General features: G+C 44.1%; 1 protein-coding gene and 4 long non-coding RNA genes across 5 annotated transcripts; all 5 read left to right on the top strand.

Moving 5' to 3' along the window:
* Positions 1 to 25783: 25783 nt before the first annotated feature.
* On the top strand, positions 25784 to 28025 carry LOC310864246. The gene is made up of 3 exons (XR_014569727.1): positions 25784 to 25816; positions 25922 to 26015; positions 27926 to 28025. It is a non-coding gene; the product is annotated as an uncharacterized lncRNA (long non-coding RNA).
* Positions 28026 to 34671: 6646 nt separating this feature from the next.
* On the top strand, positions 34672 to 37500 carry LOC310864404. The gene is made up of 3 exons (XR_014569744.1): positions 34672 to 34964; positions 36573 to 36881; positions 37399 to 37500. It is a non-coding gene; the product is annotated as an uncharacterized lncRNA (long non-coding RNA).
* Positions 37501 to 37563: 63 nt separating this feature from the next.
* On the top strand, positions 37564 to 40224 carry LOC310864405. Its single transcript, XR_014569745.1, has 3 exons — positions 37564 to 37695; positions 38369 to 38677; positions 40178 to 40224. It is a non-coding gene; the product is annotated as an uncharacterized lncRNA (long non-coding RNA).
* A 103-nt stretch (positions 40225 to 40327) lies between these two features.
* On the top strand, positions 40328 to 42007 carry LOC310864403. The gene is made up of 3 exons (XR_014569743.1): positions 40328 to 40465; positions 40938 to 41246; positions 41875 to 42007. It is a non-coding gene; the product is annotated as an uncharacterized lncRNA (long non-coding RNA).
* Positions 42008 to 42573: 566 nt separating this feature from the next.
* LOC310863938 (CD5 antigen-like) lies at positions 42574 to 44739 on the top strand (the record flags this gene model as incomplete). The annotated part of the gene is made up of 4 exons (XM_083772474.1): positions 42574 to 42694; positions 43373 to 43672; positions 43926 to 44276; positions 44717 to 44739. The coding sequence occupies 4 exons, from the start codon at positions 42574 to 42576 to the stop codon at positions 44737 to 44739; spliced, it is 795 nt and encodes a 264-aa protein (XP_083628600.1).
* Positions 44740 to 72089: the final 27350 nt, after the last annotated feature.

The following is a 72089-nucleotide window of genomic DNA, read 5'->3' as shown; positions in this document are numbered from 1 at the left end:
CAAACACATTGGTGAAGAAAATTCTTGATAAGGAATTTATTACCAGATTGTATTAATATCCCCTGACTAACTAATCTTCTAGACCACCTAGACCCGACTTCAACAGAGACCCGATTGACACCTAAACAACAAGTTTGGACAGCCCCACCAATTAGTGTTACGGAAAATAGCAAGTGTCTACCCTAGGCCCAGAGGGAGACACAGAACTTAGATGCGGCTCACATGTTGCACGACTCCTCAACAAGCTGCCACCAGAGATGAGAGCTGAATTCTGCCGCACAATGCTCTGCGGCCCAGGAGCAACCAACACCATGTTAGAGTTCTCTGAGTGGTTGAAGCACGAGTCCTAGCCATATAGCCTGTGCAAAGGCAAACACCTTGAAGACCTGCTTGAGGTGAACAGTGAGCAGTGAACAGTGAGCGAAAGACTGAAGACAGAAGATCTGCCTTCAGGACTATCAGGCAGGATGTGCAGACACTGAAGGCATCAGTGTCGTTCTGTGTCCCCAGCATGTCAAGCAAAGCAATGTTACCAAATCAAAGGAGCCTTCACCTCAAGTCACCTGGGGCTGGGTGAGCAATCGTATCCTGTATCTAGCCTCACAACTAAATACAGACACTTGGCCAGACTGCCAAGTTCTTCATCCTGATTGAGGAAGACCACCCCACCTAATCACACCAACCGAACAAGTGTGGTTGGGGCCTCCAGGTGGGCCAGCAGCCATCTGCACAAGACTGGGCTGGACCCTGCAGGAAAGCAATCTCCAGCCAAGACAATGTAAGTTGACTATAACAGAGCTCCAGAACACAGAGCTCATGAGAAGGATGGAGAAACACTGGCAGGAGGCCACCAAGATACAACGCCACACTGCAGTGGCCAGTGAAGTCAAACTGTGCGTCTGTACCTGAAAGGGACAAGTCAAAGGCCAGAAAGCCCACCTCCTTTTAATGTCCTGTCAGTAGCAACTCAACCTGCACCTGAAATAAGCCCTGACCCCTCCCAGAGAAAGTTCATCCTTGAAAATGTAATGATTAGTCACCAGAATCAAGATCCTTGGTGGTCTAAAACTTGAGTTATTGGTAAAATAACAGCAGGTTGGTGGTCATTTTGAAAAACAATGGCTGCCAAGGTCACAGGACAAATCTAAATAGTACCAATGTATCCCACATCCTTGAAAATGTAAGATTAGTCACCAGAATCAAGATCCTAGATGGTGTAGAACTTGAGTTATTGTAAAATAACAGCAGGTGGCGGCCATTTTGAAAAATGGCTGCCATGGTCACAGGGAAAATCTAAATTGTACCACTGTATCCCTCATCCTTGAAAATGTAGTCTTAGTCACCAGAATCAAGATCCTAGGTGGTGTAGAGCTTGAGTTATTGTAAAATAACATCAGGTGGCGGCAATTTTGGAAAATGGCTGCCATGGTCTCCACGAGACAAATCTGTGATGGCCCTATAGCCAAAAATGTTCCTTAAGGCATGCTCTAACTGTGTGCCAAATTAGAATACGTCCCATTATTCAAAAACTATAATTTTATTGTTTTAGGAACACTTTTGTCAACTCCGTCAGATACATGTCAACCTGACGGAGTTGACGTCTGACGGAGTTGACAAAATGTCATTTGTTTTCATCTTAACCCTCTGTAGTACAATGTAGCCATTTTGTTTTTGCTTAATTTGTTAGCTAAACCTAACCCTAAACTAAAATAATAAACATTATTTTGGAATTCTTAACAAAGATCATAATAATGTCCTGACGGAGTTGACATGTAAAAGCTGTGACCTCATTGATATCAACATTGTTTGTTTAAAATATCAAACAATTGAATGCTTGTCAGACCAGGTGCTCCACTGTTGCAACAAATATAAACGGGACTTGGAAAAGGAGTCTTCAGGCTAAATCTGTCGACAATATTTTCTGATTAATTTAAGACTTTAAAAAAACCTGACGGAGTTGACGGGAGACGTGGGACACACATTTGATATGAGATATCTAATGGAAAATATAAATTAAAATTAACTGTGTATATTGTTTGCTATGTTGTTGACAATCTACTTTCATTTAGTATGTATATTTATGTGATTGTGACAGTATTAGACACTTTTTTAGCAGTTTGAAATTGTGACCACTTGCTGGGGACAGGCTAAATACAGGCGTTTTTGGGTACAGTGCCTGTTTTTAACTAATTCAGATGGCATATGAAAACAATTATAATGAAATTAATGGCATAATAATACACAACTGTATTACATTTAACTTTGCAAGTGCTTTTATTTTTATGAATTAATTTATTTTTAACATAAATAAGGCTCTTATGTGTGTGACATGTTTCCACTTTTGTCCCTCATCTCAAGAATGAGTGATATATGTTTATTTTGATTTATTTTTAAATAGCTAAAATATCCGATCTACATGCGATGCGATGTTGCGATGTGTTACAGAGACCAAAACTTACAAGCCCTAATAGATAGGAAAATAGTAGATCCACAAGCTCACGTTGTGTGCTTGTAGATCTGCTATTTTCACTGTCTTACTTTATTGCGTTGTGTGCTTGTAGATCGGATATATAGGAAAAAGCAGGGAAAAAAGTTGAAATATGGAAATAAGAGGTTAACGATATATCCCAGGTGTGGTATTGACAATAATAAACACAGACATTCATAAATGAACTTCACACATAACTGTCGATAGAACTGTTGCTTTTTCCTCTTATTGTGTAATGATATCCCAACAACTACTTCCTGTGCCTCAGTGTTCAACAGCACGTGTGACAGCGAAGAGTTCCTGTGTCAAAACAAAATATGTGTCCCCAAGAGCTTTGTGTGCGACCATGACGACGACTGTGGTGATGGCTCAGATGAGCCCAAGGAGTGTGGTGAGTGGACACTTCTCATACTGAATGAATATGGATATGAATTAATTTGGTCTCAGACGGATAGGAAAATATGTTGTGCCTAATGCGAGATCTTGTTAAAACGTTTCAAACATATTCACAATGTCAAGCTCTATACTTCCTGTTCCTTCCAGAGTATCCACCATGTGGCTCCAACCAGTTCCGCTGTGCCAACGGCCGCTGTCTCATCCAGAGAGCGTGGGAGTGTGACGGAGAGCTCGACTGTCACGACCACTCAGATGAAGCTCCCAAGAATACTCGCTGCAAAGACCCAAGTAAGAAACGCACACGCACGTATACACGCACACGCACACACACGCTCTCTTTGCTGCTCAGTGAAGTGGAATAGATGGCTGTCAAACTCCTGTCTCTTACAGTATATACTGTACCTATATATACTGTACCTGTGCATGTCAGAACTACTGGTGTGTCTTAAAGAAATACCCACGTCTCATGTGAGGTGGGGTCATTCCCCATACATATTATACGTTGTGGAGAGATACATCAATATTGATTGATTGATTGATTGATTGATTGATTGAATATAATATTAGACAGAAATGCAAACAGCACGAGTACAGTCAAAAACAAAAAGTGATGTGGACTGGATGGATTGTTTCCATCAAGGTCTTATGCAAACAATAGAGAATACAGAATACACTATTCTATATTACAAGGTAGGATATTGAAGATATCAGTCACACATTAAATGAATAAACAGATACATTAATAAGAGGACGTCAAACCTCATCCATCGACATAACTATAGAACTGTCTTTTTGCTCTTATTCTATAATAATGGATTGACCTAAACAACTACTTCCTGTGTCTCAGCAAACCCGTGTGACAGCGACGAGTTCATGTGTCAAAACAACTCTTGCATCGACAAGAGTTGGGAGTGTGACGGAGAGGATGACTGTGACGACAACTCAGATGAGGCTCACTGCCCATGTAAGATGCACGCATGCACGCACGCACGCACACACACACACACACACACACACACACACACACACACACACACACACACACACAGCTATGAGTGCACCTCTAACATCTCCAAATACATTCCAGCAATGAAGACTTTGTGTCGTAAACTTTTACACGATCAGAATCACATTCATCTAAACCTCCTCTGCTTCCATTGCTCTTCCCTTTCTCCTCCTTTCCCTAAGTTTCCACTCCAACAGAGAAGAAATGGTATGTTTGTCACAACGGGAACTGTGTCCAGGAGACATTGCTGTGTGACGGCAAGGACGACTGTGGCGACGGCTCTGATGAGCTCAGCAGCTGCTCTGTTAACGAGTGTCTGAACAGCGAGCTGAGTGGCTGCTCCTCCCAGCACAGCTGTAAAGACCTCAAGATAGGCTTCAAGGTATGGAATCAACAGTGCCATTTGACACAGATTCCACCAAGACACTGATGAAACACCTGGTCAGCATCACGCTCTGTTCCTGTCTCCTTACAGTGCACATGTCCCAGCGGCTTCCGTCTGAAGGACGATGGGAAGACGTGTGTGGACGTAGACGAGTGTAGCAGCTATCCTAATCCCTGCACCCAGCACTGCAACAACACACAGGGCAGCTTCCACTGTCTCTGTGTGGAGGGTTACCAGCTCAGCCCTGAAGACCCCACCATCTGCAGGTCCACATCTGGTAGGAAACAGTGGGAGCTCAAAGCACTGAAAGCACATTGGTTGTCTATTCCAAGAATAGCAGATATACGTACATTGTACAAGCTCATAGCGCAGCACATATAGTGCCGCGCTATGAGCTATGAGATGAGCTATGAGATCGTATAGCCAGAGGCGGACTTACCGTTGGGCTAGGGTGGGTTGCAGCCCGGGGCCCCTGACTAGGGTGGCCCCCGAAAAATATATAAAAAAAACATATATTTATATATATATATATATATAGCCTATATATATATATAATTTTGTTTTTATTATATAATTAAAAGTATTGAAATCCAATTCAAGTGAAATGTGTGCCTGCCTCTCTTTTTAGGGGCCTGGGTATCCCAAAATGAAAACAAAATAGCACAAATTATTTTCGCGGGTCGCGGGTCGTGGGTCGCGCGCCCCAAGGGGGGCCCTCAAATTTGCTCCAGCCCGGGTGCCCTCTGCAAGGTAAATCCGAGGGAGGGCAGAATCCATTTCTTGCGACCGACCGTCGGTAGTAAGCACCGTCGGCCGGTCTTTTTATAGGTCGGCCGGTCGGTCCGAATGCAATTTTAGCGGCCGACGTATTTCACGTCGGCCGGCCGGTGCGATGGGTCGGCCTGTCCGTATGTGCGTCGGCCGGTCAGTGTTTACGTCGGCCGGTCTGTGTTCACGTCGGCCGGTCCGTATGTGCGTCGGCCGCTCCGTATTTACGTCGGCCGCTCCGTATTTACGTCGGCCACTCCGTATTTACGTCGGCCGGTCCGTCTTTACGTCGGCCGGTCTGTGTTCACGTCGGCCGGTCCGTATGTGCGTCGGCCGGTCCGTGATTAGGTCTTTCTTCATATTATTATTTTTTTCTGCTCTCGTTGCAAAAGATAAGTCCAGTGGAACACTTCTTTTAAGTAACGTATGGCTTCCTTGGTGTAGCGGTCTATGCTCTCGCCTCAATTTATTTTTGCATGTGGAAGCTAGTTCGAATCACGCTCGCGCAGGCAACATTTTATTATATTTTAAAAATTTTGAAAAATGACAAATCTTTGAATATATATATCTTTTTTTAAAGCGAACATTTTTAACTAAAATCTGTGCTTCTGGGGGTCCCTGTAACAAAATACTTTGAGATGGGGGCCAGTTACAGATAAAGTTGGGGGTCATTGACATGAATACTTTTGAGAACCACCGACATTTTTCAGAAAACTGTTTGGGTTTAGAAGACATTTGTAGAATTGGCCTCAGGTCTTCATGGGTTTAACTGCGTGTCTGTCTGTCAGAGAGAGAGAGAGAGATAGAGAGAGAGAGAGGCCGCACCACGCCGAGCGGCCAACGCTTTTAAATAGTTTAGTGTCTGTCTGTCTGTCTGTCTGTCTGTCTGTCTGTCTGTCTGTCTGTCTGTCTGACGTCTCCTGAGTTGGTTATTTTAATTCATTTATGAATATTTTTGTTGTCTCTTTTTGTCAATCTCTTTTATTTGTCTATTTTAACATACATAGGTACAGAGTTTGGTTTTATTTTCATTTTCTATTGTTGTATTGGCCTATTGTTTTGTCTGATGTCACATGGCAGGAACAGGTATCTGTTTCTTTCTGTACTAATATTGTGTGTTATTGGTCTAATACAATCTACGGTTGTGAATTATCATTCTTGGTAACTCTAATATTTACATTGCTTTCTCATCTCTACTGTATGTAGTTTTATAAATGATGCATGAATGTTCATGAATATGTTCTGTCTCTCCCAAACAAACAAATTAAGCATTGCATTTTACACTAAATAAATGTGATTTTCTCTAGATGTGGAGCCCTTCCTCATCTTCATCACCTCCTACGAACTGAATAAGATGAACTTGAACGGCTCCAACCACACTGTGCTCAAACAGGTGAAAACCATTGAACATACTGTAACAACACATCCTATACACGCTTATACATCCACCAACCATAACAAATATGAGCCCCTAATGAACTGCATAGACGATATTAAAACCTGGATGGATGAAAACCTCTTATATCTCAATGACAATAAAAGGGAAATCATCATCTTTGGACAACGCTCCAGTGGCTCCACCCCTCCTGTCAACAACCTCGGCCCCCTCACTTCCAATATCAACACAGGCGCAAAATAATCTTGCTGTTATTTTCGATAATATTTTTAAATTTGACAAGCAGATAAGCTCTGTAGTCAAAACAAGCTTTTATCACCTACGCCTCCTCGCCAAGGTTAAACGCTGCCTCCCCCTCAAACAATTTGAAATGGTCATTCACTCCTTCATCTCCTCAAGGCTGGACTATTGTACTAATACTATGGCATCAACCAATCCTCACTCCGAAGACTCCAATTAGTCCAAAATGCTGCTGTCCGCCTTCTCACCGGACCTAGAAAGTTTGACCACATCACACCAGTCCTGATATCACGCCATAAAACAAATAATTGATTTTAAGATCCTACTTTTTTACTTTTAACCCATTCAGGACAGGAACCCCTTTTGGTGTTTCTAAGGATTATGTTATACTTTAGCTATCGAATAGCAGATCTACAAGCTCATAGCGCGGCACCGCGCTACAAGCTTGTAGATCTGCTATTTTCTTTTAATCGTGAAAATGTGGCACAAATCTTGAATATATTGTGGGCGCCACTGAACAACGATAGGCAGGAGACACAGCAAGGTTTGCCTTCCTCGGGCATTTATTGAGAGGATTATGTTAAAGTTCAAATCAGATCCAGCACACACACTTGGTTATTTTCTTTTAATCGTGAAAATGTGGCACAAATCTTGAATATATTGTGGGAGCCACTGAACAACGATAGGCAGGAGACACAGCAAGGTTTGCCTTCCTCGGGCATTTATTGAGAGGATTATGTTAAAGTTCAAATCAGATCCAGCACACACACTTGGTTAACTTATAGGTTCTTCCTATTTCCAGGGCAAAACAATCTATAATTCCTCTCACTCCTATTCCTTCAGGAGTGTTATTTCCATCTGGGTTCCTCTTCAGGATTCCTCCATCCCAGGGTTGCCTGTGTAATGAGAAACACTATTAGCACAGAGTCTGAACAAGTGGCAACAGTGAGGGGATGTGTGTTTGTGGAGACCTACCGCCAGATTGCCACGTCAGTTCTCCCTCCGTGAGTCAGTGGAGAATGAGGCGGAGTGTTCATCTGTGCCCTACCTTTCAAACATTACGCGCGCAGCGCGGCTGTTGCGTAATTGCTCTGATTGAGGAGGAAGACGGGTAGATACGTGTGGTCAATCACGTGACCCAGTAGTCCAGTCATTATATGAAAAAACCTAGGACAAATTGCAACAGTAGCAAACTCAACTGATTTTGTATCCTCATTATGTCCTTAGTGAGGGAAAAAAAGTCCCAAGGAATCCCATCATGGGAAAGTTTTGAAAACGACCTATACATATTCATATCGAAACATGCCTGTTATAACATAGTGGTGAATGGGGTTCAAAATTTTACTTTTAGATATCACTATAAAAACTCACAAGCTGATTACATACACAAAGACAAGAAAAAAAGTAAATCACAACTTCATTGAATTATTCTGTTTACTCATGCAAATCACACATTATCTTATTTGATATGCACCAATTAGCATACACGCCAGAACTAATCAAAACATTTGATAAAGACATTTTTTTCTACTAATATTAGTAGATAGGCTCTGTGGAGCTCAGTCCACGAAGATGGGGCTCAAGGGTTTATGTCCGTGGGGATAGGTCCATGGAGATGGGGGCTCTGGTGTCTTGGCAGGGCAGGAGATAAGGCTGAGGGATGAACAGGAGACGGTTAGTAAGGACAGAGAAAAAAATAAGGTAAAGTACAAAAATGGCTAGACTGGTAAAATAATTAAATCACTTACACAATACAACACTACACAATCTAATCTTCATCCTCATCACAGGCCATCTGTTTTGTATGAGAAGCTCCCTGTACTTGAGCTTCGTGTACGTCTCTCTCTGCCTGTACTTGGTTCTATGTCTTTTGGGCTGGTATATGTAGTTATCTCTGGTCGTCTGGTGTACGGCGACATTCTTTGTGAACTTTATCACCAGGTACTGAGGTTATGCTGTCTCCCCTCGTTACACTGGCCTCGTTTATAGACACACATCCCTTCTCTCCGAGTGTTGATACTAATGACCCTGTTCCACCAACACCTTGCCTACAAATTAAACATTGTTCATTTGCCTCCATTTCCTGAAATGGATAAAATAAATGTACAAAATTAACAATGTTTGTAATACCTGTTAACTTTAATGTCAATATTAGGTCAGAGCTACAAACATAAACATATCTTTCATGTAGTTGTTGACATTAACTTCAGCTGAGCACTTACTTGAACTTCACACATCCATGTTAGGAACTGAGCCTGTTCTGGATGAGTAGATTATGGAAGTGGGAGAGATGAGGGTCCAGAAATCTAGAAAAGTGCACTTGAATTTTTGTTTCATGTGCTCTGTGTGAATGAAAAATAAATATTTAGCATAATACTCATAGAATGATTTAGTCTTGTTAATAGGCTACACAGCTGGTGTGCCCCCGCGGGCGGGGGCTCTGGGGTTCAATCTAGGTTTTAAGCTAGCTATTTAATAGCCAATTACCAATGTAATGACAATTTAAAAACAACAATAAACTTTAACGTTACAATAAAGCAACATTTAACAATTGTATTAGGCTACTAGCATGATTGATTTGTTTAATAAATTGATTGATATTAATTTATATTGTGAAAGCTTCCACTGACAATAGCAGACCATCAAGCACAATGCGACAATGCATTGTGAGCTTGTTGATCAGCTATTGTCAGTGGAAGCTTTCCCCACAATTACAGAAAACAGAAACAACACTAGCATTCAGCCCTGAGTCCGGTTACCCATATAGGGTTTAAGTCAAGAGAGTCAAGAGTCAAGAGTGATGCTGACACAGTTCAGTATACACAGTCATCAACATTATTTAAGCTATTCTTAAATAACTATTGCAATAACTATCACAGTAATGTTAGCTAGCATGGTTAATAGCTAACTGACTAAATCCTATATTAAACAATGCTTTGAAATGTTCTATAATGCATCTATAATGCTTATTATATGTTACTTGATGTATATATATTTTTTTACCTGCAAGGGTCTCTGACTTTAGAGGAAATGGATAAATATTTCAAAGCTGTTGGGATGGTTTACATGTCAGCCATCTTGATCTTGTTGTCAAGAAATACCAATTTATGCAATGACATTCCTGTTTAAGAACTCCCAGTGTGCAGAAATGGGCAAATACACAGTTTTTATAATAGGCGGAAATTACATATTTGTACAGCATGCAAAACACTACATGATTCTTGCACAAAACTACATGGGCTTAACATAAATTTGGTATGTCTGTATAGGGGAGGCTTGTAGGTACCCATGTAACCCATTTCCATTAACATATATTGAGGTAGAAGGCCAAGGGACCATTTGAAAAATGGTGATGGCCATATTTCCCTCCCCAAAAAACCGTCTTAACTTTGAATAATTAGGTATGTAGCCCCCTTTCCAATGAGGTAACATGACATGGTTGGTCTCATTGGAAACCCGAGGTTGTCTAGAATCAAATGGTATCTTTACTTTTGAGCTACCTCAAAATGTGAACGCGTCACAATCTCTGAAAGACAGTGTCGTCAGTGATCCTGCCAGCAATCAAGTAGGTGTCATAGGGGTAACAAAACATTGAGAAAAAAAACACATTTCCCATGATGGGATTCCTTGGGACTTTTTTTCTCTCACTAAAGACATATTGAGGATACAAAATCAGTTGAGTTTGCTATTGTTGCAATTTGTCCTAGGTTTAGCCTAATTCTGGCCTATAATGACTGGACTACAGGGCGGGTCGCTGCCTTCTGAGCTGGGCTCCGCCTCTGACGCTCCACTGACTCTCGTTGGGGTGGCGCTCTGACGGCCCGCTGTCATGTGACATCCCACAATATATTCTTTCACAGCGAATGTTTTTAACTCATACCTTTGCTTCTGGGAGGACCCTGGAACTACATTTTTTCAGATGGGGGTCCTTTCCATGAAAAAGGTTGAGCACCACTGAGAGACACTGAGAGGTCTATAAGGTCTAAATGGGTTAAATCTCTTGCCCTGTATGGCTGAACGTATACAGCGCTACAACCCTCCCAGAGCTCTGAGGTCTGCTGACCAATCACTGCTGACCGTGCCAACCACCTGAACCCTCAGAACAAGAGGTGACCGCGTTTTAGCGGTGGCGGCCCCAGAGCTGTGGAACAACCTCCCCCCCTTTATTAGATCCAATCCATCGAGATTATTAAATCCTTACTTAAAACGTACTTTAATGCAATCTGATTTTAATTTGCTCATATATTCCTATATTGTCCATGTATCATGTTTGCCTCATTTGCCATGTATCTGGTTCTACTTGATGTAAATTGCTTTAAATGTTATTTGCTCTAAATGTTTTTTCTTTCCTGTGAAGCACTTTGGTCAATTTCGGTTGTGTTAAATGTGCTATAAATAAAGGATGATTTGATTTGATACCATTCTCACACTGCTTTTGACATGTCAGAGACTAACTGCTAACTAACTAACTGCTGTGCTGTGACAGGACTTGAATAGAGTGAGGGCTCTGGACTTTGACTACGAGCAGCATATGGTCTATTGGACAGATGGGTTCTCATCAGATCTCTCCACCAAGACGATCAGTCGTATGCACATCAATGGCAGTGATGTCCAGGTCAGTGAGACAAATACACAGATGGGAAGTGAAATAATGTTAGAAAATGGTTATACTTCAAAATGCTTTGTAATATCACTGTTGTTAGACAGTGTGGTGGTAACTAAGTATTTTTACTCAAGTACTGTACATATTAAACACTGTAAGGTACGTGTAATTTCCCAAGTATTTATATTTCCTAATACATACATACTGGCCTGGTACTCCACTATATATCAGAGGCATATTTGTACGTTTTACTTATTTGACAGCTTTAGTTACTTGCAGTGGTGGACAGTAATGAATGAGGTACTTTGTTTTAGTAGTGTTCTTAAGTACATTTATGAGTATGTGTGGTTTACTTTAGTATTTCAATCCACTGCATTCCAAAGACGTAATATTGTACTTTTGACTCCACTACATTTCTAGGAAGGTAAAAGGTACATTCTGAATTAACGATCTATAAGCTCACACCACGTCGCATCAGGACACGTTGTGATGCTTGTAAATGAGCTATTTTCACTACCATTGATATTGTTTTGAAGGTGGTGGTGGATTGGGCCGGATGGGGGAGTGTGGGGGGGGGGGTCTAAATACAGCAATGCATTGATACAAATTCTTTATGTACACATTATACAGTATAGGCTACAAGTACGCCAGTACTTTAGCTCAAGTACACATTTATAGAGAAATGTATACTTGCTATACGTATACTCAACTACGTATCTACAGTATACGTAGTTGAGTATCTATTATTTGACTCAAGTACTGGGCTTGAGTACTTTGTCCACCACTGGTTACTAGTTACTTTGTAAATTTAGATTGTTATGATGTTATAAATAATAACATTCATTATTGAAAATATTCAACATAGTTAGGAAATAGCAGATCTACAAGCTCACAACGCATCATGTCACAATGCATTGTGAGCTTTATAGCATGTATAGACCTGCTATTTTCAAAAAGCCAAATTATGAAATAAGGCTTAAAGGACAACTTTAGTTTTTTTCAACCAAGGTTCATGTTTTAGGTTGTTATTAGAGAAAGTAAAAGATGAGTTTTTTTTCATTTGCTGCTTTCTGTCGTTTTAGGGATTTTAGCTTTTTGACAGGGGGGCGGGGGCATTCGAGCATGGGGCTAAATATGTATTTGTTTACAACATTTGATGGTGATTTATTTTTGTATTATTTACTATAGTCAGTTTGTCACATTCAGTAGATCCTGTGATCTTTTGTGGTCAGATGTAATTTCTTGGGGTTTATTAGGACTATAGTAAATAATAAAATAATAAATCGCCATAATATTTTGTAAAAAAAATACATATTTAGCCCCATGCTCAAATGCCCCCGCCCCCCTGTCAAAAACTGCTAAAATCCCCAAAACAAAAGAAAGCAGCAAATGAAAGAAAATGAACACTCACCTTTTAGTTTCTCTAATAATAACCTAAAACATGAACCTTGGTTGAAAAAAACTAAAGTTGTCCTTTAAGTGCTGAGAGTTGTGCAAACAAGCAGAAAGGTTGAGTAGACAATATGCTCTTTTTACAATATCTTGTGATATTAATATGTTGAACAAATGACTTACAAATAGAACAATAAAACGTGGTGAGCACTGCGTGAAAAGAGGAGTTAACGGGCAATTACGGGAACTGTATTTTGCCCGTAAACCTCAAGTTTAGCGGGCATATACATGTAATATACGGTAATATACAGGTGTGATGGTACAATACGGGAGTTTATGGGAGTTTGTTGGAAAGATTAACGGGAGTATATCCAGAGTGAATGTATGTCTCATTGACAGGTCCTCCACACGTCACTCAGTGCACCATACGGTCTGGCTGTTGATTGGGTGGGAGGAAACCTCTACTGGAGTGACTATAAGCAGAAGACCATAGAGGTGTCCAAACTAAACGGGGCGTACCGAACAGTCCTGGTCAACACCGGCCTGGAGGGGCCACAATCCATGTCTGTGGATGTACGCTACAGGTAAGTGTACTGTGGTGTGGTGATCATGAACCTTACACTTAAATGGTAAATGGTGCATTTATATAGCGCCTTTATCCAAGGCGCTTTACATAGATTGTGCATTACATTCACCCATTCATACACCGATCGCGGCGGAAGCCATGCAAGGTACCAACGAGCACATCGGGAGCAATTTGGGGTTCAGTGTCTTGCCCAAGGACACTTCGACATGTACACAGGAGGAGCTGGGATTCGAACCGCCGACCCATGGATCATTGGACGACCTGCTCTACCTCTTGAGCCACAGTCGCCCCGACTTTATCAACCGTCCTGTGAAACACCACAGATACAAGAAGACTGAATTACATCTAAAAGCTAAACGGATGACATTGCATCATATGTATTTGTTGTACCTTGTTACGGACCACGGTCCTTTTGATTATTTGTTATTTGTTTAAGTATAATTATTATTTATGGTGGCTACTAAATTAGGATAATAATTATAAATTTGGTATTTGTTATTATGTTTTGGGGCATGTAACAAGTTGTATTTCTTTTGCTGCAGTACTCAAGTGAATTGACAGACATGGCTCTGAGTGACAGGTCCCTGATTGGACCTGCCCCCCTCTGGTCCTTATTGGTTCTCCCTGACAACACCAGTTTCCTGTTGGCTGGGCACTCTTCCTGTTTCTGTATAAAGTCTCAGTTGAACTTCTGCTCTGGAGGGGACGCCAGCATTCTGCAGCAGAGACTCGATCCCTCTAGTCCTCTCTTGTGCCTGCCTTGTTATTTTGTTTACTCTTAGTTCTGGTTCCTTGCTGTAAGTGATGATTTGTTTATTTAGTTCAGTTTTGTTAAGGTAATCTCTATTAATTTATTTATGAGTCTGTAAAACCAACTATTTATCCTTGTTTAAGAAGCCCGGTTCCTACCTCCACCATGTAGGGGTGCCAGGTCTTTTCTTTTGTTAACTTATTGTAATTTTGGTTAGTTAGGGTAGTTAGGGATTTAATATTGTAATTTTGTTTAACCTTCTGTTAGGGCCTTTAGGTAGGGGTAAACTTTTGTTTTCTAGTTAGATTTGTTTTGTTAGTATAGCACCTGCACTCTGAAGCTAACTTATTGGAGAATTGTGAACCAGAATTGTACAAATTGTCTCTGCAACTGAAAGAAAAGAGCTGCTACAAATAAATTGAAGTTCTTTTCACCCTGTCTCCTCTCAAATTGTGTCATGTCCCTTCACCCTAGACGAAGGTCCATAACCTCTTACAGCACTGTTAATTTTGACTGCAAATTCTGATCTTAGTCTTTTGAATAACACCATTTAGTTTTAGTCCTATTTTAGTCTTCTGAAATTGTTTAGTCTTAGTCGACTAAATATCAAAATATTGTGGTCTTTTATTATTAGTCTTAATGCAGTGTACATTTTTAAAGATTTAGTCTTAGTCTTTTGAACAACACAGCATTTTGTTTTAGTCCTATTTTAGTTTACTACACAACATAATTAACAGTCTTGCAGATCTAGTTGAATAAAAGTCACATTAGTTATTTTTTTGTATAAGACTAGGATGTATCACATGAGTATGAGTATATATATCCGATCTACAAGCTCACACAACGCGTCTCACAGAGACATGTTGTGTGAGCTTGTGGATCAGCTATTTTTGGTGTATGTTCCCCCCAGAATAGGGATGCTGAAGTTCAAGTGTTTAAAGTAAACGTCAAGTATGAAGTTATTTGCATGGAAATGACTAGTTTACGTACCGTAAAATGACACAAAGGTTCTATAAAGTAACAATGCAATGCAAAAATTATTACGTTATTTTGCTGATCGAGGTGCACTGAGACAAAAATGTTTGAGAACCACTGCTGTACAGACAGTACTGTATGTGTGATTTGTTGTGAATAGTGACCTGACACAGTGTCTCCTCTGACAGCTACTTGTACTGGGCAGACGAGGGCAGAAACAACCCCCACATAGGGAGGATAGGGATGGACGGCACCAACAGGAGCATCATAATGAAGGATGAGATCACCAGGCCCAAGGGCCTGACGTTAGACTACATCAATAATCACATCTACTGGAGCACGGGGAACAGCATTGAGTTTGCCAACCTGGATGGAACCAACAGACACACAGGTTGCACACACGCACGCACGCACGCACACACACACACACAGGAAGGGACACGAGTGAGGATCCTCGAGAATGGGGAGAGGGTTTATAGGCGGCCTAGGTGGAGATGGGCGTTTTGGACGTCTGTGATGTTGGTCCTGATGCAGGACGGGTAGGCTTGGGAGGACCAGCGGCCGAGGATTCGGATGAGGTGGTCCGAGAGGCCTCGCCTAGACGCGGTGGTGGCTGCGCCGATGCGGAACGAGTAGAGCTGGGAGGGAAGGCTGGACAGAGTGAGGATTCGGCGGAGGTGGAACTTGTGGAACCAGGAGCTTGTGGCGATGGAACCTGTCTCTGTGGTGAACAGGGGGTCGTGTGGTGAGGCGTTGAGGGAGCGTCTCGTGGAGACGTAGCGGTTCGTAGGGGCTGAGAGGGGGATCTGTACGGAAGAGGTGGATTGCTGAGGAACGCCCGAGCTGGTCTGTCTTGCTGTGTTTGAGGGTGAAAGTGAGGGAGTCGGAGGAGTGGAAGGTGATGTCGGAGAGGCTAGGATGACGGGAAGGGTCGTAACGGGCGGAGGAGGATGTGAACTCTGCGCAGCGCAGGAACCCGAAGAAGGCGAGGAGGAACATTCATTCTAGGGTTAGGTCCATTGACGCACGTGCCAGCGTGCTTGTGGGGGGGGGAGAGAGGGAGGAGGGGGAGGAGGGGGAGGAAGGGGGGTTTGTAGCAGGCGATGCGTGCGCCAGCCGGCGTGTGTGTGAGGGAGTGGGAGGGGGAAGTGGGCCGGGCACGTGCCTGTTGTTGCTGCCGGGAAGCAGGAGGGGGCGGGGCCGCGCCGCGTCCAGAGCGGCTTGACGGTTTTGCCAGCCACAATGCGAACAATGCCGCCTTTCGGTCGGTCCTCTGGAATGGAATTTGGCCATTTTTACAAATATTTTGGTCAACACAAATCATAGAGAGCCAAATATAGCTGATCTACAGTCTCACAATGCGACGCGTCGTGAGCTTGTAGATCTGCTATTATTGGAGACAGACAAGAATGACACTGGTGTGCAGTTAAATATGTAAGGCATAATTCATGCATGCGCACACACACACACACACACACACACACACACACACACACACACACACACGTACAGACACGTACACACACATGCACACAAACGCACACACATGCACACACACACACGCAGCCACACTCACGCACACACGCATGCACGCAGCCACATATATAAGCACGCAGCCACACACGCATGCACGCAGCCACGTATGTAAGCACGCAGCCACACACGCAAGCACGCACATACGCTCACATGCACACTCACACACGCGCACGCACACACACACACACACACACACACACACACACACACACACACACACACACACACACACACACACACACACACACACACACACACACACACACACACACACAGACACACATCATACTCACATACTGATACATAGTTATTGTGGGCAACATTTTGAAGACACTGTAATTACACAATTCCAGGTCCATTTTACACTCTGTGTTAAAGGAATGCTCCAGATTTGACTGTGTTCAAGAACAGCTTTTGTAAATGTTGTCCATGAGTAGTGGAAGAAAAAGTAATTAAAGCAGTAAGAACATGATTTACTTCAGAGTACACTTTACTAAAACATTGTATATCTTATTATAAATAGTCTTATTGCTATTTCATAATATTCTGACACTTTTGGTTTTGTGTGTCTGTAGTTCTGCGTCAGGACCATATCGATGGTATTACCCTGTTTGAGGAGTACATCTACTGGAGCTCCAGGTACAGGTCCATCTCCAGAGCTCACAAGACTCAGGGAACCAACACCACCACACTCATCAGAAACCTGAACCGTCTATGGGACATCCAGATCTACCACCCATATCAACAACCTGAGGGTCTGTACCACCTACTGTACACAACACTCTCATTATGACTCTGCATAATGTTTTATGACTTTAACTATCATTGTATTATTATCTGATCTGTTTTGAAAAGCATTACGTATACAGTATAAATACACCCTATAATAATAACAACAACAACAACAACAGCAGCAACAATAATAATAGTCATATCGTGACATAGTAGTAGTAATAGACAGTATTAGTATAGTATAATCGGAATTGGCCACATCGGCCATACAAATGCCATATTGGTATCGGATCGGTCTCAAAATAATCCAGATTATTTCATCGGTTTACACCAGCAAAATAAATTAAAAATTCTACATTTAATTCATTCATTCATTCACACTTGGAAAAAGAGTATAGGCTACAGTATGTATTGATTGGCTTTGGGCCAAGCCCCTAGAGGACCTATAGGCTTGTTTCCATTGGTTCCATTTCCGATTTGGTATCGGCAGATATGACCAGAGTTGGGGTCCGTTACTCATAAAAGTAAGGCACTACATATTACATATTACTTTTGAAAAAAGTAATGCCTTACATTACTTTATTACTCCCTGGAGAAAGTAACTAGTTACATTACTCGTTACATTACTTTTGCGTTACTCCATAAAATTGCATGTCGCATTGTCACATAATTTACCACTTAACAAATCTTTATAATCCTAATAAGGAGGACATACACAACATCTTTCTTTATGCTCTTTACCAGGTTGTGGAGGAATAAAACAAAATGGGCCTTTCCAAAACGGTCTAGTGCAGTGGTTCTCTTGACCTTGTAAAACTTTTTCTATGCAAACTTCTAATCAATTCTTCAATCAATCAAATCAAATATATTCAAATAAAAATAATGAGACTGAGAGAAATCAGTAGCCTATATGTTCACAGTGCTTTAGGATCCCTTTCTTTATGATGTGGAGTTCCCTGCTCCATGCTCATTAAATGTAGTTTTTCATGTCGGCATATTTGGTTTATTCATCTCTGCATTAACTAACTAGTGATTGTGACTCTGAGAGCACATACGTTCTACAACAAACAAGATCCTCCCAGCTGGCAGTGTTGCCAGGTTTTGGAAGAGAAACAAGCAGCCATGTCTATGAAAACAAGCCCAAAAGAAGCATGGCTAGGCTATTATAAAACAAGCCTAAAGTCGCTTATAATAAGCGGACATGGCAACAGCCCAACTGCTCCGTCTCTGTGTCTGTGACAGTGGGAGACTGGCTCGCTGTGAGCAGTGCAGCGCTGTTGCGGAGATTTTAATACCGAAACGACGTAAATTTGACATGTTCTAGTCCGCGACTCCAGCGCACCATTACTGTTCATGTTCAACTCATCTCCGTTGTGTGCATTAGTCCAAAGCAACACTGCTGAAAGCAGCCACATGACGCAATTAAGTAACGAGTAACTGCAGCACTAAAGCGACCAGTAACTGTAGTGTGATTATCAATTTTGGAGGAGTAGTGTCGTTATATTACTCGCTACCGACCAAAGTAGTGTCGTTACAGTAACGAGATTTTCCGTTACTCGTTACACCCAACTCTGGATATGACCCTGCAAATAATGGGAGATCGGTCATCAGTCATTATAATTTCATAACTGTGCACCCCTAAACAGTATTGTAACATAATAGTAGTTCAGTCAGACAACTCACGAATAGATTAAACAATATTTATTGCAGAATGAGTAATGAGTGTGCATATGATATTTGACTTGGCGTTCGGCTCTGCTGGATTTCTCCCTGCTCGGCATGATTAAGCAACATCATAAAACATAAGAGCAGGGAGATAGATATACAATAACCCCCCCATGGGGAGCATAGATAGCAGAGCCCACCGGTGGTGCTGGGGTGGTGGTGGGAGAAAACATCACATACAACCGGGAACCATGAGCAGAGGAAGGCAGGAAGAGCATGGAGTCTAGTGAGCTTAAGTAGCCTGCCCAATTAGTCAGCTGACTGCCGCATCGGCGAATGACGTGTGAGACTTGCACACACGTATACTCCCACATAGTAATGCAGCATGTTAACCCCTTGAGCATAGTATGGGCCTTTGAGCATGGCAAGAACCTCCCTTGAGGTTGACTGACTGAACTGACTCTGCCGCTCCGCGATCTGCGTTTGACTTCAGTCAGACAACTCACGAATAGATTAAACAATATTTATTGCAGAATGAGTAATGAGTGTGCATATGATATTTGACTTGGCGTTCGGCTCTGCTGGATTTCTCCCTGCTCGGCATGATTAAGCAACATCATAAAACATAAGAGCAGAACATACCTTCGGTGAACTCTCACCGTCGATCCGGGCAGGTGACCCACTATGAATGCACAGTGACGAAATGCAAATATGCATTTCTGGAGCCTGCACGGATTTGCTAACCCCCCCCCAACAAAGCAGAACCGAGAACGCCCTACGGGAAAGCTCAACCGACACACATCCGGGCAGATATCCCACTCGATAGTGACGAAATGCACGGCTATGCATTTCTGGATGTTGCACGGATAATTTAACTTTACGTGAGCTATGTGTAGCCATGACTGCCAGCCGTGAGGCTTATCTCTGAGAAAAGAAATGTGTGGGGTGAAAGCCGGACTCAAAACCCATTTGATTTGGAGTGCAAGCATACTAACCTTAAGCTTAAATTGAAAAAGGCCTGCATGGCTGCGCTCGCCGATAGGCCATTCCTCTATTGCCACTATAGAGGAATATTCTACAACTGCTTTCGCAGGGCTTACGTGTAGTGCAACGCCAACGTTCCTCTACTGCCAGTATGAGGACACACCATTGGCCCAATTACGCCGACGTTCCTTATGAGGAAACACCATCAGCCTACGGGAATTCTCAACCAATATACATCCTGGCAGATGTCCCACTAGAATAGTGACGAAATACAAGCTATGCATTTCTGGATCCTGCAAGGATATTCTAATTTACGAGAGGTTTACCTGAACTATTTCACAGTCTTACATGTAGTGCAACCCCAACGTTCCTCTAACGCCGGAGTGAGGAAACCACCATTACCCCGATGTTCCTTTAATGCCACTGTAGAAGAAAATCTATACTTAACCATTACGCCAGCGTTCCTCTAACGCCAAGAGAGGAAACCACCATTACCCCGATGTTCCTCTAATGCCGCTGTAGTGGAACATCTAACGAACCATTATTAACATTAGCTTGTGACATGCCACCAACTGAACTACCTCCAGCGACCACCGTATATGCAAGGTAATACAAATTACCATCCTGATCGAATACAGCACTTGTATTCATTACATCCTGAATCAACAACTGCAAGCTCTCCCGATTAGATGCACATAATGATGATTCAAGGGCAGCTGAGGACCACTGGCCTGAGTTTCGGCTGGCACATCAGCATGGCAGTAGAATCAGGAGTAGCCAGGGAATGTGCTGAGGAGACCGATAGCCGATTAAGCAGGGCTTACGCCACCTTCTGGAATCCGGAACGCAGCCAGAGCAGGTTGCCCAATGCAGAACTAAAAGACACGAGCAGAGACAGAGTTACTTATACTTCATCCTGACTGAATGAATTAAAGAGTGAATAGGGGATCCTAAGCATGGAGAGACTTCCCACACCCACGAGCCGAGATACCAATACTTAAAGATAAGCCTTAGATCTTAATCCTAAACTATTTAAACACCCAAGTGATAGAGGCCCTTTATGAATTAACTTACATGAGCGGCATATGCTCTCATGCGGCCTTTGAGCAATTGATTCTGAGCTTTAAATAAGTTAAGCTTCATGGCATGCAGAACCGAGAACTGTTCGATACCACTCTCGTCCAGAACTAAGATGAGATGTCCCATGCAAGCAATCTATAATGCTGCAGGATCGACAGCACTGCAGCCTGCACATGGGTGATGGTGATGGACTTACTTCTTCGCTAGATACTAGAACAATCACTTTCGAAGAAACCCCAACCGGCCCACACCGGCTGAAGAAGCATTGGTGAATCTCCTGACTGAGCGACCCAGGACATCTGTGATTGTGCTGAAAGAAAGCTTAGGACCAAAAGATCATGGGGGTCATGACCTGATGAACGAATGAGCCACAGATAACAGATAAAACATGATATGCTTTGAGAGAAAGCATGCCTATATATGTGCCTGTCCTGAATAGTATTTTTTTTTCTTTTTTATTAAATATTAATTATTATTAATAATTAATTAATATTATTAATTAATTTAACACAACGCTAAACAGCTTCTATGAAGAAGCAATGACAAAGGCTACGGTTGTTTGACAACATCTATGCAATTAGCTATGAATTGATTACTGTCATCCAATGCCATTAGTTGCAATAACTAAGATGAGCAGAAAAACAGCTTTGCCGAGTCATGAGGCCCGAGGGCAGGAGCCTAGCTCTTATTTCAGTAGAGTGAGCAGATTGATGTACACGTACAGCCCCTGGACGTGACGCTAGTATGACGCAGGGACTTACTCCATTCCGACCATTGGTGCCGAGTGCAGAGGATCGAAGGAGGCACTGGGTCCCATTTTTTGAGTCTTTTGAATGATAAAGTAGCTACCAAGCAGCCACAAGAAAATCTGCCCCATCCCTACTAACTGCGATGTTGAATAGGTTAACAAGATATACTAGCCATTTTGCACGACTATAGACTACTTTAACATAGACGTTTAATGAGCACCATGAGCCAAACATTTGGATCCGTCGTCCTGATGACACACTGCATGAGGTCACACAACTAACCAGGGGCGGCCTTAGGAATCTGGAGGCTCGTTTCGAGACCAGATATGAGGCCTCCATGTATACCTATGACATAATTATCCTGTTGGGTTAAGGTTCGGGTTACACTTGGTTACATTTTGGTTACATTTCCCTAATGCTGTTACTCAATACTATAGTGGCACTGAGCGACATCAAATCAATTACTGATCTGAATACAACTGGCAAGAGTACATTTCCCAGACTGCACCGGGGAAACCACAACCGATAGGTCGCACAAGCACTGCGACACGGAAGCCAAGCTTGCTGCGAACATAGACATAGTCTATGGCTGCCTTCCTTCAACCCAGATCCTCTCACAGATAAGTGATGAATTATTGCTTATGAGTTTCAATTTAGAGCTCCTGGCAGTGGATGTTAGCTGTGCAAAATGAAGCAACACAGCGAGCTGCTAACCTACCACCTTCTGAAACATCTTCAGTCCCACGGAGCAACTGCCATTACCTAATCCCACTCGAGGACTGATCAACAGAACATACAATATGAATCTGAGACATTAAAAGTGACAAATGGGCAATGGGACGCACACTGACAAGACGCTATATACGTATACGTATATATTGATCTGAACTTCTGACCTCAAAGAGAGTGAGGAGGGTATACACTAGAGTGACTAGACCGACAGCTAGATAGGCTTGAGGGGCGGACGGAGGCAGCAGTTTGTTAAGGCTTTCAACTCTTCTCCAAGACAGCTCAACCCGTATAGTGAAGCTGAGACATGATAAAACGACAAAGGAAGCACTAATTAAATGCCCATTAAGAAATACATCCAAAATAAACAGCTAGAAACAAATCTTACAGAAGTAAATAAACTAGACAGAAGGCTATGACACTTGACATGAGATTACTGCAAATGCAATTTGCAATCTTAACCTACTTTAACCCACTAATGGCCAAGTTGCCAACCTTTAATAACATCTTATTGTGCCTTAGGCCAGCTTTGGCTGACTTTTTGAATGACAATAGAATAATGTGCGATATGACCACAATGTCACGAAATATCTAATTTTAAAGCTGCACATCTCTAGTTTACACCGAAAAACAAAATATGTTCCTAGCATGTTCCTTCGTTTACTTATAAGCACTTTAGTACACCTTGGTTTGACTTATCACTGAAACCAAGGTCTACTAAAAAGCTTATAAGTAAACGATGGAACAAGCTATAATCATAATTATTTTTTCATTGTAAAGTAGTGACTTGGAGCTATAAAATGAGACATTTCGTGACATTGTGGTCATATCTCACATTTTTCGATTGCCATTCAAAAAGTCGCCAAATCTGGCCAATGCTGGCCAATGCCCCATTTCTTAATTCGTCATTTTAATGCAATAAGAGGGATCAGCGATCTAAATACAATACATCAAGTTTTACTTTCGATTTCAAAGTAATACCCAGAAATTCCACTTGATGGCAGGAACGTTCCATTATTCTGATTTTGACAAAAGTGTTAAATCTGGCTAAATCACTTCCTGTCAAACGAGGTAAACAAAGGAAGCTAATTTGACCCCTAGCTTATAGCTTGTCCGTCCGGATTGCTAAACTAACATTAGCTTTGTCATAACTTAGTCAGATTAAGCTTAAAAACGGCCAGGAACATCCCAAAATATCACATTTTTTGCCGCGGATCACATAGAGACGGCGCGCGTGCACGATAGTGCACGATCGCGCGGTTTTCGGCCGGTTTTTGGTAGATTACATACAAATAATTAAAAAAATGTCAAACAATTGCAATATTTTGTTATAAAAAGACGTACTGACAGGGCAGTACGTCTACTACGCAGATAACGTCATTGGCTTGGAGGGATTTGTTGATTTACTACGTCAATTAACATGGCAGTCTATGGGCTTGACGTAGCCTTGGCCATCAAGGAGTTAATATGACACTGCACATAACTGAATCGATTGAGATTAATTAACAATAACGTATGATACTGTCCTGAATGGAAACATGGAAAAACTTTAAGAATAATAACTATGCCACATATAAATTCAAAACTGAAACAAATAAATCACGGGTGAAAGGGTGCTAGCTTTAGCATTAGTTTAGCATGAACAAGCCCTCATGGCAATGAGGAAACCTCAACAAACCACATGGCTACAAGCAGTAAAGCACCAAATCTATAGAGATTGCCATTAAAACAGTTTCCGTGCCGGGAATGGTTTCATCCAGGTTATTGTCGCTGCGATATACGACATGCACGCCTTTTGTTTTATGTGTTTAATCCGCTGTATTGTAATAAATAAAAAGAAAATCCGTCTTCGTCGCGGAGATAGAGACTAGATGCATTCGCTTTGATGACGAACCCGGAAATCGTCACATGCTGTGGGCTGCTAGGGCTTCTGGGAAATTGAGGCCAATGGAAATGCATGGGGTGCAACGCCTCATGAGACGAGTCTTGTGTGCGTCTTCCGGGTGCACCAACATGGTGGATGATACGCTCGGATCACAACAAACCGAGGGAGCTTTTTTCGCTGGATTTTCGCAGATTAAAAGCCCAAATAATTCAGCGTATGCTCTAAAGGTAATACAACAATCTCGGCAGTGAAGGGGGGTTGATTAAAATGCGGGTTAAGCGTGTAAAACAGTCAAACTGTTAAGGTAGTTAACTCACGGCAATACTTTCAAAGCACATATAGAAAGTGTTAAGTAATACTAGAGTGTGACTGAAGTCTTGCTTCAAAATGAATGAAACTGGAGACAAACAGGCAGCAGAGTTGCCAGATCTTGAGAAAGAAAGCAACTAGATGTGGAACCATCCCATACCTAGGACTCACCACGTGAGAACTTAGCTTACAATATATATACCCTAATGACTACAATGACTTGAAACAATACATTTCATTGGACAAGGTCATTTGGATCCATGACAGAACCCCAGAACAACGATTGACTACAGAAAACAAGCCCAAAGTTGCTTATAAAAGCACACGTGGCAACCACTGCACATGAGTTGAGGACCCATAGCTGGAGGGGACAAACACTGCACCTGAGCTGACTTGGCAAAACATCAGCAAAATGAAAGCGTGGCTTTGACTGTAGACACTAGACACGTACCACATTACAATAGAAGCTGCAGCACTGTCTGTGCATCCGGCTTAATTACCAGAACAGGCTATTATGAAGCTTGTTGAAGCCACATAATCGAGCTCAGCAGCATTAGCAGAATCATATCAAACTTAATATTTTGGATACAACCTGCAGGCCCTAATCACGGCATGGACAGTAGCTGAGAAGCATAATTTAAGCAGCAGTAGCTGTACACGCGGACAGCAAAAGCAGCAGCAATAACCACGATAATAACATCACATACAACCGGGAACCATGCAGAGGAAGGCAGGAAGAGCATGGAGTCTAGTAGCCTGCCCAATTAGTCAGCTGACTGCCACATCGGCGAATGACGTGTGAGACTTGCACACACGTATACTCCCACATAGTAATGCAGTATGTTAACCCCTTGAGCATAGTATGGGCCTTTGAGCATGGCAAGAACCTCCCTTGAGGTTGACTGACTGAACTGACGTTTCTGCGTTTGATTAGTAGTAGTAGTATTGTATCAGTATAGTAATAGTATTCAGGGCTCTCATATTCATTACATGTGTACATGTTTTCCTGCAGTGTCTGCTCATCCGTGTCAGACCAACAATGGAGGATGCAGTAACCTGTGTCTGCTCTCACCTGGAGGAGGCTACAAGTGTTCCTGTCCCATCTACTTCTACTTGGCAGCTGACAACAAGCAGTGCATGTCCAGCTGCACTGCCAGCCAGGTGATTCACCTCCAGTTCACTTGTGTTATACGCGTTTATGTCTTTATAGGTCTCGTGTCTGCTGTCGATAGTCATTCTAAAGATGTGTGTCGTCTCTCCCGTCAGTTTGCTTGTAAGAACTACAAGTGCATTCCGTTGTGGTGGAAGTGTGACACGGCAGATGACTGTGGGGACGGCTCAGACGAACCTGCAGACTGCTGTGAGTAGACTCAGAGACTGAAACACATCTTACTACATGTGTTTACACTGATTACACTTAGTATTACTTTGTACTCCAATGTCCTTTAACTGTTTTTGACGCCTGCATTAAATATATAACTACAAATGTCTTCTAATTCATGACAGTTTCTTAAAATCCTGTTTCTGTATGTCAGTGGTGCTCAAACCTTTTCATGTCAAGGACCCCCAGAATAATATGCATTTGGCCGTGGACCCCCATCTGAAAATATGTTGTTCCAAATATTTTAATAAAAAATGTTCACTTTGAAAGAATATATAGTCAAAGATTTGCACCACATTTTCACAATTTTTCAAAAATAGCAGATCTACAAGCTCATAGCGCGGCACTCGGTGTCATGCTATGAGTCCTTTTTTAGTACAATCTATTGGTAAAATGAAATAGAGGTTCATTTTAAAACAACCAACATCCAACAGACCATACAAACAATGTAAAAAAAAAAAAAAAAAAAAGAATTAATAAAATAGCCTACTAATGTAAACAATTAAAAACAAATGGCTTCTAAATCCTAAAAGTTTTCTGTAAAACCTGTGTCAGTGGTGCTCAACATTTTTCAGGTCAAGGACTGATGGCTTCCCCTGTTGGGCAATTACAAAATAACTTTACACACAGTGTTATGAAACATGTCCTGTGAGTTGTAATGTTTGGACTAAACAATTCACATTATAGTCAGTTCATTTGTAGAAAAAAGCGGAGATCCGGGAACACTTAATAGTTAAAAAGGCGGAAAACTTTATTAAACCGACACGCTTCGACCTATACCGGTCTTGTCGACATCAGTTTATGTAGGATACTTCTGTCTGAAAGCCAGGTGATAATAAATGTCCTTTAACGACACACAGCAGAGATTTTTCTTACTCACTGTTTGATGGTGGCCGTTTGAAGTTTTGAACTATAGGCTATACATGCTATAAAGTAATACTATACCGTAATGTACCGTGAACAATCCTCAAATATGAAGTGCGGCAGGAACAATGTACCCCTCACTTTGTTCCTGACGCACTTCATATTTGAGGATTGTTCACGGTAGTGAAACAAAATGTGTCGTCCGTCCACTATGCCATTTGAAACTTAGTTAAAATAGCTATATTCCAGGAACAGGCACAAAGCAGATATCCACCAATACAAATTTACACATAGTTTGGGGAGTGGGACAACGTCGCTGCACAACACATGTAGTGTCGCGCTCTAGCTGATTGAAACACATTTTAGTGGTGGGCCAGCAAGGCCTTCTCTGCTGGCCCTGCACTTTCCTGATGCAGAAATTTATATTTTATAATAAGTTTTTCTTTTTAACAAATATTATATATTGTATTTATTTCGCTGCCACTGCACTATTTCTCACTCAGACAGGCTGGATGCTCTGCTTCCATTCTGTGCAGGTACAACAGCGCTTGGTATTTTTTAACCAATGGGATTATTTCCTTTTGTTGTCTCCGGGTAAGGCCTTCATAAACTCCACTGAATCCCCTTGCTGTTGAAATGAATGGGAGCAATATAGAGATTGACAGGTTCCTTAGCCAATCAGAGTTCAAGTTTTCACTGCTGGGCGTCTTCTTTCAAGTGCCAGGGCCAGCTAGCTGGCCTTTGGTGACGTTAACATTGCGTGGATCCCATCGCTGGGGGAAAATATTGTCCAATGAGAAAAGAGAACTGGGTGTTTGAAACTTTCTGCGGTGGTCATTGACTGTGAGGGTAGTTGTCATGATCCAAGGAATCCAGGGAATGTCAGTGATTGTACGACCTTTGATTCAAGAGTTACGGGTCGAAATGTAATGACCGACCTGGTGGAGACAATGTATTAGAGTAATAGAGACAATCCACGTTCTCTGTTGTGAAGCTAATTTATTGTGTTATTTGTTTCCCTTCAGCTCTCCAGGCTGAACAAACACACAACACAACAGGTAAACAAAGATTACAAATCATCATAGATTATAGATAGACCAAGAGCTTCTTTTAATTAAATCTCTCTCTCTCTCTCTCTCTCTCTCTCTCTCTCTCTCTCTCTCTCTCTCTCTCTCAGCAGTTATATTGGCCTTTTTGTGACTGTTATTGTGGTTAAATCAATTTATTTCATGTCATGACATATTGGGCTTGACAAAACAAGATACATATTTTACTATAATGTTGTGAATTATCTGCTTGCTATCCAAATGGCAGCCTCTGGTGGACAAAACCCTTCACAACTCCCCTTCCACCACTGCACCAATCACACACAGGTGTCTGCCATCAGCACTCTGGGTTGATTGCCATTGTCAGCTCAGGTGTGCTCCACTACAAACACTCACACTCACTCCACACACAGTTCACTCACACAGCTCTCCACTCCAGACCAGCCATGCGTCACTGACAAATAACCATGGTGTCTGGAAATGTGGAAATAAATACACTGAATATCAACTGGAAACAAGTCAATGTCAAGTGTCTTTGATTTGAACAATTTTGGGTGGTCAGCAATTTCACTGAACAACAAACTTTAATATGGTCCTTCGAGCCGGATGCTGACTGCCCAAATAAGACATTGACTTGATTGATACTACACTAAAAACATTGAAATTGCATTGAAAATATGCTGCAAGAGGAAAGTGGAGGAACATTGCCCAAGACCTACCCTGGCAGGGATAGACAGAAACCACAGAGGTATGGGACGGCACAGCCCCCCCCACAAAAGGCCACACCGACCATGGAGTCCCTGGCCAACATGGCCGAAACTCTAAAAAGAGCAGAGATGGAGGGGAAGGAAGAAATGGAGGCCATGAGGAAGAAAATGGAGGAGCTATGCAGGCAAGGGAGAGAGAGGTCCAACCTGCTAGCTCACATTAGCACCTTGCTAATGAGTGGCAACCAACAAATGGAGGAGCCAGATGACCACCACCTTGGAGCAGTAGGGGGAGCACTTCCCACCGGTCTCCTCCTTGGAGCACAGGGAGGTGCACTGGAGCTGGGGGAAGGTGCTCCTTCCCTCAACTCCAAAGCAGAGGACTACCCCGAGGAGGTGGTAGTGCATTTAAATGAATACCTTGAATCCCTCACTCATCAGATGAGCCCAACACAGCCTGAAGAGGGGGTTGAGACATCAGGAGGAGCCCTGCTACCCCTAGGAGACCAATACAGGCTCACTGGCCGGCAGGGGTCAGAAGCCCCACAGGGCAACAGGCCTCAGCATGTGGGGACATCTCTACAACCTCCCTCCAAGTACAGTTAAGAAGAACCGGTCAGCTCCACCTCCCCCCACTCAATCACGAAAGCCTCCTTCAGCCATACACCCAGTTCAGCAGATCATCTGCTCCCCAGTCAAAGTGGTCCATTCCCACTCTACCCCCTCTCGACTGCATCCTGCCTATTCCCAGCCACTTCTGTCACCAAACCTTCAAACCTTCCACCACGCTCTGGCTCCCTCTGCTGGCCGTCTCCAGTCACTGCCTCCTTCTCCGCCTATTCACTATGCTGGGGCCCAACTTCGGCCACCTCTTTCAGGCCAGGTGCCTCCTGTACAGGTACCATGCCAACCACCAGCTCATCATCCCTATGGGCCAGCCGTGTATGGCATCCCAAAGCCTTCAATCCCTGACTTCATTCAAGACAATGAAAAAGACTTTGCCAACCTGAAGCTGGCACTCGACAACCTGCTCGATCCTCATGTTCAATTGAGTGAAAAATATAAATATCATGTCCTTCTTGAGCACCTCAAATTCCCTGAGGCTCAGATGATCGCCCAGTCTTGCCGCCATCAGGTGGAGCCCTACACTGCGGCGATGCAGGCCCTGCAGCTGCAGTACGGTCAACCCCACCAGCTGGCTCAGAGTGAGATTGCAGCGATCCTTACAGCCCCGGACGTCAAATCCAATGACCCCCAAGCTGTCCAGCACTTCTCACTTCAGGTTCACCTGCTTGTCAGCATGCTCGAATCTCTTGAGGGTCCTACCGGCTACGAGCTCAACTGCTGCTCACTAGGCATGTGGAAAATAATCGATACGTATCGATTCATCGATTATGACGTGCGCGATGCGAGTGAATCGGTTCATTCACTGTGCATCGGTAAAATTGACAGGTGAAATCTCGATGCATCGTTCGCAGAGTGCTTGCATCGGTAAAATCCGTGGTTGCACCGTTTTTTCATGGTAAATTTCACCCTATCCTGTGTTTCCGAGGCGCATTGAACACACCATCAGAAAAGGAAGAAAAAAAAGGTCTCTCGCAGCCATAGCTCGCAGCGCACACACAGGGCACGTTCGGAAATAGCGCACTGAGCCCACTGTGCAATGCAAACTAATAGGAGAGTGTGCTCCGGTGTGGTATTTCCGAACGCGCCCACAGTCAGTGAACAGAAGCTCAGACTATAAAGAGCACCCGCGACTAACAGAAGTGAGCCCCACGCATTAAACAAGAAGCACCACCTTTACTCTTTAGCTTTATAAAATAGTTGAGTAGCTTTGTCCGTCGATCAGTTGACTTTTCACTGTAGCGCTGCGTGCTGGACTGCTCGTAATTAATCTGATCCACACTCCACAGCTGTGCTTGCTGATTATCCGACGCAAATCTGCGTCGCGATCCTCATCAATTTGTAATTAAAGAAAGCTTCTGCAGTCTGCACACACGTGTAAAACAACAACAACAACGCCACAGCAGGGTGTAGTAGTACTGCTTGCGTTTAAAGTTGTTTACAACTTTCCACTGTCCAGCTTTCCCCTGCTGTTCTCTGGGATAGAAGCCTTATTTATATTCTGCAGCAAGACGGTGTCGCACGCCTAAAATTGCAGATCCACAAGCTCACAGCGGGTGTGGATGAGACGCGTTGTGAGCTTGTACATCTGCTATGTATTTATAACGTTAATAATACATGCAGGCCAGGGTCTTCAATGTTTTTCAGGTCAAGCCAACGACCACTTAGCTGAGAGTGAGAGATCAAGTGGGGACCCCCACTATACATAGGCAATTATATTATAAAACTGTTGCATATTAAACTAGACATAGATTTGTTTGACAGCACTACAAGTGTGACCTGTAATTTTTGTTTTGTTTATTTGTTTCTTTTCTATTTATATGTTGGTAACATTAATTGATGAACGATAGGCTATTACATTTTAATCTCTTGAACCCTCTATACTCAAAACCTCAAATTGACCTTTGAGATATAATAATTATACTATAGCCTATGATTATTAGTAATCTAACAATTCCACAATAACCAGCAGAGAGCAGACCCTTTGTTTACTTACATAATTCTATAAGTTGGGTTGTTTGAGATGCAGAGCTATAATACTAACCTACAGTAAAACAATAAATTGCTTTGAATTTAAATGTAATGCTTTTTTACATGTTTTGGGAAATTCATAGAGCTTTAATATAAATCCTTTCTATTGTGATGAATCGCCATCAAATCGCATCGTATCGGTAGAGGGGTGAATCGCATCGTATCGCATTGATTTGAACTAAATGGTTATCGCATCGCATCGCATCGGGAAGAGGGAGAATCGTATCGCATCGTATCGACAGGGGATTCCATATATCTCTAATGTATCGTATCGCTGGCAGTGCATCGAGATGCGTATCGAATCGTGAGATGAGACGAGATTCACATGCCTACTGCTCACATGTTGACCGCCTGCTGAGCAAACTGCCAAGATACCTGAGGGAGAGCTTCATCGAGTTCCTACATCTACAAGGCAAACTCACTGTCGCCACACTTAACCCCTACAACCTGAGGGACTTGGCCGGATGGCTGCAATCCAAGGCTCAACAGCAGAGGCTCTCTAACCGTCTCGTTCAGCGGTACCACGGTGGCCAACAGCAGGAGCAACCCAATACCAGGCCACCTAAGACAACCAAGAACAAGAGCCAAGCAGCTGTCTATCATGGCTCGGAACCAGATGCCCCTCAGACCCAGTCTTTTCAGAAATCCAAATCCCCGGAAAAATCCTATAACAAGCCTAACATTCACTGCCTGTTCTGCCGGGCCAACGATCACTACATCACCAGATGTCCCAAGATCGAGTCTCAGACTAAGGAGGAACTGCGATCATGGCTACTGAGGGGCAACAGATGCTGGAAGTGTGGCCGTACCTCTCACTTGTCTAGTGATTGCTCCCTGGAAAAGCCCTGTCCTGACTGCGGTCAACTTCATCTTCGGGTCTTGCATCTCGTGGCCGACTCAGAGCCAAGGTCGGATCCTTCCCGCCCACAAAGCAAGATCTACTTCTCTCATTCCAATCCTTCCGACCGTGTACTTCTTAAAGTTGTCCCAGTACTTCTATGGCACAACAATGTTTCACTCAGTACACATGCGGTTCTGGATGATGGCTCAGTCCGGTCCATGATCCTCCCGGCTGCAGTCAAACATCTCCAGTTGAAGGGGAAGAGGGAGGTATTGGCTCTTCGCACCATCCGATCAGAGCTTACCCACCTTGAAGGGAAAAGTGTGCAGTTTGAGATATCGCCCATACTCACACCATCAGTCAGATACCCTCTCAAGCAAGCTTTCACAGCCGAAGGTATTGACCTCATCGACCAAACCTACCCCATCCAGTCCCTCAAGCGGCGCTATCCATACCTGAGGGATATCCCCCTTCGATCCTTCCGAAAGGTCCAGCCTCTGATCTTGATTGGATCCGACAACTCCCACTTGATCTCACCTATAGAGCCGGTGAGAAGAGGCCCCCAGGGAGGCCCCCTGGCAGTGCACACACAGCTGGGATGGACCCTCCAAGGCCGATATGTGGATTCCCACAACAATCCTGCTGGCGACATTGCCAGAGGAAAAACCCTTGCTGACCTATCCCAGCCAAATCGTTGGAAAAATGGACCTGCTTCCCTTAAGCAACCACACGACCGTTGGCCCGTCCGGCCTGCAAGCACAACCCAACCAGATCTTTCGGAAGTTAAAGGTCTCACCCTTTGCAACTTGACCACCATCCAAACTCTGGGTCAGCTGCCCCCCAACTCCACTCAGTACCCCTCATGGAAGGACTTGGTACAACTCACCTCCGATGAGCTCCACAGTCAAACTCCTGCGAGTTCACCAGCCCCAACCTATATGGATGCTGAGCTCCAACTCATCAAACGATGCCAAACTGAGAGCTTCCCCATGGAGCTGAAAGCCCTACGGGCCAACAAACCTCTGCGCCTCAACAGCAGGCTCAGAACCCTTGCCCCCGAACTTGATGGGCAGACAGGCCTCATAAGGGTTGGCGGAAGGCCCCGGAATGTTCAGGGCCCCCTCCAGTCCCCTTTGCACCCTGTTGTGCTGGATCCCGTACACCCCATCACTAAACTGCTCATCAAGGACTTTGATGAGAGGCTGCTCCACTCTGGTCCGGAGCGAGCTTTTGCAGAACTCCGTAGGCACTACTGGATCCTCCGTGGGAGGCAGGCAGGGAAACGCCATCAGTCTTCACGCCCAGACTGCCATTGTTGGCGTTCCAAGCCTAAAGCCCCCTACAGTGGTCGTCCGCCAGAACGGTCGTGTCGACGGCCGTGGTCCCCTGGGTCCAAACCACCTGGCCACCCTCCGTACCTGCCCCATCCTTCATTCCTGACTGGGGCGGCCAGTTCCGCTCCTACCCAGCCTCCGGGCCGTCCGCCCGAGGTAACCCCCTGTCACCAGCCCAAGATCTGGTCAACACGGGGCGGCTGAACGCCTCTCCTCACCAGCCCCAAGTCTGGTCAACACGGGGCGGCTGAACGCCTCTCCTCACCAGCCCCAAGTTTGCGTCCCATGGGGCGGCTGAATGTCTCCCTCTTCACCGACAAAGTCCGACCCCGAACTGACAACTGAACATTTTGTGTCCATCCCGGTACACTACACCGTTTGTCCCTGCACTACACCCACTGACACCTCGACAGCAAAGACAATTCCCTTTATGTTCACAGTAGCTGAGCTACCGTGGGGGCGGCTGTTGTGAATTATCTGCTTGCTATCCAAATGGCAGCCTCTGGTGGACAAAACCCTTCACAACTCCCCTTCCACCACTGCACCAATCACCCACAGGTGTCTGCCATCAGCACTCTGGGTTGATTGCCATTGTCAGCTCAGGTGTGCTCCACTACAAACACTCACACTCACTCCACACACAGTTCACTCACACAGCTCTCCACTCCAGACCAGCCATGCGTCACTGACAAATAACCATGGTGTCTGGAAATGTGGAAATAAATACACTGAATATCAACTGGAAACAAGTCAATGTCAAGTGTCTTTGATTTGAACAATTTTGGGTGGTCAGCAATTTCACTGAACAACAAACTTTAATAATAATATAACACAAACGAGATACATGAGAAAAAATCACACCCGTGTGAACTGAGTGGTGCAACTCCCCCCCCCCCCCCCCCCCTCTCTCATTAGCAGGCAACTGCAGCACTCTCTCTCTGTTTCTGGCACAACAGCGCACAACAGCGCCCCTACTGGTACTCATTCTCGTGCTCATTAACGTCACAGACACACATAGTTAGGCGGACACGGACATTGCTGGTTGTAGGAGTGGTTGCACCACTCAAAAAGTATCAACTTAAATATATTGAAGATATTCAAAAAGACACTGACTCTCTGAGATAACGACACTTTTAGTTTTTGATTAAATAAAACGTTGTTGTACTACTTACTCCCTTGTCTCTGTACAGAGCCTGTCAGGCTGGTGGGAGGAAGCAGTAAGTGTACTGGTAGACTTGAGACGCAACACCAGGGAGACTGGAAACCTGTGGATGGTCGGTCTGACTGGACCCTGCAGTCATCCTCTGTAGTGTGTAGGCAGATGGAGTGTGGCTCTGCTGTTTCAACACGATGGAGTTCTGCTTCAACACAACCGGTATGGAAGATGACAGTGTCCTGTGATGGATCTGAATCTTCACTGAGGGAGTGTGGAACAAAGACGTCTGATACTTCCCGTAGGATCCTGGAGGTATTCTGTTCAGGTAACACTAACAATCACTTCAGCAATGACTGTAATCTGTACAGTTAATTTAATTGGTATGTCTGTCTGTCTGTCTGTCTGTCTGTCTGTCTGTCTGTCTGTCTGTCTGTCTGTCTGTCTGTCTGTCTGTCTGTCTGTCTGTCTGTGTCTTTGTTGAAAGTCATGTCCGTGTCTGTTATGCATAGTGGTGGACAGTAGCAAAGTATGTTTACTTGTATTGAGTACTATTACTTAAGTACTTCTATTTTTGTATACTTTTACTCCACTACATTTCAAAGACATCTCTAGGAAGGGAAAAGTTTAACCACTTAAATGCACTTTCAAATACAGTGAAAATAGCAGATCTACAAGTTCACAACATGTTCCGATGTGACACATTGTGAGCTTGTAGATCTGCTACCTTCACTATCCTATCCTACTATAATAAGGAAACCGGTCAGTGAGTCAGTCAACTCCTGTCTGTTCTGGATGGTTCTCCTCAGTGGCTTGAGCAATTGCTCTGCACACGGGCATTGACCATTAGCATATACACACAACCACAATGCCTGTTTTTAACATTTAAGTTGTTTATTAGCGTTTCTCTGTAAACACCAGAGATTCGGATCGTACAGTAGCTGCTGGCCAGACACTGCCACACAATGAACGCCACAACACACACACACACGCACGCACGCACGCACGCACGCACGCACGCACGCACACACACACACACACACACATGCTGCAAACTTATAAAGGGCTTTAATTTACGGCCCAAGTCCAACATATGTTTTATGAGCGGGAGGGCGCTTTGGGATATCATCCTCATAGCACTAGCACGTAACTTAACACAGCACGCCGGTCAGTTGACTTAACTCACAAAAACACATTTATCATCAGGTTCAGGTTTATTTGTCATGTGTATAGATACAGAGTATAAATACAATGAAAATTATTTTGCTCAGAGCACTCTCAGTCTTACATACACAGGACATAAATAAACATCTATAGTGCAAGAAGTGCAAGTGAAGTGACAAAACAGTGCAATACAGTTCAAGGTCAGCTGTTCAGCAGCCTGACTGCCTGGGGGTAGAAACTGTTACTGAGACGGGTGGTGCGAGATTTGATGCTCTGGTAGCGTGTTTTGGAAGGGAGTGGTTTGAACAGGGTATCAACCTGTTTAACCTTCAAATTAAAATCATCTGACAATGCAAACAACGACACGTGCGTACTGCATGTATGCACGTTCTGGCGCGTGGCTATATGGAAAGCTCACTCCTCCGTTCTTCACTTGACATGTAGATTTATGAACGAACTTGACCACTGAATGTACCGCTTTATGGTTGACGGCTGCTGTCTTGTGTTAAAAGCATTTTAACACAGTTTTAAATTGAGTGACTGGCTGTAGGCTATTTACTGTATGTAATCACGGGTAACAGGGCTTACAACGGGTCCCTAATTTGACGGGTGGGGCGGGTCTGGTTTGTATTCTGATATAATCGCTGGTCACTGGACGGTCTATGGACCGTGCAGCCTTCATTCTATTCAAATGATTCTCATTAATGTTCTTGATTAAAATGATCTCTCTCTCTCTCTCTCTCTCTCTCTCTCTCTCTCTCTCTCTCTCCAGAGTCTGTGAGGTTGGTGAATGGGACCAGTGTGTGTTCAGGCAGAGTGGAGGTGAAGTCTAACCAGTCGTGGGTCTCAGTGTGTGAAGATGACTTTGACCAGCAGGATGCAGAGGTGGTCTGTAGGGAGCTTGACTGTGGGCCTCCTTCAGTCCTCCAGGGGGCGCTCCATGGAGAAGTGAACGCTTCAATGTGGACCACAGAGTTCCTGTGTCAAGGCAACGAGTCTGTTCTCCTGGACTGTAGAACCTCAGACTCAACTAGAAACACCACCTGCTCACCTGACAAGACTGTTGGACTCACCTGCTCAGGTAATAATAAAAATCACACCCGTGTGTAAGTGAGGGGCGCTCTTATCATCATATATCATCACATTCCGGCCAATTACAATTTGTGTCCTCACATTTGTCCTCAATGTTTGTGTTTACACACTTTTGTCCTCAATGTTTGGGTTTGCACACTTTTGTCTCCAATGTTTGTGTAAACACTGAAAGCTGGACATAGCTGGACAAAAATAGGACAAAGGTTACATGCTTTACAAAGCAAAATCTTAGTTGAAAAATAACACCCATGTGAAGTGAGGGGCACATCAGCATGACGTAAAATTAGACACATTGTCTATTTGCTCAGACACTATGACACGACTATGGACACAGACTCTGGACGTGGGAGGGGCTAGAATCAGTTCAAACAGAAAACAAACACAAGGATGTGGTTTCGATATCCTGACATAACAATCTACACGCTTTGTTAGGATTTCTTTTGTAAGGAAAAGTAATAGTACTTTGTTTAACTGTACTTACGGTATTCTCACTTGTCTCTGTACAGGGCCTGATGATGTTAGGTTGGTGGGAGGAAGCAGTAACTGTACTGGTGGACTGGATATCAAACACCAGAGAGAATGGAGACGAGGGGTTGATCAGTCTGTCTGGAACCTGAAGTCAGCATCTGTAGTGTGTCGGCAGATAGACTGTGGCTCTGCTCTGTCGACACAAAGGAGTTCTGCTGGTTATACTGATGTATGGTCGATTATATCTTCCTGTGATGGTACTGAGTCTTCACTGAGGGAGTGTGGAGCAATGAGCTCTGTCAGGTCCTCTGACAGTCTGGAGGTGATCTGTTCAGGTAACACAAACAATACTTCAACAATAACAGTAATCTGTACAGTCTGCTATTAAATTGATCTGGCTTGTCTGTCTGTGTGTCCCCATACGTCTGTCCATCCGTTGATCCATGTCTATCTGTGTGCGTGTGTGTGTGTGTGTGCGTGTGTTATGTATTTGCTGTATTACCGTGTTGTTCTTGCATACTGTAAATCGCTCTGGATTAATTTAACCCAATTAGACCTGAGGACTATTTTACTAATGAAAAACCTACGTTTCTATGTCAGTGGTTCTCAAACTATTTAATGTCAAGGACCCCCAGAATTATATGTATGTGGCTGGCATATCTGAAAATATGTTGTTCCAGGGACCCCCAGAAGCGAACATATGAAATAAAAACGTTTGCTCTGAAATAATTTAAATCCAAAGATTTGCACATGTTTTCACAATGAAAAAAAAAAGCAGATCTACAAGCTAGTGCTGCGCTTTTCAATAACTAAAGTATAACACAAGGCTTAAAACACCAAACGGGTTCCCGTCCTGAATGGGTCAAGAGCGTCTGCTAAATGCCTAAATTATAAATTGTGTGTATGTGTGTGTGTGTGTGTGTGTGTGTCCTCATGTTTTCATCTGTTGTAGCCTTCCTTTAATTAATGAAAATGTTGAACACACTTTGTCTCTCTCTCTCTCTCCAGAGTCAGTGAGGTTGGTGAATGGGACCAGTGTGTGTTCAGGCAGAGTCGAGGTGAAGTCTAACCAGTCGTGGGTCTCAGTGTGTGAAGATGACTTTGACCAGCAGGATGCAGAGGTGGTCTGTAGGGAGCTTGACTGTGGGCCTCCTTCAGTACTCCAGGGGGCGCTCTATGGGGAAGTGAACGCTTCGATGTGGACCAAAGAGTTCCAGTGTGAAGGCAACGAGTCTGTTCTCCTAGACTGTAGAAGGTCAGACTCAACTAGAAACACCACCTGCTCACCTGACAAGACTGTTGGACTCACCTGCTCAGGTAATCAGGGACGTGCAGAGGGACCAGGAGAGCCAGGGCTGTGGCCTGATTATTTTCTTTTTTACTACCCAGATTTAGAGGAATTTCTCATTTTAAATGAACACTAGGATCTAGAACAAATTGTAACCAGTGCAATGATGCAGTAAAGCCAATATATACCCAAACTAAAAGAATACTTAAATACATTAATGAAACGAACAACATAAAATAGAATAGAACAGATACCAGGTCACTTTCCTATATCTGTCACGGTGTGCAGGAGATAGGACCCAAATGCAGAGCAGAGTATAGTTTCAAACACTGGTTTATTAAAATAAAGCAGGTTAGCTACAAGACAAGGCAGCAAGCACAAGTAAACTCAGGAAAGCCCTTTGGCCAAACTCTTCAAAAGTAAAAGGCAAAAATCCAAAAGGGCAAAACTAGGCAAAACACATAAGTCCAGAAAATGCAAAAACCTTAGAACACACGGAAATCCAGGTACAGGCGAATCATAGGAAACATCCAGGAAAGGTTGAGCACCGGACAAAGGATTATGTTCCCACAGTTTGTGTGTGTAATGAGTCCAGTCTTTATAGGAGGTGGGTTGATTGGGGAAATGTTCTCAGGTGTGAAAAGGGGCATGGCACTGCTGGGCTGGGATGGAGTGGGAACAGGTGTGTGACAATGACTGAGGGTAGGAATGGAGAGTGGGGGTGGCTGACAGGGAGATATGGTATGCAGACCATGACAATATCAGCTGAATCTCATCACGATTGCAAATGCTTTCCCCACACTGAAAGTACAAAAACTATCATTTCATTGGCATGACCACGATGGGCCGCAGAGACATGAAGCAGGGGCCGCATGCGGCCCGCGGCCCGCGGGTTGAGTAACGCTGGTGTACAGTATGTGTTAAAATGTGGACACACCCACCTGACCCATCTCCTCTGCCTCCTCCTCCTATGACAGCAGCGTCTCATTTCAATAACTTTAATTAGCATTCTTTTCAACATGCGTGTGATTTGCTTTAAATGGTAAATGGTGCTTTTATCCAGAGTGCTTTACATAGATTTTGCATTACATTCACCCATTCACACACACACCGGTGGCAGAGTTAAGGTCCCCACACACCGAGCACGTTTTTCGGATTTTTAGCTGCGTTTCTATCGATTTTCCGAAAAACGCGGCCGGTGTGCAACCACCTTTAGTCTAACCTACTTAGAACCTACACTAACTCTGGGGGAACCCAGCATCGAACCGGCCACTCTATCCCCTGATCCACTGCCCCTTTACTTACTCTGATTTAGGTTGACAGATATTTTTGGAACGTACCGGTGGTGCTTTCTGTGTCCCCTGCAGGACAGACTGTGTGTAAGACTCGGCCACAGTTTTCACAAACTTATCCGGTATCCTATATGATCCGACTCCGAGTATGTGTAGCATCTTTTGTGTCGATTACTTAAAATGAAAGTAATGCATTTTCTAATATTGTTTTTACTGCTTACTTTCGTCTCTGTACAGATGTCAGGTTGGTGGAAGGAACCAGTAACTGTGCTGGAAAACTTGAGATGAAACTCCATGATGGGTGGAGATCAGTGGATGATTCTGACTGGACCCTGCAGTCATCATCTGTAGTGTGTAGACTGCTAGCCTGTGGTTCTGCTGTTTCATCACTAAGACTGGTTGGTTCTACAAATCAACCTGTATATTGGATAACATCTCCCTGTGTTGGCTCTGAGTCTTCACTGAAGGACTGTGGAACAAATGCGTCTTATACTTCAGCCCACAGACTGGAGGTGATCTGTTCAGGTAACACCTGTTCAGGTGTCTGTCTGTCTGTCTGTCTGTCTGTCTGTCTGTCTGTCTGTCTGTCTGTCTGTCTGTCTGTCTGTCTGTCTGTCTGTCAGTCACACAGAACACACACCTCCCTTGCCACTGAGGGCTACACATTCTTTACTTGTATTAACCTAAAGTACGAAATAAAGTACCACCAACAAAATGCTCACATATTAATAGGTTACCGAGTCCTGACCGTCCATTACAGAGACATGTTAGGAATTATGAATACACAAAAAGTTAGTTATTACATTTAGACAACTCCTTATTTGTGCGCAGTGATGTTGGAAAATGTATTCTTGAATGGTCTCAACTAAGATCCCCACTCTTAAAAAAATGGCATTTCAGAGATGAGCGGAGCAGTCCTGGAAAAGTGTAATGTTCTATGATTAAAATGATCTCTCTCTCTCTCTCTCTCTCTCTCTCTCTCTCTCTCTCTCTCCAGAGTCTGTGAGGTTGGTGAATGGGACCAGTGTGTGTTCAGGCAGAGTCGAGGTGAAGTCTAACCAGTCGTGGGTCTCAGTGTGTGAAGATGACTTTGACCAGCAGGATGCAGAGGTGGTCTGTAGGGAGCTTGGATGCGGGGCTCCTTCAGTCCTCCAGGGGGCGCTCTATGGAGAGGTGAACGCTTCGATGTGGACCAAAGAGTTCCAGTGTGAAGGCAACGAATCTGCTCTCCTGGACTGTAGAACCTCAGATTCAACTAGAAACACCACCTGCTCACCTGACAAGACTGTTGGACTCGCCTGCTCAGGTAATAATAATCTAGAAAATAACATAATAATTTCACATTATGTGACTGGTTTGTGGTCACCTGCAGCCTGACATCATTCACTTCCCTGTGCAGTGAGTGGAATGTACTCTAGCTGCAGACACTGTCATGTCTGTGATTACTTTGATTCTGATGGGATGAGAAATCACATCCAATATAAGCATATGGTTGTGAATCACCAAGGTGGTAAAACTGGAGCTATTTAGGCTATTACCTTGTACTTCCTGCTGCCACCGTAGTCCAATTGAATTGTGGAATTGGTCGAATTGAAGAAGTAATCCAGCACCGCACCACAAAGCACAAGGCACCACAAATATGTTATGCTTAGGGCACCCAAATGGCCAGCAGCGGCCCTGATTACCTCTATAGTAATGTCATCAAGGGAGACTTGTCCAATATTTCACATGTCATCCTGATTGGCTAAGATTGACCTCTACTATATTGTCGGTGGAGTCCTGTGCTCAGAGGAGCACATATTTCTAGTTTAAAACATGAAAATGACATTGCTAGCCTGAGATAAAACAGTAAAATACCAACTATACTTGTAATTCACATTCCTATTTAACAATGAAAGTAATAGTAGTTCATTTTCTTTTTTACCACTGTACAGAGCCTGGTGACGTCATGTTGGAGGGAGGAACCAGTAACTGTTCTGGTATCCTGGAGGTGAAACACCAGGAAGAGTGGAGACCAGCGGGTTCTATTTATGACTGGAACCTGAAGTCATCATCTGTAGTGTGTAGACAGCTGAACTGCGGCTCTGCTGTTTCAACACAAAGGAAGTCTGATGCAACCGTTGAACCTGTGTGGAAGATTCCATGTGTTGGATATCAATCTTCACTGAGGGAGTGTGGAGCAAAGGAGTCTCGTAATTCCACTGAGAGACTGGAGGTGTTCTGTTCGGGTAAAACACATAAACAGTGACCTCCACTATTACAATAATGTGCACTCCACTTCACCTACACAACTCCACTGCGTGTGTGCGTGCATGCGCGTGCATGTTGAAACATGTTGCAATAATTGCCCTTAATAAGATACACGTACATTGACACCCCCCTTCTCTCCCTCCTCCTCTCTCTCTCTCTCTCTCTCTCTCTCTCTCTCTCTCTCTCTCTCTCCAGAGTCAGTGAGGTTGGTGAATGGGACCAGTGTGTGTTCAGGCAGAGTCGAGGTGAAGTCTAACCAGTCGTGGGTCTCAGTGTGTGAAGATGACTTTGACCAGCAGGATGCAGAGGTGGTCTGTAGGGATCTTGGCTGCGGGCCTCCTTCAGTCCGCCAGGGGGCGCTCTATGGAGAGGTGAACGTTTCAATGTGGACCAAAGAGTTCCAGTGTGAAGGCAACGAGTCTGTTCTCCTGGACTGTAGAACCTCAGATTCAACTAGAAACACCACCTGCTCACCTGACAAGACTGTTGGACTCGCCTGCTCAGGTATAATCTAATACTTTTAGTAATGTAAAAAAATATGAGGAGGGAAAATGACCATCTATGCTGCCAAAATTTGAGGACGGAATTGCACCAAAATTAACCATGTATGGCGCCGACATTGGCGATGTGGTTGGCTGGAAGCTGTGCCGTTATTCCCATTATGCGCTGTGATTGGCTGAGCATGGCATAACGGGTGTGCCACAGCCAGTGACACCCATTATATATAAGTTGCAGATATTCCGTGCTCAAAGTTTGAGAGAGTTTGACGTTTGGTCAATTCCGTCACCCGTTTGCCGTCTTGGGAGTGACAGCTCACCATGTGTTAGTGTTAGACAGTGTTAGGAATAGATCCCCACCATCTGTTAACAGAACGGGTGCATGCTTTTGGTTAGACATACCATTGGTCTGATATCTCAAACCCTCACCCTAACCTCCCACGGGGCAGCACACCTAAACCTAACCTTAACCTTCTCCCAACCCTTAACGCACCCAACTTTAATATGGTCGTCTTAACGCACCCCTCACCAACCTTAATCCAGTCGGACCAATGCTATGTCTAACCAAAGTATGCGTCCCAACAGAACACCACCATCCATTAACATGGAGTGGGAGAACTGAACACTTTCGGCTCACAAGGCATGTCTGCTCTAAATGGTTTGTAACGGTCTTGTCTCTGTACAGAGCCTGATGACGTCAGGCTGGTGGGAGGAAGCAGTAACTGTAGCGGTGTACTGGAGTTGCAACACCAGGGAGACTGGAGACCCGTGGATGGTCAGTCCGACTGGAACCTGGAGTCATCCTCTGTCGTGTGTAGGCAGATGGACTGTGGCTCTGACGTTTCAACACAAAGGAGTCCTGCTTCAACGGTTCAACCTGTGTGGTGGATCACAGCTGACTGTGTTGGAACCGAGGCTTCACTGAGGGAGTGTGGAATGACACTGTCTGAGAATTCCACTGTCACATTGGAGGTGATCTGTTCAGGTAACACAAACAGTGACGTCCGTCTACTTGCCTACTCACTTAACCTACCTATCTACAGCATAGAAACAGGATGTTTCTTTTTCTGAATGAATTTAAAATAACATTCTTTGCATCGTCTAATTTCAGCAAAAGCCATACAGAAAGCCATACAATATGTTGGATCTCTAATCTTGGTTCCATCTCATTGGCTACTCTATACTGTTTATGTAAATATCTGCTGTACTATAATTCAATCACTCGTGTCTTGTTACAGATCTTCTGTTTAAGCCAAACATCAGCGTCTTCCCCACTCTAAACGGGGTTTCTGAGGGCCAGCAGCAGGGGCAGCAGGTGTTGGAAGGTTCCAACTTCAGCATCAGCTGCTCCATCCTGCCACAGTACCCAGACGGCTCCTTCCACCTCACCTTCACTGGAGCCAACAGCACACACAACCACACCCAGCCAGCTGTCAATCACTCTGCCAACTTCCTGTTCTTCGAAGCAGGCCCCGGCCACCAAGGGAATTACAGCTGTGCTTATCACGTCGACGTTGTTATAAATCACACCAACGTGTTTTCTCACAATGTCTCCTCTGAGAGCGACATCCTCTCTCTCACCGTCACAGGTAACCTGAATGAAATTACCTTTAAACCATTCTGGGCGGGAACCCCTTTTGGTGTTTCAAGCGTTAATGTTATACTTTAGCTGTTGAAAAATAGCAGACCTACAAGCTCGTAGCGCGTCACAGAGTGCCACGCTACGAGCTTGCAGGTCTGCTATTTTTGATGAATCTTGAAAATGTGGCTCAATTCTTTGAATATATATTCTTTCAGAGTGAATGTTTTTAACTCAAATCTTTGCTTCTGGTGGCGGGGGGAGGGCTGGAACAACATATTTTGGGCCAAATACAGATAATTCTGGGGGTCCCTGACATGAAAAAGGCTGAGCACCACTGACATAGAAACACAGGTTTTTCAGAAAACTGATTTAGAATCGGCCTCAGGTCTAAATGGGTTAAACTCACAATATGAATCTCCATCAGGCATGATTCAATCAAACATGAAGGTTTATCAAATGTTCTTACATGATTTGATGATGTTTTATTTTTCACAGTCCCTCCTACAGTCGCTCTGACACCTGAGGACAACAGCAGCAGAGTTACAGTCACTGTGGTGGTGCTGCTGTTGGTGCTGCTGTTGATGCTGGTACCCATCGCCCTCTATTGTCTCTGGAAGGTAATACATCTTTACACAACACAAGACTGGAATGTACATAAATGACAGTTAAACCAGAGTTCAAGTGTCTTTATACAAACAAACAATAGAGAGATAGGAGGGTTTTCAGCCAGATGTGATTCAGTGACTTAACGTTGGGTGTTTCTGTGTTTATCCAGGCCAGCAGAAGACATAATGCAGGAGTGTGGGACACTGCGACGGTTCATTATAATGTCGAAAATGAGAACATTGATATCGAGTATTATAATGTTGATAGTTCTCATTCTGAATCTGGCCTCGAGTATGACGTGATAGATGAACAAGTAGTTGTTGAATCTGGCCCCATTGAAGAGGCAGAAGACTCAGACTATGAAGAGATAGATCAACAAGTAGTTGTTGAAGCTGCTGGACCCAGTGAGGAGACAGAATACCACCAGTATGAAGAGATAGATCAACAAGTTGTTGAAGCTGGACCAAGTGCTGAGACAGGAGTCCAGGCCCCATAGACACTTGAGACGCTCGGGTGGCACAATAAAGTATAGCTATGCCCACCATTGCGGAGTCTACCTCATCTGGCTTTGTCGAGCATCTATACAAACACATTTGGCCCATGTTCGGGGTAGAGAAGCCGGGCGGGGAGGGTGATATATATATAGTCACTGCACATAATCCTAAGTAGTAGTAAGATGAAGGCTCTACATCCTCCCGGTATGATCTCCAGGTGAGCTTGTGACAATGTACAGAAATGTGTGTGGGGGGCAAAAAAAGGGGGAAAAAAGAAAAGAAAAAAAGATTGACAGGAACAGACAGACAGAAGAACAAGTACTGTACGTTACCTGATGTTTGTGGTTGTAAATATAAATAATTCCTCCCAGTCCACACAGACCAAAGCTAAACGAGGACAGACAGAAGATGTGATTTTGAAACGGAAGCCTTGTTGCGTTTTTATTTAGCTTGTTATGGGGACATGGTTAAATCAATGTATTTAGTGTCACGGTCAGTCATCCATGCTGGCGCTGTATAATACTACAAATATTAGCCGTCCCAAACGTCAGGCTCAACCTCCGCCTATGCAGGCAGTGACGCATCCAGTCAGGATGCTCTCTGTGGTTCCTCTGTAGAAGATTATGAAACCGTGCCCCGATAATTAATATTCCAAGGAGGCAACAGCAACATGTAAATAGTTTTTTAATAATTAAAATAGTCAACTTGATGAAGGGCTATATGGTCAGTGGTTGCTATACAATTGTTACTTTTACATATTTTACGCGATTATGGTATTAATATGAATAATCTTGCATTGTCATTCAAGCTAATGTGTAATCCCTCCATTTTATGATATGTGTTTTGTTTATATATTTTTTACAGAACAGTGTTTGTTATGTAAGTAAGCCATAGTGTAAATAGGAGGTTATTGTTCCTTTGCATAGGCTCAACTAATATGTAACTTAGATAGCATTTTATGTAGACATACAGTAGCACTCTATAGTATAGTGTATGCTTCATTACATAGATATTCCACTGTTTGCTTACGTATGATTCATGATAACAATTTTTATGTATGTGATATATTACCATGTTTTTGTTATTTTTCTTTAAGATTTAAAGATATGTTTTTTTAAATCACAGTTAAGCAACTTTACTTTGTATTGTATCCTTTTCTTTGTGTTACTTATCTCTATTGTTGGATGAACACCTCATTGAAGTTGGTATACTGTACATATAGTCCATTATGAAGGCATGGAACCCATTCAAAGCGCATTGGAACTGAATGCACCTTCATTACTGTAAAGTCGACGGTTGTCACTTAACTATTCATACAGTGTTAAACAGTTGAATTGATGAGATAATGTAATGTTTTTTTCTTTGTGCCTTTTGAAATAAAGACAAAAGTCCTGAAAATGAAGAATGTTCTCTCCACAATGTGTTGTGTGTTGTAGAGGAAGCTCCCATCGGTTACCATGAACACAAACACATCCAACAGCAGCAGCAGGAGACACACAGTGTTTTCAACATATCTAAACCGAAAGCTGCTATGGTAACTAAACTGACCTTTTAACATAGATAAAATACTTTATTGACAATTTAAAAATAATAAAAGAGTGCCAACGTGGATTACACACTAACCCTTTTCAAGAGGGACATTTTCATTCAAAACAACACAAAAACAATTAATGAAAAAATGAAAACATCACAGCGCACACGTTACACCAGAGCAAAGAACAATGAAAAATCCTAAATAATCATAATACCTCTCCATCATCTTCAGGGGGGTTCCTGGCACTGAGGCCGGGGCCACTGGGAAATATATGCAAAACATGTGTTCATTCTATCTGATAATAAATGCATTTTGTTCTCAGTCCCCCTGGCCAAATGAGATATAGTCTTCTGGACTATAGACAGGGCTATTTGTGTCTATGTTATAATGTTAGTAGCCTATGTCTGTTGAGAGACTACTGCTAAACTGATCATGAGCTAAACCTAGAAGTGTGTTACATGACCATCCCCTGGTGGACAAACTTGTAAACAGCATGACATGCAGTATAATGCATAATGAACTGTGAACAGACAAAGCAACAAGAGACATCCTCATCCTTACATAAGTAATAGGAAGAATATGAACATGAGGCAGGCGCGATCTGGTAGCACCAGAGTAATCTAGTAAGAGAGTAATGACACTCTGTTGACTCCCATTGTAAATGTAACAATGGAATGCGGAAGTGCTCATCTCAATGGGATAGTTCCAGCCATAGGAGCAATGATTGGAACTATATAGCATAGGCACCCGGGCTTTGCGGTGAGATCAAAGCCTGTCGCCACTCTTACTAGATTACATGCATGCTAAACAGACTAGACTGAGGGACAGCTTCTGCTGCACATCTATTTATTCACTCATAATTAAATGTATCTACCTGCTGCACTTTAGACCATGCTCTGCTTTCCCCCCCCACTTTTCTTCACTATTCACCAGTGGTAGAAGGTATTTTAACACGTGGTGATGTTGAAGCGTGGGCGGGGCTCTGCTGGAAATTAAATTACATACATCAAACATATCAGATATCAGTGATTCACTGGTGTGTTACCTCAAACTTTACTATGCTCTGCTCTCTACCTGTCCTCAAACGAGCATGACAGTGTAATCAAAATAATAATGGCCAGATCATCGCATACAGACAGATTATTTATTTACTGTGGAGAGAACACATGTTTGACTGATCACTCGTCACTCTCGTGGTGTTTCCCCCCCTCTCCCTCATGGTTCCATAAGGATATGTAGGCTACAGGAGAAGGAGAAGTAGTCCGCACACTGTTTGTAGCTCCCACAGGAATTGTATTAGGTATAAGGATGACAACGTTTCGACCCCTTATGGGTCTTCGTCCATTATGGGCCTCGTTTAACAGCCACGGCAATGTTATGATGATGAAGATTGTTGTCAGAACTTTGCTCTCTTAATACCCTGACGTGTTCACTTGTTCCAGCTTATTGTTCCACCTTGTTTCAGGAATACACAAAATACACATTAAAGAAGCAGCCAAACTGCAAATAAGTTTGTCATGGATAATGCTTGGTCACTGTCACATGAGACACACACTATAGCTGTTTCAGTAGTCTTATGTCCTTCTTCTATGGGTCCCTACGAATCCATTACACACTTTGTGTATATTATGTGTGAAAGATTCCACTCCCCTTAACGCCCAGTCCACCACAATTCACAGTGCATCTACTGTACTAGTTGTAACAATTATCCCCAAAGGCACCCCGGGTCTGCAACTTGCATAGTTGTGGACTGGGCTTATATTAAAAGGTCCAAGGACTGATTGCTTGACTTATTGGTAGCTTCTTTACCTTCTATAAGAGTTCGGGTGTCCATAATAAACTATCAGGAAATTGTCAGAACAGTCCTGCTTATAATATATTTTGTATCTCTATGTCACTGGATTTCCACTAAACTCAAGTCAGATTGCAGAATGTGTGATGTGGATGAAGAATACAGTGGTCAGCTGGAAGTGCGAGACATTCCGGGGTAGGTTTGCACTTCCTCCCCACATATTTGTGTGTTGTCACTGCTGTTGTATCCTACTAGCTCACCTACCAGTGATGAGCCCCCACCGGGGGGACGTTCGTAGTGCCTCCGTGACCGTCCTACTCCTAATCCTCCTGCCAACACTCCCTGCTTGATGGGGGTGACACAGCTCGGCCCGTAGGATCACCCTCCCCGCCTGGCTTCCCTTTCCTGAACATGCACCACAGTGGATTAGAACCCCCAGACTATGTGGTGGTGGGCTTGTTGGTGTCCTTTCATTTTTCAATTGCAATATTTTGTTACAGATTTGCATGTTAAAAACCCCAAAGACAAAGTTGAAAAAATGAGTGAGTCTCCATGGTTCCCTGATGGCTTACATTCTGTCTTTTTGCAGTGTTGTCAAGATATGCGTCAAATGCAAAGAAAACCCAGCAGCCCTGGTTATCAGGGCAGGAGATGCCTTATGCAGGTAAGACTTTGAGTAAGAAGCTCTGGGGCCTGTACAATGATTGAAGGACGTCATCGCTGTAGGGCAGAGATGGTGTTTCTACTATCAGTACTGTATATCAGTACTATCACTACTACAGTCTTCACACAAAAATAGTGATATTAACTGATCTACAAGCTCACAATGCTAAGCTTGTAGAACTGCTATTTTTGAAAAAGTCTATAATGACATGCCTAACACAGAAACACCTGGTTGAATGTGGATAAGTCCCTTTTTGCTTTTCATAAAAGGAAAACAATGTATACTGTACCAATTATATAATCATTGATAACCTGTTCTTAATAAATGCTTATTTGACAACAAAAAGAAGAAGAAAGTGTATAAGTCTCTGTTGGTTTTATAAATATTTTTCCAATAAATAGTATTAACAGATTTAACAAGATACCACAATGAAGGAGCCATATTCTATGAAATCTTTGTATTATTAAACATCAACCTTTTTTCATAATAATGTTATTTTATGTTATTAGGGGCTGTTTCAAGGAGTACTTAACGCATAGATTCAGGGCCATGCTTGGCAAGAACAGAATCATTTTCCCTGGAGAGAAGGTAGGTTTCCTGTGTGCTCATATGTTTTCATTTTTACCTGCAATGAATGATCAATGTCTTCAACCATAGTTTAAATATGAACATAGAATGTTTTGCCCAGTCCCCTCATCACTTGTGAAATAACTACTAATGTAAATCAACTAAGCACGCACGACTCCAATTTGTCTCAATCTCTCTGAGCATTTTTACATGCTCAGAGAGAGAGAGTGCATGGTCGGGAAAGTAACTTTTTTAAAAGGCATTTTATTAATTAATCATCGGCATGGTATGCTGCAGAGCAGAGATCACAACGTACGCGTTTCAGTGTGTAGCCTTTGTCAGCGTGGTATGATACCATACAACACTACAGAACTGGTTGGAATAACGTGTTCCTTCCACGCGCTACGTCCAACCAGGGAAACTCCCCCCTGTCAGGTGTAAAGGAGCAACTTACTCACTCAGGCATGAAGGAAGCATGAGTTCAAGTCCGTTGCTCTCCCCATGTCCCCCATATATGGGGACTAGGTTGGTGGAGGGTGTGTAGAGCCCAGGATCACATTAGATGATTGACACAGGGGTGAAAAATGGGTTACAAAATCGTGGGATAAAAATATATATATTAACACTGACCAAGGCTACACAGCCGTGGTGTCCATAGACTTGGCAGCCATATGACGTATATCCGAAAGCCAGACGTTGGAGCGGCTAGTGCCCCTCAAAAAACATTGTTGAAAAGAATAGTCTGGGGCAGAGGTTCTGCCCTAGCAAGGAGTGTGTGCACAGTTTCACGTCAAACGGGCCAATATTGCAAAACATTAGCTGTTCACGGGCGGACAGACAGGGGGGAAAACATAGTCAAAATAGACAATTAGGTTATAGGCTTTCATCAGTGATTCATCAGGTAGTATGATTATGCATATCATATTCCAATGCAGTTGTTGGTGAGTGGTGACCAATTGTTGTTATATTCCAGGGTCCCACAAACACTGGAGCTGAAGAGCCTGTTGTGTTACAGTTGTCGCCTGACCATCAAATATATGGTGGGTGAAACACAGCTTGTATGTGGAATCATTTAAAATATGTCACATCTGTCTGGCACAAATACTTGTTTATTGGTCGGGAGTGGCTTCGAGACACCACCAGTGATGCAGCCTGCATCACCTGTGCTGCATACTGCAAGCAGATGGTGAAGCGACCGACTCGCATGTGGGAGGCCTGATTCCCGAGTATTGAGTTGCTGAAAAACAATAATAGCAGACCTACAAGCTCGGTGCCGCGCTACGAGCTTGTAGGTCTGCTATTTTTCAATAGCTAAAGCATGACATAATGCTTAAAACACCGACAGGGGTCCCCTCTCACCATGTGTATGTATGTATATGTATGTTGAGAAGTGGAGAATTTGGTCAGGTCTTCGACACATGTGTCGAACTCAGAACTCGAGTCAACCAGAAAAAGGCTTGACTCGAACAGGTAAGTTGTGAATTGGCCCTTCGGAACGCGTGCAGCAAAGTTCGTGTTAGAGTGTGTTGAAGCTTGCTCCACCCAGCACCCTGAAGTTGTCTGTTTGTCCCTAGGTGCAAATTTTATTTTTTTTGTAGTATTTTAGTTTTGGTCAGTTTGAAAAACTCACCAAAACTCAACAAAAAAGAAAGGGAAATCCACCGGGAAATTGCCATAGCTCACAAGCGGTGTGTCTGGCATTGTTGCACGGCAGTCAAGCGCATCCGACAAGCCAAGAGGACATCATATTCAGAAGTCGAATCTTTCAGTTATGCTGGCTTGACTCGACCGTTCAATTCGACACATGTGTCGCACAAAGGTTTTCACAAAACTTAATTATATGTAATTGGCCACCGACCCCCATCTGGAAATATGTTGTTATGAGTTATGAGTTAAAAACATTCGCTCTGAAAGAATATATATTCAAAGATTTGCGCCACATTTTCATGATTTTTCAAAAATAGCAGTTCAGTCAGACAACTCAAGGAGAATGTAATATATATATTTATTGAATATGAGATAATCAATGCAATATGTTTATTATGGTTTGGCGATTTATTGGATCTGCTTTTTTAGGTACTCAGGTCAAGCGCATCAGTCCCAACCATAGGGACTCTGAATCCCCCGTACCTAAACAGCAGATCCAAGACGACAGGTGGTAGCTGGGGTGGAGGTGGGTGAGCACTTGTATACAGCAGCGCGAGTATACAGTATAGCAGCAGCAGCAGCAACAGAATGAGTGCAGCAGCACGCTGATACAAAGCAGTAAGCAAGCGGAATAAAGCGCAGGTTGTATGACAGCAGCACGCTGATACAACAGCAGTGTAAGCAAGCAAGAAGGCAGAGGAATGAAAACCTCTGGTTCAAGTAGCCGGTATGAGAGATTGGGTGAGCGTGTGATTGGCTGAGTGAACCATGTGGATGAGAGCATGATGCTGCGGTGGCCCAATTAGCGGCCGGCGCGCTGACTGAGGTTCCCTGACTGAACTTGCTCTGCGCATGTCTACGACAGGCGCAAATGCTCATTTCAGTCAGACAACTCAAGGAGAATGTAATATATATATGTATTGAATATGAGATAATCAATGCAATATGTTTATTATGGTTTGGCGATTTATTGGATCTGCTTTTTTAGGTACTCAGGTCAAGCGCATCAGTCCCAACCATAGGGACTCTGAATCCCCCAACAGCGCAAAACATCCGAAACCCCCAAAAAAGCAGATCATCACCAGCCCTAAGCTATACATATGTGTACAACAGAGCACCTGTTGTTCCCTGAAACAGGAAGACCATACCGATATCCAATAGGGCATGGATCAGACGTAGGTCATGCTAGCATTATGTGATGACTAGTCAATGTGTTCGGCAGTACAGCGCCTGTTCGCATTATGTGATGACTAGGTCAATGTGTTCAACAGTACAGCGCCTGTTGATCCCTGAAATTCAGGAGTTCTAAACGGTGTCCTGGTTCACTGCGCGCTGCAAAACCAACATGACCGCTGCCAAATAACCCAACCCAACCAGGATCACCGAAAAGGACATTCTATCATTATCATTAATATCTGAAATCAGTACCCAGTAGTCTACCACCTGGAGCTTCAAATTTTAGCTAGCAACATGATCGCATGCATGATCATGATGCGGCAACGCTGCGAGTTCTGCCACAGTAATATGCAAAATACAGTTTTAAGAATAATTGTACTTCTGTAGTAAGTAAGAAAAAAGAAAAAATCTGTAGCAAATAACGCACTATTCGCGACTAGTTAGTATTTGAGCCTGTAAAATATCTTTCAAGACTAGTCTAACATAGCTTTCGTAAGCAGCAGAGACCACCAGCCTAAGAAACAGAAAGATCATGCAGAAAAACAGTTTTAAGAGTATTAATAATATCCTGCAGCATAAGGAGCAAAATAATGAATATATGTAGCAGCAGCAAGTAACCAACATAATTCAGAGCTTATTAGTTCTGAGCCTGAAAAAGCATTCGAGTTTAGCAGAGCATAGCTTTCAACAGCTGCAGAAGACCACCAGACCAAAGCTTGTGTAGCATTTGGAACTTTGGTGCTGCTGTGCCGATCCTAAAGAGTGACGTGTAGCGATTAGGAGGCAGCCCACAGCTTTGACACAGAAGAAACCGCTTTTGCAGGACCGGCCATGGCTTTCCGGAATCCATCATGAATAGGGGCTCATGACATTGCGGATGGTATGGAGCCGAATCCATGCCAATATTATGTGTGTGTTCGTAAAAGAAAATGCGTAAAAAAGAAATCTGTAAAAGAAAAATGCGTAAAAAAACAATCCGTAAAAAGAAAATGCGTAAAAAAACAATCTGTAAAAGAAAAATGCGTAAAAAAACAATCCGTAAAAAGAAAATGCGTAAAAAAACAATCTGTAAAATAAAAATGCGTAAAAAAACAATGTGTAAAAGAAAAATGCGTAAAAAAACTATCTGTAAAAGAAAAATGTGTAATAAAACAATCTGTAAAAAAAAAATGCGTAATATATACGGATAGTGTTTTTTTGTGTTTGGACTTACGAACAGAAAAAATGTCAACCTGAGTTACAGATGCTTTTTTTGGTTCCCCAGTGAAATCACTGCCAAAAATCACATGACGGCTGAGAGCCAATCACGTGAGGCCTTTTCCTCTACCCAATCAAAAAGCTCCATAAGTCTGCCTGGCAACTGAGGTTGCCATGTTTGTCTGGGGCTACGTTATAAGTATAAGTATAAGTTTATGAATTTCAAGTTTAGCTATATATCCATATCTTGTCTTAAAACAACCACTCAATGGCCAATTGACTAATTCATTATTTTAGTAGCCTATATTAAATAGGGGGGTCTCAAGGTTCGGGGACCCCCACTGTCCCCAGGGACCCCCCGGGACCCCCAAATGGTAACTCTGTCATTTCTCAACTGTTTTGGACGGGGGTGGGCTCGTTGGAATCTTGTCGCCCCCCTGGGGGCGTCTTTGGGGGTCTCAAGGTTCAGGGACCCCCAGGGACCCCCCGGGACCCCCCAGGGACCCCCAAATGGTAACTCTGTCATTTCTCAACTGTTTTGGACGGGGGTGGGCTCGTTGGAATCTTGTCGCCCCCCTGGGGGCGTCTTTGGGGGTCTCAAGGTTCAGGGACCCCCCCGGGACCCCCAAATGGTAACTCTGTCATTTCTCAACTGTTTTGGACGGGGGTGGGCTCGTTGGAATCTTGTCGCCCCCCTGGGGGCGTCTTTGGGGGTCTCAAGGTTCAGGGACCCCCCCGGGACCCCCCAGGGACCCCCAAATGGTAACTCTGTCATTTCTCAACTGTTTTGGACGGGGGTGGGCTCGTTGGAATCTTGTCGCCCCCCTGGGGGCGTCTTTGGGGGTCTCAAGGTTCAGGGACCCCCCAGGGACCCCCAAATGGTAACTCTGTCATTTCTCAACTGTTTTGGACGGGGGTGGGCTCGTTGGAATCTTGTCGCCCCCCTGGGGGCGTCTTTGGGGGTCTCAAGGTTCAGGGACCCCCAGGGACCCCCCGGGACCCCGCAGGGACCCCCAAATGGTAACTCTGTCATTTCTCAACTGTTTTGGACGGGGGTGGGCTCGTTGGAATCTTGTCGCCCCCCTGGGGGCGTCTTTGGGGGTCTCAAGGTTCAGGGACCCCCCCCGGGACCCCCAAATGGTAACTCTGTCATTTCTCAACTGTTTTGGACGGGGGTGGGCTCGTTGGAATCGTGTCGCCCCCTCTGGGGGCGTTCTCAGGGTTTGAGGTTCGGGGACCCCCAAATGGTAACTCTGTCATTTCTCAACCGTTTTGGACGGGGGTGGGCTCGTTGGAATCGTGTCGCCCCCCTGGGGGCGTTCTCTGGGTTTTGGAGGTTCGGGGCCCCCCGGGACCCCCAAATGGTAACTCTGTCATTTCTCAACCGTTTTTGACGGGGGTGGGCTCGTTGGAATCACTCCCATTCAGTCCCATTCACTCCCATTTTGAAAGGTGTGTTAAAATGGCCTAACTCACATTTTATTATGGGCCATATGGAAGTCTACATTTGTCAACAGAGGTAATAACAATGACAGTGTAAGACTATATGGGCCATATGAAAGTCTACATTTGTCAACAGAGGTAATAACAATGACAGTGTAAGACTTTTCTCACCAATATGGGCCATTATTACATTATTAACTTTTATTACATTATGAGCTGCCTATTAAGGCAACTCATAATGTAACACGTCTTTTTTTGAAAAATCTGTTATTACGTTATGCGCTCATGATTTTATTACATTATGAGCTGATTATTACATTATGAGTTTTTATTAAATTAACTTATTATATTATGAGCCTTTTTGAGCCCTTATTACATTATGAGTTGCTATTACATTATGAGTTGCTACACTCTTGCTTCTGATCTGATGTTTAATGTGAATTATGTACCAAAGTTTATTTGTATACAGTAATGAAAGTAATATTACATCAATTTCAATACCACATCTAACATACAACCCCACAATAATACTCATAATTGACTGCAGCCAAACATTTGTAGTCCTTAGCTGTTTAACATGCAAGTGAAACTCACTATGAGCCACCTTGCAGATACACAAACTGTCAACACTGAAACACGAGGAAAACAGTAGACTTCCTCGGGTAGGTGTAACGCTAATAAATGTCAGGCGGAAAAGAGCGATATAACACAAAGGTTCCGCCCTAGAGAACTTTGGTTCCTACCTAAATAAATAACTGAAAAATACTACACTGACTGACACAGAGGCAGTTACATTAGTGTTAGAGCTTTGTAACATGATGGGTAATTTGTATATGCAGGTGTGATTTATTGGCGTGGGTGTACATAGGCTATAGCTGTTGGGATTTATATTTAAGTGTATGATGAAGGAGGAATATGCATTCAACAGGGTACTGTAGATGTGCCCAGAGAGACAATACGATTCCAACGAGCCCACCCCCGTCCAAAACGGTTGAAAAATGACAGAGTTACCATTTTGGGGTCCCTGGGGGGTCCCCGGACCTTGAGACCCCCAAAGACGCCCCCAGGGGGGCGACACGTTTCCAACGAGCCCATCCCCATCCAAAACGGTTGAGAAATGACAGAGTTACCAGTTTGGGGTCCCTGGGGGGTCCCGGGGGGTCCCCGAACCTCCAAAACCGTGAGAACGCCCCCAGAGGGGGCGACACGATTCCAACGAGCCCACCCCCGTCCAAAACGGTTGAGAAATGACAGAGTTACCATTTTGGGGTCCCTGGGGGGTCCCGGGGGGTCCCTGAACCTTGAGACCCCAAAGACGCCCACAGGGGGGCGACAAGATTCCAACGAGCCCACCCCCGTCCAAAACGGTTGAGAAGTGACAGAGTTACCAGTTTGGGGTCCCTGGGGGGTCCCTGAACCTTGAGACCCCAAAGACACCCCCAGGGGGGCGACAAGATTCCAACGAGCCCACCCCCGTCCAAAACAGTTGAGAAATGACAGAGTTACCATTTGGGGGTCCCTGGGGGGTCCCTGAACCTTGAGACCCCCAAAGACGCCCCCAGGGGGGCGACAAGATTCCAACAAGCCCACCCCCGTCCAAAACAGTTGAGAAATGACAGAGTTACCATTTGGGGGTCCCTGGGGGGTCCCGGGGGGGTCCCTGAACCTTGAGACCCCCAAAGACGCCCCCAGGGGGGCGACAAGATTCCAACGAGCCCACCCCCGTCCAAAACAGTTGAGAAATGACAGAGTTACCTTTTGGGGGTCCCGGGGGGGTCCCTGAACCTTGAGACCCCCAAAGACGCCCCCAGGGGGGGCGACAAGATTCCAACGAGCCCACCCCCGTCCAAAACAGTTGAGAAATGACAGAGTTACCATTTGGGGGTCCCTGGGGGTCCCTGGGGGTCCCTGAACCTTGAGACCCCCAAAGACGCCCCCAGGGGGGCGACAAGATTCCAACGAGCCCACCCCCGTCCAAAACAGTTGAGAAATGACAGAGTTACCATTTGGGGGTCCCTGGGGGGTCCCTGAACCTTGAGAACCCCAAAGACGCCCCCAGGGGGGCGACAAGATTCCAACGAGCCCACCCCCATCCAAAACAGTTGAGAAATGACAGAGTTACCATTTGGGGGTCCCTGGGGGGTCCCGGGGGGGTCCCTGAACCTTGAGACCCCCAAAGACGCCCCCAGGGGGGCGACAAGATTCCAACGAGCCCACCCCCGTCCAAAACAGTTGAGAAATGACACAGTTACCATTTGGGGGTCCCTGGGGGGTCCCTGAACCTTGAGACCCCCAAAGACGCCCCCAGGGGGGGCGACAAGATTCCAACGAGCCCACCCCCGTCCAAAACAGTTGAGAAATGACAGAGTTACCATTTGGGGGTCCCTGGGGGGTCCCGGGGGGGTCCCTGAACCTTGAGACCCCCAAAGACGCCCCCAGGGGGGCGACAAGATTCCAACGAGCCCACCCCCGTCCAAAACAGTTGAGAAATGACAGAGTTACCTTTTGGGGGTCCCGGGGGGGTCCCTGAACCTTGAGACCCCCAAAGACGCCCCCAGGGGGGCGACAAGATTCCAACGAGCCCACCCCCGTCCAAAACAGTTGAGAAATGACAGAGTTACCATTTGGGGGTCCCTGGGGGGTCCCTGGGGGTCCCTGGGGGTCCCTGAACCTTGAGACCCCCAAAGACGCCCCCAGGGGGGCGACAAGATTCCAACGAGCCCACCCCCGTCCAAAACAGTTGAGAAATGACAGAGTTACCATTTGGGGGTCCCTGGGGGGTCCCTGAACCTTGAGACCCCCAAAGACGCCCCCAGGGGGGCGACAAGATTCCAACGAGCCCACCCCCGTCCAAAACAGTTGAGAAATGACAGAGTTACCATTTGGGGGTCCCTGGGGGGTCCCGGGGGGGTCCCTGAACCTTGAGACCCCCAAAGACGCCCCCAGGGGGGCGACAAGATTCCAACGAGCCCACCCCCGTCCAAAACAGTTGAGAAATGACAGAGTTACCTTTTGGGGGTCCCGGGGGGGTCCCTGAACCTTGAGACCCCCAAAGACGCCCCCAGGGGGGCGACAAGATTCCAACGAGCCCACCCCCGTCCAAAACAGTTGAGAAATGACAGAGTTACCATTTGGGGGTCCCTGGGGGGTCCCTGGGGGTCCCTGGGGGTCCCTGAACCTTGAGACCCCCAAAGACGCCCCCAGGGGGGCGACAAGATTCCAACGAGCCCACCCCCGTCCAAAACAGTTGAGAAATGACAGTTACCATTTGGGGGTCCCTGGGGGGTCCCTGAACCTTGAGAACCCCAAAGACGCCCCCAGGGGGGCAACAAGATTCCAACGAGCCCACCCCCATCCAAAACAGTTGAGAAATGACAGAGTTACCATTTGGGGGTCCCTGGGGGGTCCCGGGGGGGTCCCTGAACCTTGAGACCCCCAAAGACGCCCCCAGGGGGGCGACAAGATTCCAACGAGCCCACCCCCGTCCAAAACAGTTGAGAAATGACACAGTTACCATTTGGGGGTCCCTGGGGGGTCCCTGAACCTTGAGACCCCCAAAGACGCCCCCAGGGGGGCGACAAGATTCCAACGAGCCCACCCCCGTCCAAAACAGTTGAGAAATGACAGAGTTACCATTTGGGGGTCCCGGGGTTCCCTGGGGACAGTGGGGGTCCCCAAACCTTGAGACCCCCCTATTTAATATAGGCTACTAAAATAATGAATTAGTCAATTGGCCATTGAGTGGTTGTTTTAAGACAAGATATGGATATATAGCTAAACTTGAAATTCATAAACTTATACTTATAACGTAGCCCCAGACAAACATGGCAACCTCAGTTGCCAGGCAGACTTATGGAGCTTTTTGATTGGGTAGAGGAAAAGGCCTCACGTGATTGGCTCTCAGCCGTCATGTGATTTTTGGCAGTGATTTCACTGGGGAACCAAAAAAAGCATCTGTAACTCAGGTTGGCATTTTTTCTGTTCGTAAGTCCAAACACAAAAAAACACTATCCGTATATATTACGCATTTTCTTTTTACAGATTGTTTTATTACACATTTTTCTTTTACACATTGTTTTTTTACGCATTTTTATTTTACAGATTGTTTTTTTACACATTTTCTTTTTACGGATTGTTATTTTACGCATTTTTCTTTTACAAATTGTTTTTTTACGCATTTTCTTTTTACGGATTATTTTTTTACGCATTTGTCTTTTACAGATTTCTTTTTTACGCATTTTCTTTTACGAACACACACATAATATTGGCATGGATTCGGCTCCATAGGATGGACAGCATGGCAGAAAACGAGGCATGGAAGAGAAAGGACAAAGACCAGTGTTAGTTGCTGTCACAGATATATCTTAATGAAATTAGTTGTTTTGAGTGATTTTATGGTGGGCATCCAAGCAAAGTCAGAAGTGGAAATATCATGCATAGGATTCACCACATAGAAAGTATAAAAAATAATATATATATATTATAGGATGCCAGTAGATTACTCACTGAAGATCTGGAGTAAAGCTGAACGCCAGTTATAATGCCTTTGAGATTTAAAACAATTAACTAAAAGCACTACTAGGATAGGATACACGGAAAGCAACTTGGAAAGATGAATAGGACCCTGCAACATACTGTAACCTCATGAGCTTGCAGCTGCAATTAAGAGAAGGCAGGAATAATTTACCATGGTTTGATTTAAGGTTACCAGGCAGCTTCGAAACCATCAGCATGGCCTCTGAGCTAGAACATGAAATTAAACAGGACAAGCATCTCTACGTTGACAAACCTGGAATTAGAATGAAATAATCCATAACACAGGTCCAAGTTATACCACTGAGTAACGTGTCGATAGATGGAACAGAGGAGCGTCCTTATTGATGGGTGATGCAGATTCCTTCATTATGACTGATCTGTTTCCCATTCCAGGTTTTATCCGAACAAAAGCATGCTGCCGCTGCTTATAAGGTAGCTCAAATAACACGGAAGACTTGCATCTGCCGGCAAGTATTAAATTCAGCCATTTATCTGCAACCCATCTCCCTTCATACTCTTCCCCCAAGACCGTAGAAGGAGCTGCGTCCATGTCAACATATCAAGGATACAGATGTTTCAACCGAAACACTACTTAGGTGGCTGAGCGACTGCATGTGAATATAGAATTAATAGAACAAAAGCAGCTTAGGTGAAGATGCAGATTGATTAACTGATGACCTGCCTCATGGTTTCAGTAGCAGCAGATCCACGTATACCACCAAAGTGAGCCTATCCGATAATGGCTGCAGCTGCGATGAAGACTGTATGCAGCAACCCACAGGGAGGACCTTCCCAGCATCCAAGGTTCATCTCATCAGTATAAAGGGCTGTCGCTCAGGAAATGGAGACAGAAGCAGCATGAATCGCTTTAAAATAACATGGATATAGCTAAAGTTGACGTTAAGGCAAATTAGAATTCAAATCAATCATTTAGCAGCCGTGTTAGCAGCGTGGTAACGCCATACCTCTTTTCCTGGCTGAGCATAGGAAAAACACCACGCCTCTGTTCCTGGGCTAAGCATAGCAGAAATGTTAGCAATGAGCCAATTCCTGTCTTTAAAGACAGACTGTGCGTTTAATTTAATGTTAAACACTTCCCTGGCGCACCATAAGTACTTACCTGTAAAACAGACCCATAGAGTAAGACAGAGTTACAAAACTCAGTTCACTTCATGGGGCCAGTTCAATGGCGTGGCTCTTCTTCTACAAATGGGTAGAAGGACAGAAGTAGGCAGAAATGCCTGACCCAGGCAACAGCCCAGCTTTAGTATTCTTAAATCCCTTATTTTAGATTGTTTGTAGTAATCGTATGACGAACACATTACAGAGACTTTAGTCGTCCTGAATAATACTTTTAAAACATGTCATGTTGCACACATGCCTAAATAGCTTCTTATTTGCACTGCCGTCGTTGAAAACAATGTATTCGAAACTGTATTCGAAACTCCACTTGTCCGCCTTTCAGGCTGCATGAACAGTGCTCGGTTTCTGCCTGCTCATCGTAACTCTTCTATTAGATGGCTCTGCTGTGGCATCGAGTCGGGGAAGCTTGAGGCCTGAAGCACCCACTGACACAATGGGCGCGTTCGGAAATAGCGCACTGTGCAATGCAAACAAATGGACGAGTGCGCTCCCGCACTGGGGGCGGGGGGGCACCCACTATCACTATCAATTAGCATCCTAAATACCTCATAATAGGCCTACTAAAAAAAATAATTGAGATTCCTGAATGTGCAAGCATCCACCTTATAGCCAGGTATAGCCCAAGCCAGGTAAATCATTTATTTGAACAGCAGGATCAATTAGTTTATAGATAGTTAGCATGAATCAATGGCATGATATTGATTCCTCCAGCCAAAATAAAAATAATAATATCCAGCATGGCTCTGCCCAACACTAGGTGCATGATACGGTACAAATCACACTGAAATATTCCTTGGGACCCAGGTGCCATGTGGGCCTATGCAACCAAGAGCAACCTCACTGCTCTCTCAGTTGCTCTGGTCAACTCCATTAACTTCTAACTGATGCTGAAGAAATACACTCCTCTATGTCAAATTGTTGCTTTAACCCTTAGAAGAGCAATCACGGGAAAACCCGTGAAGTAATAGCGTTCCGTAAATGGGCAATCACTGGAAAACCCGTGATTCTGTTTCTTGATTAATATCGATATATTAACAACCTCCGCATCGCTGTATCAAGTCACTTTGTTGAAATTTCAACTACAATACCCAGAAATCCCGTGTCACGTAACGCGTGCGCACATCCTTGACTATAAAAGGTGTCCGCCCCGTGCGGTTCTTTGTGGGGAGACAGTTTGGTGGAAGTCTATGGTGCCGTGTTGAAAGCGAGTGAGATCAGTGAGTATATATTTAGCGATTTGTTAGTAATAGTAGTAGTAGTAGTAGTAGTAGTAGTAGTAGTAGTAGTAGTAGTATATATATTTAGTTTAGATTTATTAGTTAGTTGTCTGTTGTCTTGTCTGTCTTTGTCTGTGTGAAAAAAAACAAAAAAAACAAAAAAAAACTGTCCGCGTCTCTGTGTTTAGTATAGCGTTAGCCTTAGTTTAGATCAGTGTTCTGTGTTTAGATATAGTATAGTGTTTAGTTTTATTATCTGTTTAGTGTGTGTCCGTCTGTTGGTTGAGTGTTGGTTTGTTTTGTACGTCCTGTTCGTTTATATAGAGTGTTTAGTAGTTCGTTTGAGCGTTGAGCATAGTTAGTTCGGCATGGCGCCAAAGAGAGCCGCGAAAAAACGTCCATCCCCCCTTCCCGCTACATCTACTGGTGGTGTCCGCCAGACCACTATGGAGGAACACCTCTCTCGTGCTCTCTTCGTGAAGAAGGACAAGCCTCGTCCGGTTCCTCTTCGGGCACTGACTGAAGATGAGATCTCCGGTAGTAGCGACGGAGACATGCCTGGTGGCAAGCCCCTTGTCCCCGCTGTCGGGTCTGATGTGAAGCCGCTCTTGTCCTCCCCGGTCAAGAAGAAGAACAGGGAGGCTGATCCCAGCCCCAGTTGCAGCGGGCTTTCTGAGCCTTCTCCCCGCCCTGGCGCGAGCGATGACACCGCCGTACTACGCCGTTCTGGACGGGTGACCAGGTTCTCCGGGGGATTTGCCCCCCCCCCCCCTCCCACCTTATCTTCCTCTGAAGAGGAGTTTGAGCCGTTCAGACACGGCTATCAAGAGTCCCCTGATGAGCTCCATGGTAAGAATCTTATTATCTGAAACATTGTTACGAGAAATGTCCGTCGTTGTATCCCCCCCCCCCCTTACGGCGGTGGAACACATTGTAGCCAAACACACATTTAGCTGGAGTGCACGCTACAATTACATTCCTTCATACAAAAATGTAGCCAATCACATAGGAATTGTGACCAACACATCCATCTATTCAGCCAACACATTGTAGCCATCACACATCAGTGTTGATCATCCGTTTTCTTTACTTTGCCGCTGGGGTAAGGGTGGTAGCCTTCCATTACTTTCCCCCGGGGAAAGTAATGGAACAGTTCTCATAATATATAGCATATAAACCACGGTACAATACGTTCATTTGATCATCATGCAAGCGCAATACTATATCGATTTATTAGTATAATAAATTAGCTTAGAGGCCTGCATTACAGTAGGCTACCACCCTTACCCCAGCGGCAAAGTAAAGAAAACGGATGATGATCAAATGAACGTATTGTACCGTGGTTTATATGCTATATATTATGAGAACTGTTCCCCCCCATCCCATACATGGGATGGGGGGGAAAGTAATGGAACAGTTCTCATAATATATAGCATATAAACCACGGTACAATACGTTCATTTGATCATCATGCAAGCGCAATACTATATCGATTTATTAGTATAATAAATTAGCTAAATGATTATTTATTTGTACATATTTAGAACCAGGTGATGAGGAGTGGCTTGACGGAGATGAGGTGAACAGTGAGGTCGACAGTGAGGTCGACAGTGATGTGGATGGAGGTGAGAAATGTACTTTTTATCTAGAGAGCTAAATAACTTGTGGATGTGGCTAAAGTCTGTCTGCATTTGGCACTATGGAGAACGCTACACCATGCCTCTAATTGATTGAAATTGTTGTTGTTTTACAGATGTACAGCCCGTCATCTCATCTGCAGGTGCTGCCCCTGTAGAGGATGAACAACAGCCTGTCCTCTCATCTGCTGCCCCTGTGCCCATGACAGCAGGTATAAATACAATGCACTAACAAAGTCATGTATATCATTTTATAGTCTCATCACATGTTACAGCGCCACCAGATGTATTCTACATGAATAAAAACAATGTATTTTCTTATGCTAATAATTGTGTATTTCTGTAATTTAGGTGATGCCGACACAACGGCTTCGGCAGGGTGGTCTGCTGCTGGGTGGGAGCCACGTGACATCCCATTTACTGGAGAGCCTGGTGTCCACTCTGACCTCACTGCAGACAGTGATCCTGTTGAGTTCTTTGAGCTGCTGCTGACTGACGAGCTGCTCCAGTACATCTGCGATGAGACTAACAGATATGCAGCGCAGTCAATCGCAAAGGTGTGTATTGTATATATATATATTCCACAGTGATGTTTTCCCAAATTGATGACTTTGTTGTAATTTCTGCAAATAAATCTAACTTATCTATCTATCTATCTATCTAGATCCAGGACCCTCTCCCACACTCCAGAGTGAAGAACTGGACGGATGTGTCTGTGATTGAGCTCAAGAAATTCTTCGGCCTCTATTTCCTTACTGGCATCGTGAAGAAGCCTACCCTCGTGTCCTACTGGTCTACGCGTAAGGCTAATGAGACACCGCAGTTCAGGCGCACCATGAAACTGGCCCGGTTTCTGCTGCTCAAGCGGTTTCTGCACTTCAGTGACACGGATACTCCAGACACAGGGGACCGACTGTACAAGGTCAGACATCTTCTGAACTATCTACTGGGCCGGTTTCAGTCTTGCTACACGCCAGAGAAGAACATCTCGATCGACGAGGGCATTATGCAGTGGAAAGGACGGCTTAGTTGGAAATGCTATAATCCTCTTAAGCCAGTTAAATGGGGCTTGAAGAGTTACTGCCTTGCAGATTCAGCAATAGGCTACCTCTGGAACATGATTCCATACACAGGAGTAAGCTGTGGGCTTGACACGATCGTGACGAAGCTTCTCGGTCCGTTGGCCAACCAAGGCTACCATTTGTACATGGACAATCTGTACAACTCGGTGGACAGGTGTAAGTTGCTACTGTCTTTGGGAACCCATGTATGTGGGACCATGAGGAAGAACAGGGGGGGACCACCGGAGATGAAGCGGCTTAGCAAACCAAATGACATGAAGCCGGGCGAGACTCTCATGCGCCACAACAATGACGGGGTGATGCTGTTAGCTTGGCGGGACAAGAAGGTGGTGAAGATGTGCACCACCATCCACCCACACACGATGGTCAAAGTCACTGAGAGGCGTAAGAAAGGAAAAGTGACGCCAGGCCAGCCAATCAGGCAGGACAAAATTAAGCCACATTGTGTTGACCAATACAACAAGTATATGAATGGTGTGGACAAACTAGACCAACAAATCTCATATTACCCGTTTGCTCGAAAGTCATATAAGTGGCCTGTAAAGTTTGTGTTTTACCTGTTCCAAATGGCTATGCATAATGCGTTCTTGTTGCACAAGGAAAAGCAGGGCAGGACAAAAAATCTCCTGAAATATCTGATGTTGGTCGTGGAGAAGTGGATATCACTGCGGGCAGAGGGGGAGGAGGAGGAGGAGGAGGAGGAGGAGGGGGGGGCGGCGGCGGCCGGTGATGCTCCATGCAGGGCAAGGTCAGGTGATGACAATCAGAGACTGACAGTGCGTTTTGGTGGCCATTCAATGGTGAGACTGGACAAAAGCAGAGACTGCAGGCTCCACTTACTCAGTAATGGTCCCACAGGCAAACCAATACGGCATGCAACCTTGTATGTCTGCCCTGACTGTGAGGTGCCCTTGTGCTTGTACCCATGCTACTTTGTCTACCACAAAAAAAAGGATCTGAAGCACTACTTCGAATAACTTATTTATCTTTTCTTCTTTTTTCTATTGCAATATTTATTTTCTATGTTTGTAAGGAAAAAAAGAAATAAAACTTGCACTGTTCAAATCCGAGATGCATCTCATGTCTATTTTTACACTATTCTGAGGTTTATGTTCTGACTAAGCGAGTTTCAACTGTGATTTACTCTGTAACGGTAGATGGTAATAACCCAATTCTTTTTTTATATAATGCAGTATACATTCAAGTCTACATTTGTATACATATCATAGGCCTCAAGTCCTCAAAACTCTGTCATTGGATGTGTTTTTTATCAAAACTGTGTTTCTTCATAACAGGTTTTTGAGATGCATGAATGAATAGACTAGGGTACTGGTAAGACAATGTAAACATATTATATATCAAAATATGCGTAATGTACTCCAGTCCCAGGAAAAAATAACAATGAGTTTCTATCTTGTTCCAGTAGGGGGCAGTAGGCAGTTTTAGCTGGATTGGTCAGTTTGGCCATGAGTGACTATGCTATTTATAGATGGCAAAATATCTACAGTGGTACATGTGGCAAACTTTTTATTTTTTTATTATTGAACTAGACAAATCACCCTTTAAAATGAGATATGTCATAGGTATAGGCTCCCTGTAGAAAAAAAGCTGTTACCAAAATAAACCTTAAAACGGCTGTATCTTTTTTCCATGTGCTAAAAACACTACATGGTGTAAGCGCATTGTTTTTTAAATGGCTTCCAACACAAAAACTATACATTGTATCAACTCAATTCATTTTTTTCCTGGAAGCAAACTTGTCAAGCTTTCTCTGAAGGTCTTTTATTGTCACAGAGTCACAACAGAGAATTTTCAATAAATCATTCAAAAACGCATATTTCCCATAGAGAAAAGCAATAACAACATGGGATTTGACTTGAACACTTCAGAGGGTTAATGACAAAGATGAAGAAGCCCTGCAGTACAAACAAACAAACTTACAAGTATTAGGTGAAGAACCTCCAAACACAACATGCATCTCTGAATGTGAACATGAAACTGACAACAAACAAGATGGCTCTCTTCTACACTCTACAGAACAGGAAAGCTAAAGATATACTGCCCCTAGTGGACGGCAGACCCTTCAGATGCTGCATTGGACGTTTCATTCTGATCAGAGAACTTGTGTTGCCATATTGGAAGAGACAAGCAGCTGGGTCAACGAAAACAAGCCACAAAACTATCTTGAATCATTATGAAAACAATCCAACAACGTCAAATAAGTTTATCATCATATAAAATTGAGGGTGCCTCAAATTAACCGCGGGTTTAAACAACAACGTTGTTGGCAAGTGACTTAAATAAAACAAGCCCAAGACGCTTATAATGTGCAGACGTGGCAACATGCCTGACAGACGCGATGCGGACATACTCCGAGTAATCTAGTAATAGTGGCGACATTAGTGTTGACTCACTTGGCAACAATGGAATGCGGAAGTGCTCGTTCTATCTCAAGAGATAGTTCCAGCCAAAGGAGCAATTGGAACTATACAAAGCGTGTTGCCACTCTCCTACTCTACACTGTGGACAAATGTATGCTTTTAATCCCGTTGCCTTGAATCTATATTACGTCCACATATTGACTAGTAGCAGCCAAGACAAGAATGCGCTTATGCGCACCAAGCGTGACCAGTCATAAAACTGATTATAAACTTTGGCCTGGATTTACATGTGAATAACGGCGGAAGCAGAGCAGACGGCAGGTAAGCTGCTTCCTTGACTAGTGTTGTGAGCAGGACAGGACCCGACGTGAAATGCATTGGCTAACAAAAACTCTCGGTGTGATCGAGGCACAACGATAAAAATGGCAACAGAAGGACATTTAAGCAGCAGCTTCAACTTGATCTAGGTTATTTCCGTCGGTGAACAAAAGCAGTGCACGTTCTTCCAACCAATTAAACTCACTGACTTACCAGAATTGTATGAAAGCAACGTTTAGTGCATAGCCTAATCGCCCAGACGCCACAGCAGTGGCGAGACTGGTGACATTAGCAGCAGTAGTAGAATTGAGCACTTGTATACAGCAGTGCGAGTATACAGTATAGCAGCAGCAGCAGCAACAGAATGAGTGCAGCAGCACGCTGATACAAAGCAGTAAGCAAGCGGAATAAAGCGCAGGTTGTATGACAGCAGCACGCTGATACAACAGCAGTGTAAGCAAGCAAGAAGGCAGAGGAATGAAAACCTCTGGTTCAAGTAGCCGGTATGAGAGATTGGGTGAGCGTGTGATTGGCTGAGTGAACCATGTGGATGAGAGCATGATGCTGCGGTGGCCCAATTAGCGGCCGGCGCGCTGACTGAGGTTCCCTGACTGAACTTGCTCTGCGCATGTCTACGACAGGCGCAAATGCTCATATCTGCAAGCTCATAGCGCAGCACTCGGTGTCGTGCTATGAGTCCTTTTTTAGTACTGGTATTGGTAAAAATGATTTATCGGTCGGGAGTGGCTTCGAGAAAACCACCATGCTTGTCTCGAACTTTGAGACACCACCAGTGATGCAGCCTGCATCACCTGGTGATAACCCCTATATGGTAATAATGGTCAAGTTACAGAGCTAGGGACACAGTAGGTACATGTCCTAACATAGCAAACAACCCCCAACCATTTGTTTGTGGTCACTAGTCAGCAGTGTTGTTTTTGGCAGCAAATTTCTATTTTAGTTTAGTCTTTGGACTGAAACTTCATTTAGTTTTAGTCACATTTTAGTCACCTGGAAATGTCTTAGTGTTAGTCTAGTTTTAGTCGACTAAATGTCATAAGATTTTAGTCGACTAAATCTACAGGTGATTTAGTCGACTAAAATGTGTTTTCAATTTTTTGGGATAAAATTAGACATTCTAAAACGGGTAGTCCCAATACATGATTCTGATTGGCTGGTTACCGTCACGTGACCGGTGTAAATCTCACCCATAATCCACACCTTCAATCACTTTATATCAATCCCAGGTGCAAAAGCAGTGCTGCTGACCGCTTCACATGTAGTAGTATCACTCCGCCACCCGGAACCGGCTTTGTTGTTGTTATTATGGAACCGTTCACAGTGACTTTTGATTTGTTGGGTGGACTAAGTGTGGACGAGTGGTTGCAAGAAAGCGACAATATGGAGGAAGAACAGACAAAACGACACGCAGAAATAAATGACAGCGACCTACAAGAGCTTGAAAAGTCAAGAAACGAAGAGGGGACCGTGAAACAGACAATGTGGGCCGTTCGCTGTTTTCAATCCTGGTGTACCCAGAAGGAGTTGTATATTGACTTTAAAACAATCACAAAAATGGACCTTAACGAGACTTTGCGGCACTTCTATGCCACCGTGAAAAACGGGAAATGCGAGTCTTATGGTTTCAGCAGTTATGTTGGGCTACGTGCAGGGCTTAACCGGTACATAAATGATCCACCCATAAGTCGGTCCTGGTGTCTACTGAAAGATTCTGAATTTATCACCAGTAACAATGTCTTTGTTGGAGTAGTGAAGAAACTCCGCAGAGAAGGACGTGACAAAACAACACATCACCAAGCAATAACAGAGGAAGACTTGGTCAAAATCAAGCACTCTACAGCGTTGAATCCAAATACACCACGGGGTCTCGTCAACAAAGTGTGTTTTGATGTGCAGCTGCACATGGGACGCAGAGCTAACGAGGGGAACCGTAAACTGAAGCTTGAATCATTTACTGTCCGCCAGGACGAGAACCGTCTCAAGTATGTAACATTATCATTCAACGAATGTACAAAAAATCACAAAGACGCCAGTGAAAGAAACAAAGAGTCACTGCGGGGATTTATGTTCGAGCTGCCTGGAAACCCACTGTGTCCTGTCGCTACACTGGAGAAATACCTGTCGTTGCTGCCGGATAATCCACCCTCATTCTATCTCCATCCAAAGCGAGCAAACTACACTAATGATCTGTGGTAAGTTAACGATTTATTTATTTGTTGCCAATTATGTCATTGTTAGTTACAGTGTAGTTTGGTTACTCTACAGTGATGGGAAATTGTCTTATTTCTCCTAACGTTAGGTATACCAGAGAGCCCATGGGGGTAAACTATCTTTCCTCCATGTTGCCTCGGATTTGCAAAGCAGCTGGCACCGCAACTGTCTACACCAACCACTGCTTGCGAAGCACCACGGTACAAAAACTCTCTGATGCGGGTCTCGAGGCTAGAGAAATCATGTCGGTGACCGGTCACAAATGTGAGTCGTCCCTGCAGTCTTACTGGCACCCAAACTACGACGCCAGGAGAAACTGGAGCAATATCCTTGCGGGCAACAAACACAGCTCATGTGCGGAGTCGACACCCCCCCTCGCCCCGAAGAGGAGTTCCACTGCCAACATGGCAGAACAGTATTTCAGTAATTGCACAATTCTCGGTGATATACAGATAAATGTTAATCAGTCTCGTTAAGTCTCGAGTTAATCTCGTTAAGAATGGCTAGTTATTTTTTGTTCTTGGGGAAAAAAAGACTGTACGTATTGTAATGTCATATACTGCTTGCTTGGGGAAAGGAAAAGGACGAAATAAAGTTGACGATTACAAGTCACAGGTGTGTTGTTTCTACAGCTGGGTGGCCGGGCCGCCGGGGACTACTTTCTTGTAGCTGGGAACTTACAGACGATGTTGTATTACTGTGAATTATTTTAATTGGGAAGGGACTGATTTTTTATGTTGCCATATTTGTTAACCGTTTTAGAAAAGCAATAAGCCACTCGAGGTCTCAGGTTACCGGCTATTTTACACTGCCTGGTAGGGTAGAAGACCCTCCGCTGCGCGTCGGGTCTAACTACGCCTCCCAGGCAGTGTAAAATAGCCGGTAACCTGAGACCTCTCGTGGCTTATTGCTTAATTCTAACGCACATTTTGATATATACCATGTTTACATAGTCTTACCAGTACCTTGTCTATTCATGCGTGTATCTCAAAAACCTGTTATGAAGAAACACAGTTTTGATAAAAAACACATCCAAGGACATTGTTGTCTCCACCAGGCCGAAGGCATGGGGGGAGAGTATGTTTTGCACTCTGTCCGTCCGTCCGTCCGTCCGTCCGTCCGTGTGTGTGTCCGTCCGTGTGTGTGTGTGTGTCCGTCCGTGTGTCCGTGAGCAGCTAATCTCCGGCACCGTTAACCCGGTCCATGCCAAATTTTGCACACACACTCCCTGGATGCCAACGATGAACCTCTGCCCCAAACTTTCCAGAATGGCCTGTTATAGCGCCACCAGGAGGTTTACAATTGCACAGTACACCTACAGATTTTGTCCAAACATCACGCAAATTGGTACACAGTCTCTCTAGAGCCATTCAACGAAACCGGTCTTTCAGATTTCTCACACTCCATCCTGATTGGTTAAGATTGGCTTCCAAAGTTCACAGGAGTGCTCAGTTTCAAACAAAATGCTGCAAATCATGAACACATCGCGTGATTTCCGTGAAATTGTGCACGCACATTCCCACTAGGCCGAGGACGAAATGCCACATGAACAATTTCAACTCAGCCTCAAGGTGGCCGAAAAGTGTTTTTACCTCTAACTGCACGGATCTGTGGATAACTTTGTATGCCAACTCCCTAGAGGCCAAGGAAAATCCTTTGCCTGGAATTTTTCACATCTGCTCTTTATAGCGCCACCAGGAGGCCGACATATGTAAAACACATTTTCTATTATTACTCCTTCAGATTTTATCCAAATTTCACGCAAATCGGTACACATGATCTCCATAGTCATGTGATCAAGACAGGTTTGTTTGATTTCTCATATTCCATTCTGATTGGCCACGATTGGCTCCTACAGTTTTCAGGAGTAGCCCGCTTTGTACAAATCGCCACAACTCCTCAACGCAGCGTCTGATTGCGATGAAACTGTGCACGCATATTCCCACTAGGCTGAGGATTTGATATGCCATGGTGCCTATGATATGTATCAAAATATAGACTTGAATGTATACTGTATTATATAAATTAAATGTAGTTCTTAGTTACCGTCTACTATTACAGAGTAAATCACAGTTGAAACTCGCTTAGTCATATACAATAAACCTCACAATAGTGAACAAAATAGCCATGACTCATTGTAAAAGCGTCTCTTAT

The sequence above is a fragment of the Protomyctophum parallelum genome, assembly GCF_964188405.1.
Source record: "Protomyctophum parallelum genome assembly, chromosome: 9".
Lineage (NCBI taxonomy): Eukaryota > Metazoa > Chordata > Actinopteri > Myctophiformes > Myctophidae > Protomyctophum > Protomyctophum parallelum.
Note: the sequence above shows the minus strand (reverse complement) of the source record. Positions and strands in the feature narration are given on the sequence as shown.